This window comes from Salmo salar, chromosome ssa15, assembly GCF_905237065.1.
Source record: "Salmo salar chromosome ssa15, Ssal_v3.1, whole genome shotgun sequence".
NCBI classification, from domain to species: domain Eukaryota; kingdom Metazoa; phylum Chordata; class Actinopteri; order Salmoniformes; family Salmonidae; genus Salmo; species Salmo salar.
This window is the reverse complement of record NC_059456.1, coordinates 52,425,173-52,497,261: the sequence shown is the minus strand read 5'-3', so window position 1 is coordinate 52,497,261 and position 72,089 is coordinate 52,425,173. Positions and strand designations below refer to the sequence as shown.

The following is a 72,089-nucleotide window of genomic DNA, read 5'->3' as shown; positions in this document are numbered from 1 at the left end:
TTTCTGTTTCTCTGAGACATGGCTGAAGAAATCTTCACATATTTCTGCCTTTAATGTCCCTGGATATTCCATATTCAGGAGGGACAGGGGAGGGGGCAGAGGGGGTGGATTGCTTATGGATTGCTTATAACTTTAAATGCAATCGTATCAGATGGAAACATGCCAATGACCTTAAATGTATGGGGCTGAATGTCTTCCTCTCCCCTCATATGTCTCTCACCATTATTTGATTATATGGACCACCATCAACTGATATCTAATTTTATGACCATCTAATTGCCATGCTTAAAGAATGTGATCATAAGAAGGTGATCATCTTCTTGGGCGATTTCAATATAAACTGGGAAAACAAAACTTGCAGGAAAAAACTCTGAGATCACAAAGTATTTCAACCTGACTCAAATAATACAAGGACCAACCAGAGTAACACAGACATCCCAGACTTAAATTGATCTGGTGTTTACTAACAGACCTAATCGAATAACTAAGTCCATTAACTTACTAACTGGCATATCTGACCACAATGTTACATTGGTGGTTAGAAAGCTCAGTGAAAAGAGATTTAAGAACTATATTAATGTGCAACAGTACGATAAAAACATCTTGAAAAGTGAGCAGAGTAACTACGATGTAGCTGTAAATCAAATTGACTGGTCTAAGCTGTTAAGCAATGAAGACCCAGAGTCTGGATACAGAACATTTCTATCAGCTATTGACAAAGTGGATACCTCTTTTACCAGGAAATTTCAACGTAAGCCAAGACAGAAAATATCTCTACCATAGCTCAACGATCTCTAAGCAGATGAGAGAATGGGATCTTTCCTTGAAAAAAAGGCACTGAAGTCTGGTCAGAATAATGACAGACGCATATTTGCATCACTGAGAAATACGGTGGTAAGGAATATAATAAAAGCAAAAGCAGAGTTATTCAGAATTATCAATGAAACAAAAGGAAATGGCAAAGTGATTTGGGAAATCTCAAACTAACAGGGAGAGGAGCTGAAAAGTCCCCAAAAAACATCCTGAATTAAAGGTTAATGGCATTCTAATTCAAGACTCCAATTTCATATCCACCACCTTTAACTATTTTTTTGTTTGCTCTGCAAGACTGGCTCAAAGATTTTCAACCAAGACCACAGTTCTCACTCCCATGGATAATAATAATACACCGATATTCAGAATTCCTGAAATCTCAGAGTCAGCAGTGGACAGTATTATTAGCTTCTTCAGGAGCTCTATAACAAAAGACGTATTTGGTCAAGACACTTTATTCCTGAAGAGACAAATATTCTCTGATTACCCCTATTGTACATCTAGCTAATCTGTCGATCAAATATGGGTTCTTCCCCAATGCTTGGAAGTCTGCTGCAGTGATACCTGTTTTAAAATCTGGTGACCCAACACTGGTGGAAAATGACCGACCTATAAGCATTCTTCCAGTGCTATAAAAAAGTAGCTGAAAGATGGGTGGCTGATCATCTGACTGATCACCTCAGTCAGGGCAACTCAATACATCACATGCAATTTGGAATCAGAACTAACCTGTCAAGGCTCAGGAGAAGACCCAGATGCAGACAGTTTCAAAGTAACAAAAGTTTATTACAAAAAAAGGGGGGCCGGCAAACGACAGGTCAAAGGCAGGCAGAGGTCAGTAATCCAGGGTGGTGTGACAAGGTATTGAATGACAGGCAGGCTCAGGGCAGGCAGAATGATCAAAAACAGGGAAAGCTAGAAAACAGGAACTAGAGACAGAAAGGCGCAAGGGAAAACCGCTGGTAGGCTTGACAAAACAAAACGAACTGGCAACAGACAAACAGAGAACACGTATAAATACACTGGGGATAATGAGCGACACCTGGAGGGGGGTGGAGACAAGCACGAAGACAGGTGAAACAGATCAGGGTGTGACATAACCATTCTACAAAAACAGCCAATTGCTATTTTGCATTAAATCTTAACTGGACATAGGTGGTGAAGTCTGCGCAGTCTTTTTGGATCTTAAAAAGGCCTTTAATACTGTGGATCATGAGGTCCTCCTATCCAAACTATCCTACCTTAATGTGTCCACTGAAGACATTAGTTCGATGTATTCTGACCGGTTGCATCACAGCCTGGTATGGCAACTGCTCGGCATCTTACTGTAAGGCGCTACAGAGGGTAGTGAGTACGGCCCAGTACATCACTGGGGCTAAGCTTTCTGCCATCCACGACCTATATACTAGGCGGTGTAAGAGGAAAGCACAAAAAAAATTCAACGTTTCCAGTCACCCAAGTCATAGACCATTTGCTACTCGCTGTTTATTATCTATGCATTGTCACGTTACACCTACCTAGATGAACAAATTACCTCGATTAGCCAGTAACCCCGCACATTGACTTGGCACCGGTACCTCCTGTATATAGCCTCGTTATTGTTATTTTATTGTGTTAATTTGTATTATTTTTTACTTTAGTTTATTTGGTAAATATTTTCGTAACTCTTTCTTGAACTGCATTGTTGGTTAAGGGCTTGTAGGTAAGCATTTCGCGCTAATGTTGTATTCGGCCCATGTGACAAATAATGTTTGATTTGATTTTATTCCTATTTGACAAACAGAAGCCAAGGGGTTCGTCTGGGAAACAATCAGTCAAACTGTCTTTACAATAACATTGGGGTCCCCCAAGGGTAAATTTTAGGCCCCCTTCTGTTTACCATCTATAAATGAGCTCCTACTTGCTTGCCCACAAGTTAACAAAAATATGTATGCAGATGATACAGTCCTGTATGTTCACAAAAAAATAGACATGTTGCTTTGGTACACATTTCTAAATGGATGACTGATTCTTGCCTACATTTAAATATTGACAAGAGTGTTTGTATGTACTTCTCTAAGAAATCCATTGATTATGCCCAACAAGCTGTTCTTGTTAATGGGGAGAATCTGAAAGTTGTGTCTAACTTTAGGTATCTCAGTATCATTTTAGACTCCAACCTGACATTCAAAAAACATCTGAAGAAGGTGGTTAACGCGGTCAAGTTTGGATTATCCAACTTTAGGTTCATAAGACCTTTCATTCCTCTGGAGGCCGCCAAACTATATATGTATGCTATGATCTTCTCACATCTGAGATATTGCCTCACAAGCTGGTGACAAGCAGAGGCTACTATTCTGAAACCAATTGAATCACTCTTAAGATTTTTGATAACAAACCAAACAGTTACCACCATTGTCACATCATTCACAAACATAATTTATTCAGTCTGGATAGCTTTAAGCAGTATGCAAATGCAAGCCTTGTCTTAAAGATCCTGCATGGTCTTGCACCTCCACACCTTCATAGAGCATATCATGCTCAAGGAAAGCACCTCTAGGATAACAAGGGCAGTAACTAGAGGGGATTGAGTTGTCCCTTTTCAACACAGTAAATTCAGTCAATCGGCCTTCTCTGTTAGAGCTACAATATACTGTAATGCAATGCCGATGGACTTGAGAAGCTGCACTGACTTTTGTACTTTTAAATTGGAAATATGGCTCAAATCTATTCAAACCTGTACACATGAGTTATCTGTGGTTCCTCATATGTAAGCCGACAGCTGATGATAGTGTTTTTATTACGAATAAGATGTTGTTGTTAGAATGATAAATTACTGGATGTAATGTATTTGTATTTTGTATTGTTTTAGTGAGTATGTGTATTGTGGCTATGTAATTGCCCTTACTTGCCCTGGGACTACGGGTCCAAATTAACTTTCGGGCTAACCCCGACACATTTACATGGATGTTGCATTATTGTAATTGTTACGAACCGGCTCAGAGTTCGCAACAAAAGGGAGACAACGTGGAGACAAGGAGTATCAAAATATATATTTATTAAGTAAAGTAAACTAAGTAATTAACAATGGTGTGTGTAATCAGTAATCAGTAGTGTAAGTGAGTGTTTGCGTGCATAAATGTAATAATGCAGGGTGTTGAAGGGTGCCAAAGCAAACAACCAAAAAGCCACAACTACCACAACCAAAAACAACAAGGTGTCTGCATGGAGAGAGTCTCCTTCATGAATGTGGAAGAGGTCTATTTATCATGTGACACACCAGGACCCAGGTGTTTCCCATGTAGCTGACAACCCTCCCAGCTCCGCCCACCGGCATCCTAATAAGGAAACAAGAGCAAAAAGAGAGAATACAGCAGACAAAGTGGGAGGGTCGTCACATAATATTGATGTTAATTAATGTGCATTGTCCCTTAGAAATAAATAAATAAATAAAGTAACAATGTAAAATCTACTCTAGACCCGATCTGTCAACTTTGCAATCAATGTAATATCTACTCTATGTCGACTCTGCTATTTGGTCCCCCAGGATGCTGATGTCATGCAGACTGTCGTTCTTGTGTTTATACTTTTTCATAACGTCAACGACCAGTTTTATGTCGGACGACAATATAATGTTCATGATGTCACTGCGACAATTGTATACAGAAATGTTGATAGACCCACCACATAGTTATGCTATGTAATTGCCTTTGCAGTCCATATCACTCATCATGAAAATTCCGAATCCACTCCATACTATTCATATTTTCATTTATTTATATGACTTTCCACACAAACATTTATCACATAGCCTAGTCTCTAGAGTTTACAGTAACATCACTCTGAGCCCCCCACAGAACAAGGGAAATTAAATTATTTGTACTCGATGATATTCAATAAGTTCTTCATCACAATCCAATAAACACTCAATCATGCTCCTGGGGCCTTTATGACTCTTGGCTGTAATAACAAAATGTAAATGTATTCTTTGTACTGTCACTCCCTCTCATAAATGTACACACCGTTATCCTAAACCATCTAATCAGTCATGTGGAGGCAGTTGTGTCTACGCAAATGAATATGCAATCATGACTCACGGATTCCTCCAAAAGTACACTTGATATGGAGCTCTCCATTTTCACTGTGATTCTATGCGACGCACTTTTAAAATAACATTTCTAGTTGTGGGTTTTTCCATTAGAGAGCGGTGAAAAGAGAAATAGGGGGACTTTGGTGAATATGAATACCTTTCCTATCAATGGGTAAGTGAGAGTGAATTAATGTGGCTGCTTTCCAAGCAGACACGGCACTACAAAGTGGAGACTTACTGTAGAGTGTAGGGACTAGATGAAATTAAGCCAACACAGATACACTATGTATTCCAAGGCAGTGTGTGTGTGTGTGTGTGTGTGTGTGTGTGTGTGTGTGTGTGTGTGTGTGTGTGTGTGTGTGTGTGTGTGTGTGTGTGTGTGTGTGTGTGTGTGTGTGTGGTCATGAGAAACAAGCTCTCACATGGAAAGGAACCAAGGCTATGCAATATTTTTTACTAAGGCCTGGATTCAATCAGATTTGGGTTCTGGCACACTTAACATTTAAAGCTAATTTCTGATTGAGCCGACATCGTCAGTTTTTACTGTTGTCATGTCCTGTGAGGGTCAAATGGCTCAGATCAGCTTGGCAATTGTTGACAATAACCAGACCCTCTCCCACCCGCAAAGGGTGGTGGCGGCAACTGCTGGGTTGACAGCTCACACTTGGTTGTAAATTAAGTAGGAGCGGACTCTCTCTTTACCCTCCAGTATTGGCTAAAGGACTGTCCTTTGTCTCCAGAGACTTTTGCCCGCCCAAAACTCTAAAGTCCAAAAGTGAATACCAGAACAATATTTCTAACATAACAATGTGGGGAATGGTCAGTGGGGAACTATGGAAAAATAATATAATATTGGTTTTCATTTTGTGATGTCATTAAAAACCGTATGGACAAAATACTGTAACTTAGAAAGTACAGTGGTTGCTCAACTAAAGATTTTGATATTATGCTGCGGGATGTAGAGGTAATTTTTGGTTTAGTACGTTACCCTGCGTCACTGCTTCATTGCTCCAGACCAGCGCAAGGGGGAGTTAGAGCACTAATTATGCTTTTGGGTCCCATGGTGCTAAATGTGTCTCTACCTGACAATGAATGGGTGATATAAACAAAATAGAAACTGATAATTGTGCACAACTTCAAAATTGAATTTCAGTTAACTGAATGATGAAGATGAAGAAGGTGATTGAATTTAGAAACTAAAATGTTCAATTATATTCCATGATATTCTTAAGATATATGTGTTGACTGAATATAAGCAAGTGAGGTCTGCTAAATAATCAAGTTGTCATATAGACCTCAGCACCTACATAAAGCTGAGTGACTCACTCATTCATGGCTTTGGATCAAAATAAATAAGTACCAACATTCTTTCTGATAGTCTTTAATAAAGAAATGTTTTGGTTATCCTGACCTGGATGCCATGTATTATAATATCGAAAAGGAAAGATATTACCACCGTCTCTTGCGCATGTCATTTTCCAGATTTGACCTAATGAAAAATGCCCCTTAGATATTCATTTAGAATACTCCAATCCTCTAAATGTAATTATTGGCAGAGAGCCATACAGATTGCAAAATATTTGAGAAGAGATTTTCAATGGCACATGGTTTATGAATTGACACGCAATTTTCCGTTACTCCTGAAAGCGCTAACAATCAAATCCATTCTCTCCGTCAACCCACACACACTTTAAACATTTGGATAAAAAAGTATTTTATGCATTAATTAATTAAATCGCTTTAGCTGACATATTGTGGTTCATCTGATGAAGGATTGACTCGATCTATAAGCCCAGGACGATAGTAGAACAGGCAATAAGATACACTACAAGAAAGGGAACACATATATAACCGTAGAAAATGGTTGCAGGTTGGAGGGCCATCTAACAAGTGCAGATCGGAGGGGCATCAAGCGAAACAGACCAATGAAGCACGGGTAAACAGCGGGAGTATCTATGACTCTCTGATGACTGGGTAGGGTAGGGGGTCGACTCCCTCCGCTTATCCCTTCTGCGCGGGGTTCTGGGCCGGGAGGGTCGGGAAGGTGGCTTCGGCTCTTGCCTGAGCTCGGATCCCCACATCTCCATGTCGCCTGGGTTGCGACTGACCAGCTCCATCCCCCCTTTCCCCATTAGGCATGGCCGCATGGCGCACCCCCAATATCAAGGTGCACATGGGTCTATTTATATAATGAATATCAATTCGAGGGCAGAAATGATTAAATATTAAAGCATTAGACCTCTCACTAAAGGCGACAGTCATACAAAAGTTATACTTTTGGAATATAGCAATAATAATATCAGTTTAATATGCAGTGTAGATCACCTCCTATTACCCTTCTCAGAGTTTTAAGAATTGTGTGTGTTCAATTATTTGTGACATTGTGGCATTTAAAGCATATTGAAGATAGAAGCAATAGGATTGGAAGCAATAGCCTACCCGCGTGTGGTCAACTATTTCAGAACTGTTTCGTGCTGCTCTGACACAAGCATGGTGACTGGTCTTGGTAAATCAATTAGATTTTATTTTCACTGAATCTCCATTTGGGTATTGGTTAGACTACAATTAGGTTGTGGAAATGTTAGGATTATAGCCTACTCCCAATCGGTCATGTTGTACAGCACCATATTTTCGTAATGGAAACCCAGAGGGTTTAGTTTTTTGTATTTCTTGGAATAGAAACAACATAATTTTAAGCAAATTAATTAAGCAAAATTTCAAAAAATCCATCCCATATACAGTTTTTACAAAAAAAGGTTTTAAATTCTCTAGTGCAGCCAATATTAAAGACTGTCAAATGCTTCTCAAAGATACTCTCTGTTGGTCAAACTAGCACTAACTTGCATTAATGGCAACAATGGCTGACACATAACGTGCTATAGAATTCTGTGGCAGCCCACAAGTTGTGCTGCAGTATGACGCAACTTTTACAGGAAGAACCACTATATATCTCCTATATCTGTCAAGTTTCCATCCAATACGTTGTGCATATAACACGAAAAATGATAAAATTGTTTTTGGTAAGATATGAATGTGATTTTAGGAGGTATAACAGAATCTATCTCTTATAAATTGTGCATAACTGTGCATAAGTAAGTAGCCACGCCCTGAGTGAGGTCGGAGAGCGTGTCAGACAGACAGAGCAGTCCACTTTGGCCAGATTGCATAAAAAGCATTGGTAATGAAATTAATATTAGATCAGAAAAGCGTGGAGCGGTCGCTACACATCTGAAATGGTTGGAACTTTGAACCTCAACACGAGGTGAAGAAAATGAACTCACCTACCAGACCAGGACATTGCCAGTCTGCAGCTTCATGTGTAAAGTGGTTCAAACTCTGATTATCCACACAAGGAGGAGAAAGGAGAAAACTCCCCTCTCAGACAATCACTGGTACGGCTAAGAAAACGTTTTGAGGAAACCCCCCAATGGAGACCGGACAACTAAGAAGAAGGAAATTGTGACTTCTTGTGGATAATCAGAGCCTTGCACGTGAGGAGACCCAACCAAACCCCTTTCCAAGAAGGCTTGGTTTTGACAGAGATAGACGACGAACAAAGGCATTCACACATAAATACATTCACAATTTCTTACTCCAAACAGGCGTATGGTTTGTGTGCAAATGATTACTGTGAGAGTAGTTTCCAAATATATCAACGAAACATCTCTCTCTCCCTCTCTTTCTCTAACCCTCCCTCTTTTGTCCAAATGTATTTTCCCAGTCAGAGCTCATTTTTTTCAGAGTTCCCAGTTGTCTTGAAGTCTGAGATTTCCCAGTCTCGAGTTTCCAGTTGTTTTGAACATGGCAGAAGTCATGCTGGATTGACAGCATGGCCAATGTATTCAACTTTTTCTGGTCCATCTTGTTTATCCTTTAAAGAGACCATTAAACCCAGACATGGACCACACAACCACTCCACTGAATAGCAGGCTAGTGATTGCTTTGCAACTCTTGCAGTTGGCCACTGATTCCTTTCAAACCATTCGTTGTTGAAATTGCAATTCCCAACTTGTTGTGTAATGTTTATGTCCAATGGCTGATGAGCACTGATACGCTTTATCTGTAATTTCTCTTCATAATTTATCTTCATATGACAAAAATTGAAAAGGATTTGACAGCAGATTGTCGACTTCTGCCCTGAATGACACGTCGCCAGTGGAAAACTAATTGTACATTTCTCCAGCCCCATCCCTTAGCTTTTTATTGAAACAGGGGAGGGAAGAATGCTTTGTTATTGTTTTAATTAAGAATTCTAGCTTTAACGCAATCTCTGAAAATGCAGGAACATTGCCATAAAAGCTAAATTCTCTAACTCGCTCTCTAGATAGTCAGCTAAGAACAAATTCTTATTTACAGTGATGGCCTACCCTGACCAAACCCTAATGATGCTGGGCCAAATGTGTGCTGCCTTATGGGAATCACAATCATGGCTGTTTGTGATACAGCCTGGAATTGAACCAGGGTCTGATGCCTCTGCACCACTTTGGAGCCCATATCCTAGCCTAAGTATGACTTAGGCCCCACAATAGGCTAGTGTCCTGTCCAGGGGGTGTACTTATACATCAAGCTGCCTCACACTACAGAAACAGAGCTCCTTACTTACCTACTTACTTACTTACCTATTTACTTAGTAAGTATGACTTAGGATTTAACTGTGTTATGGAACTGAAGCAAGCATCGTCTCGTGCAAAACAATGGGAGTTGTCGTTGACCTCTTTTGGACCACTTTATAGGTATCCTATCCATATAGCATGTTGAGGTAGATTTGTCATTTGGTTGACCTGCTAATTGAGGATCATTTTCCCAGACCCAGATTAAGCTTTCCCTCAGATTTAAAAACACTTTTAGTGGAGATTCTCTTGAGCATTTTCACTTAACATTATTTTTAGCCCACTTTCTCTGGGTTCCCAGAGACTGATCCTATATACAGTACCAGTCAAACGTTTGGACACACCTACTCATTTTTTTTACTATTTTGTATATTGTAGAATAATAGTGTAGAATAATAGTGAATACATCAAAACTATGAAATAACACATAAGGAATCATGTAGTAACCAAAAAACTGTTAAACATATCAAAATATATTTAATATTTTAGATTATTCAAAGTAGCCACCGTTTGCCTCGATGACAGCTTTGCACACTCTTGTCATTCTCTCAACCAGCTTCATGAGTTAGTCACCTGGAATGCATTTCAATTAACAGGTGTACCTTGTACCTGTTAAAAGTTAATTTGTGGAATTTCTTTCCTTCTAAATGCGTTTGAGCCAATCAGTTGTGTTGTGACAAATTAGGGATTGTATACTGAAGATAGCCCTATTTGGTAAAAGACCAAGTCTATATTATGGCAACAACAACTCAAATAAGCAAAGAGAAACAACATTCCATCATTACTTTAAGACATGAAGGTCAGTCAATCTGGAACATTTTAAGAACTTTGAAAGTTTCTTCAAGTGCAGTCACAAAAACCATCAAGCGCTATGATGAAACGGACTCTCATGAGGATCGCCACAGGAAAGGAAGACCCAGAGTTACCTCTGCTGCAGACGATATGTTCATTAGAGTTACCAGCCTCAGAAATTGCAGCCCAAATAAATGCTTCACAGAGTTCAAGTAACAGACACATCTCAACATCAACTGTTCAGAGGAGACTGCGTGAATCAGGCCTTCATGGTCGAATTGCTGTAAAGAAACCACTACTAAAGGACACCAATAAGAAGAAGAGACTTGCTTGGGCCAAGAAACACAAGCAATGGACATTAGACTGGTGGAAATCGGTCCTTTGGTCTGATGAGCCCAAATTTGAGATTTTTGCTTCCAACCGCCGTGTCTTTATGAGGTGCAGAGTAGGTGAACTGATGATCTTCGCATGTATGGTTCCCACCGTGAAGCATGGAAGAGGAGGTGTGATGGTGTGGGGGTGCTTTGCTGGTGACACTATCTGTGATTTATTTAGAATTCAAGGCCCACTTAACCAGCATGGCTACCACAGCATTCTGCAGCGATATACAATCCGATCTGGTTTGCGCCTCGTGGGACAATCATTTGTTTTTCAACAGGATAATGACCCAAAACACACCTCCAGGCTGTGTATGGGCTATTTGACCAAGGAGGAGAGTGATGGAGTGCTGCATCAGGTGATCTGGCCTCCACAATCACCCAACCTCAACCCAATTGTGATGGTTTTGGATGAGTTGGACCGCAGAGTGAAGGAAAAGCAGCCAAGAAGTGCTTAGCATATGTGGCAACTCCTACAAGACTCTTGGAAAAGCATTCCTCATGAAGCTGGTTGAGAGAATGCCAAGAGTGTGCAAAGCTGTCATCAAGGCAAAGGGTGGCTACTTTGAAGAATCTCAAATATAAAATATATTTAGATTTGTTTAACAGTTTTTTGCTTACTATATGATTCCATATGTGTTATTTCATAGTTTTGATGTCTTCACTATTATTCTACAATGTTGAAAATAACAAAAATGAAGAAAAACCCTTGAATGAGTATGTGTGTCCAAACTTTTGACTGATACTGTGTATATATATATATATATATATATATATATATTAGCTATATGCATTGAATTAGTATGTTATGATGCCTCTCAGATTAGACTTTGTGACTGTGTGGCTTTTCTATTGAATGTGTAGACGAGACTTGAGACCCGGAGTAGATTGGCTAGGACTGGTGAGTAACAGAGGCACAAAGCTATCCTGGCAGAAGCAGCTGTACAGGATAACCCCAATCATGTCCTTTGGACTGAACCATAGACTCGCCTCACTGCTGCTCAACTCAGGCATGTATGCACACACACACACAGACACACCAGCCACGTCACACTAGATCCCATGCAGTATTCGACGTTCATCCAGGTCCCCAGGACGTCTTACCATCAAGTAGGCTCACGGCTTGCTAGGACGTGCATGCACATGCACACATAGACACACACACACTAACACACCCACACACATACACACACACACATGGACACACACACATGGACACACACAAACAAACATAGAAACCTTCTATCACACACACACATTTTAGCATGACACACTCACAGTGAGTGGCAGGGATGACCTGTAACGACATTACCTTTGTTTCAGTGCCAGTGTTTTATGTGTTTACTCCTCGAATATAGATGCAGAGAGAGTGGACAGACATCACTGTGTTCGTGTGTGTGTGTGTGTGTGTGTGGGCGTGTGTGTGTGTGTGTGTGTGTGTGTGTGTGTGTGTGTGTGTGTGTGTGTGTGTGTGTGTGTGTGTGTGTGTGTGTGTGTGTGTGTGTGTGTGTGTGTGTGTGTGTGTGTGTGTGTGTGTGTGTGTGTGTTCATGTGTGGGTTTGTGCACTCTTGTTTGTGATTTAGTGCTGAAAGCATAATCATACAGTATTTATATCTGAACCAGATATGTTGTCTGGTTTCGTCTTTGGTTTTTTTATGTTGAAATTATCATTTAATTTCAGTTGCTTTGTGTCTAAATGTTCTCAAATACAGACATAACATCCAGGCCCAAAGCTATACAATACAACAAGGACAAAGTTAATAATATTCAGAAATTAATTAATGTATTCTACAAGTAAAACAATAAACGCCAAACAGTGACAGACAGGAAGTATACAAGCCACTGCTGTGTGTTTACAAGTCTGCATTTCTTGCTTCCTCCTGATCCTATTTTGTTGAGTGCAGCGATTCTTGGGAAACAGTTAGGGTCTCCTCATCTATAGTATTCCAGGTCCTGTGTGGCTCACTTGGTCGAGCATGGTGCTTACACTGCCAGGGTTGTGGGTTCAATTCCAATGGGGGACCAGTACAAAAAAGTATGAAAAATGTATGCACTCACTACTACTGTAAGTCACTCTGGATTTGACGTAAAAATGTAAATCTGTTTCTGTTTGGACGGCCATAACATAGCCAACTTGTATACAGCAAATCAGACAAGAGGAAAGGATTGATGTCCTTTCATGCCTTCACGAAGTACATAGAGGAAGAGATCCTTAGAGGGAGACCAGGATAAGGCAAGATGAAACACAGGCCTGCTGTATTGGCTAGCCCCACTAATGAGGGAAGGGGTTATGTTATAGCCTGAAGACTGGGACTGTTGTATATCTCCCACAGGTTGATGTACTGAACATAAGCTAAATGTATTATGAGAATCGCCAGTGCCAAATGAATGATATTCATAGATCAGCATCCATGGCCCATGTTAGGTTTCTCTCCCTCTAAGGGTCTGACTTGATATGAATCAGTGCAGTTTGGGTCTCTGTAAATGTACTATAAAGAGGGGAAAATCCCAAACTCAGATCAGCCTCTGTGGCCCACGTCAGCCCCCACCCCTCCACAAGGTTCTTGATATGCATCAGTGAGGTTTGGATCTGTGAAAATGTGTTATAATGAATCAATGACACACTCAATTTGTGACCGGTGGCATTCCTGATGGGCCTATTTACCTCACTAAAATGAGGTTCTGCTTTCTGCATTTACTCCTCTATTCCACATATTGATTATGTGTCCATCTGTATAGCAGCATCTTTCTATTAAGAAACCAACCATACTCATGGTTACTAACCACCTACTGAGAGACCATCTAATGTGGGGATTACACACACACACACACACACACACACACACACACACACACACACATAAACACACACACACACACACACACCACTGATGTTTAAAAGACTCGTCGTAGGAACTGTGGGCAAATAACAAATTATTATTTTATTCTACAGCTAGGATTTAAAACACCCACCATCCACTCCTTTAGCTATGCTTTAGTCTCTGCTGTCTCCTTTTACAATAGAGAAACCTGGGAGAAGACAATTAACACAGAGATATGTGTTATATAAAGTTAGGCTTCTTCACCTACAGTGGCACTGCCGTAAATAGAAATGTTGTCATTGTCCTGTAAAACATTTACATTTTACATTTTAGTCATTTAGCAGACGCTCTTATCCAGAGCGACTTACAGTAGTGAATGCATACATTTCGTTTAAAAAAAATTCCGTACTGGTCCCCCACCCATGGTGGCTTTGACAGTGTCCTGTAATACACCCACAGTGGCATTGACAGTGTCCTGTAAAACACCCACGGTGGCTTTAACAGTGTCCTGTAATACACCCACGGTGGCTTTGACAGTGTCCTGTAATACACCCACGGTGGCTTTGACAGTGTCCTGTAAAACATCCACGGTGGCTTTGACAGTGTCCTGTAATACACCCACGGTGGCTTTGACAGTGTCCTGTAAAACACCCACGGTGGCTTTGACAGTGTCCTGTAATACACCCACGGTGGCTTTGACAGTGTCCTGTAATACACCCACGGTGGCTTTGACAGTGTCCTGTAATACACCCACGGTGGCTTTGACAGTGTCCTGTAAAACACCCACAGTGGCTTTGACAGTGTCCTGTAATACACCCACGGTGGCTTTGACAGTGTCCTGTAAAACACCCACGGTGGCTTTGACAGTGTCCTGTAATACACCCACGGTGGCATTGACAGTGTCCTTCCATGAAAAGAAAGAAAGAGAGAGTTATTTTACTTTCCATCCTTTCCTAATTTAGCTGTTTCCCTGACCCAGGATGATGACACACACACACAGACACACACACACACACACACACACACACACACACACGTGCCAGGGAAGACATAGAGTATCTGTGGTGGTTTAATTTCATCTGAACCAGCCTCCTCTTTTGGTCTTCTCCTAGTGTAACGGTAGTTAGTCCATACACACTTTCAACTCTCCACTTTGTAGTGCTGTGTCTTCTGCTTGGAAAGCAACCACATTCATTCACTCTCAGCTTACCCATTGAATAGGAAAGGTATCGGTGTGTCGCATAGAATCACAGTGATAATGGAGAGCTCCTTATTATCAAGTCAACTTTAGGAGGAATCCACGAGTCATGATTGCATATCGATTTGCGTACACACAAGGTGTTGTCTCCTTTTAAGTCTCTGGTAATATTCTGTCTCTCTATGACTCCACACTGCCCTCCTCAGGTATACAGCCCACTGTCTCAAACTCTGTCTCTTCCTGATGTTTCAGCACGTCCGGTATACTCTCTCCAATCCAAAATCATCCCCCAGCCATCCTCTACGCCCTTTGCACTTGTGTAGATTTGAACTACAAATAATAAGGTGAAAATTACACCCAACATATCAGAGGGCACTACCATTTTGCTCATCATATCTATCCAGTTCTTTAAGATCTGCAAGCAATGCCTTGGATAAAAGGGGTTGTTTCTGGACAGGGACACAATGTCTGTCTGTCTGTCTGTCTGTCTGTCTGTCTGTCTGTCTGTCTGTCTGTCTGTCTGCCTGCCTGCCTGCCTGCCTGCCTGCCTGCCTGCCTGCCTGCCTGCCTGCCTGCCTGCCTGCCTGCCTGCCTGCCTGCCTGCCTGCCTGCCTGCCTGCCTGCCTGCCTGCCTGCCTGCCTGCCTTTGTTTTCATCCTAGCTCTAGCCTCAACTTGCTATGCCTCGTCTAACTGCTAGTCAACCCCAAGCCCAGAATCTGATGCAGAGACATAACTGTTTCTCTGCTCTGTTAACCACATAAGGTGGAGTAAGCTGGCTCATGTTAGGCACTGCTGTGTGGTGCATTAACCCTACACCACAATCACGCACAAAGCCACAGGAACACACACACACAAGCAAACAAGAGTGCTCACAGAGTCCCACATGCACCCACACAAGCACAAACACATGCACACACACGGAGATAGAGAGAGCAAGAGAGAGAGCGAGAGAGAGAGCGAGAGAGAGAGCGAGAGAGAGCAAGAGAGAGAGAGAGAGAAAGATCCACACAAACTCCTGTTTACCTGCTGAGCCTGGAACTGACCTCTTCTCACCTAAAGGAACTTAAATCAACTCTTGATGGCTACTCTGTTCCGAATGTTTAGAAAAATACTTTCTCTCCCCCCCACCTTCCTCCCTCTCTCTCTCTCACTGCTGTTCCCTAAACACAGTCCCAGTCTCTCCAAGTATCCCTCCTACAGAAAGGAGGATTACACGGTATTAGTGCAGCATCACAGACTGACTGACTGGCTGTCCTGCCAGACACTGACACCCTATGAGAATGGTAAACCACGCTTTGTTTCATATCTCTCCCCAACTAATCTGGCTCTCCCATGGCCTTGTGAGAGCCAACTGAGTGTGACATTGGGAATATGAGCTTGGAGGTGACCAATGACACAGGTGACGGCTGGTTTGTGCGTGCGTGCTCGTCTGAGTAGGTGTGTGTGATCGTGGGTGTGTCTGTCTTTCTATGTGCAGGTTATAAATGTTTATTCTCCCTGAGATCATTCTGAAATTGAGTTGCGATAAGAAAGATTCTCGCTGGCTTGCGGGCTGAATATTGGATTTTCCAAAAAGTCAACAGAGGGCTTGATCATTAAAGTGAATAAATATTCCTTCCCCTCAAGTCTTGCATTTTTCTATCGGTTTGGCTGGGGATTTTTTATTATTTTCATTATTGTGCTGACACATACTCTTCTGCCGTGCGGTCTCCATTATGAAACTGAAGGAGGAAAAGTGGGGGGAAAGATGCCAATAACAAACAGACAGCTGTATTAAAATAGATTACTTTTCCTGCTCTTTCTCTCCTCCTCCATGCTCCCCAAGAAAATATTTTGCATTATTTTGCATGGTGTCTGTCAAGGGTTTTTGCTTGAACTAGACTTTTGAATTGAGGTCTGTCATTTTACTTGTGGTTTACTTTAGTTAGCCTATAGCAAGTGTTTTTTATAAAGAAGTAATAGATATGCAAAAAAATGGGTTTTACAATTCAATTCTATCTACATCATACATGTAGTACACAAAAAAAAATAGGGGTTCAACGAGGGTTCTTCTAAGATTTTCAAAGTTCTTGGAAGAACCTTAAGGTTCTTGGCACTGAACATTCCCCCCAAAAGGTTCTTCCTAGAACCCCATAGGAGGTGGGGTTCATCGGGGATCTCCTCAGTTGATGGGGGTTCTTGCAGGAACCTAACTGCCCGACTGAAACATTTTCATTTGAATATGAAAGGACAGCAGGTGCAGGCACTTAACTAAAGAGCTCCTCAATTTAAGGTAAGGGTTGTCCCTTATATTATCTAAATGTATATTGTTTTATGATGATACCATCTAGCTTTTCATATTTGTGCAAATCTTTCTAAAACAGAAAATGGACACAATTCAATGCATATCAATCAACAAAGAGGTAAGAATATGTAGGCTATAAGAATATGTTGAAGGCTAGCTGTATTGGGTGCAGATGACTGAACTGCTCACTTTGTGTCTGTGTCTGCAGGTATACAGACAAGGAGGCATACAAAGGTATGTCAATTGGTATTGGTATGTTATGCAGATCACATGTACCATCCTCCTCCCTTACCTATTCAATGAAAATCCCACAGGCCTCTACATTATGGACAAGGTATGTGTATGATAACCATTATCAAAACTGTTTTGTTCATTCACATTTACCACAAAAACCAAGGTAGGAATACTTTCATGTGCGTGTTTTGTTAAACATCTGTATAATTGCTATTTTTTGGATTCACAGACTTCACCCTCCCTATACCTCTGATGAATATAACAGGAAACCTGTTTGATCAATATGTACTGCAAAATCATTCTGTCTATGGATACGGAGAACATCAACACATTAACATCAACAGGCCAGAGGATAAACCCATTGGACTTGGGGCTCTGCTGGGAGTTTACCTCATATTTAGATTATTTTATTCTGCTTTTCCACTAAAATCACAATAAACACTGAGAACTAAAATATTGTATTATTGTTATGCATATTATTAATAATAATAATAATAATAATAGGGGAGTAGCAGTAGTTCAAAAATTAACCCCAAAAGGTTCTTCAAAAGGTTCTTCAGGGATCCATTAAAAGGGGTTCTTTAAAGAACTTGTAGGGGTTCCCCCACAGTTTCAATTTGAATAACCCCTAAAGGATACGCCAGGAACCTTTTTCTTTTTACAGTATATGTAGATTGTTGTGTGATTTTCAGACATTTCTCTAAAGACCTCAAAGTTGTTTGATAAATTGTCCACATCTTTCAAAAAGCATTTAGAAACTCATTAACATACAGTATATTCAAACCCCATCAGCCACACGTTCCAGTATCTCTTTTCGTTCCCTCCAATGACCACTGAGGTGGTGACTGTGCTGCTGCTGGTGGCAGCGGTACATCTCCTATCTGTCAGTCCATTGTGAAGATATCTCCCTCTCCATTTGCAGCTCCTCATTGTCTCTACTTACCAAACAGAAAGCCTCTAAACACAGATAGACAGGCAGGAGAGACCTGATGATTTGTATTAGTCTGCTGAAGGGTGTGTGTGTGTGTGTGTGTGTGTGTGTGTGTGTGTGTGTGTGTGTGTGTGTGTGTGTGTGTGTGTGTGTGTGTGTGTGTGTGTCTGAGAGAAAGAGTGTGTGTGTGCACATTCATTTGTGCTTGTGTGTTGTTTCTGCCCTCCTCCCTCCTAGTAAAAGCTTTGTGTGAGGAAGCAGTAAAGACAGTTTACTTCTTTTCTCCACCCCGGCGCTGCCAAGACCAAATTAATTAGTTTATTTATGAGGGAGGGAGGTGAGACGAGCCAACGAGCGGCGAGAGAGAGGAGGCAAATGGAGGCTTAGCATTGTTGCTTAACCAGCCAGGGTGGCATCTCAGGGACATTAACACAGTGGATAGGGGTGGGTAGGGCTAGGTTGGACCAGGTAGCGCTGTCTTGGATGGATTACCCTAAAGATAAGAGAGAAGCTCAGAGACACACACACAGACCCACACACACACACACACACACACACACAAGAGCACGAACACACAAGAGCACATCAACTAGGGCCAACAAGGCTGCCCATTTCATTTATTCAATTTAATTTATTTAACCAGGATAGTACACTCAGAAACACTGGTCACTGTTTTCCAGGGAGAGTTTTTACTGGTCAGGTCACATCATCATGGTCATCATCAGTAGGGGCAGACTGGCCATCTGGCATTCTCGGGCAAATGCCAGATGGACTGGTCCATTTTTAGAGTAGTGGGCCTGTCTAACTTTTTAATGTAAAATTATCATAATCAGGCTAATATTGGGTTGTTCAAGGAATAAAATGGGGTGGTGTGACCTTGAGGAATAAAATGGGGTGGTGTTAGAAATACCTGGGCCAATTTTCGGTCCCAGTCCGCCCCTGATCATCACCATACTGCATCCCATCTCAAATGTCTTCTCTTACCTCTGATGACTATCCACACCATCTCTGTCCCACCATCCCAGTTTATTTTAAAGCATAGAGATTTTTAAGGCAGGCAGCAGACAGAACAGCTGTTTTAAATGAGGACCCGTGCCTCAGGGGCCAGTAGGGGGTTCCTGTATTGGTGCTGTAAGAACAGCAGGTACCCTGATTTAACACTTCATAGTTATTCTTGAGATTAGGTACTGGCAGACACACAAACACAGACACACACACTCAGAGGCGATGACCCTGAGGCAACCTCTTTACAGAGAATACTACTGTATGTGTACCTGCATGCATGCTCGTATGTGTGTGCCTGTGTGCATGTCTACACAAGTGTACGTGTATATGTATGTGGGACTGCCACTAGTACCTGAAGATTACCACTACATCAAAATAAGTGGCACTGCTGCCAGTGCCTTGCCTTCTCATAATTCGAGGCCAATGTGAGGGGGCTTGGCAGGAAAATCTGCTGTGGAATTACTTTATGGAAAAATGTACTGCCAAACCCTCGTTACCCTGCATGCCCACTTTGATGTAATGGGCTCTGATGGTAGATTCTTAGGGGCCAGGTAATCACATGCAAAATGCATAGGACCAATGTAAGGTAATGGAGAAAATATGCTCTCCTGTTCCTCTACTTGGAGATGTAAGAGATGGTGCTTGTAGCCTTGAACATCAAGCTTACATCCACTCTGAGTCGAATGTAGTAAACGATCAACATGAAACTAAATTCTCAGCCCCTCCTTAATTTATCCTTCCTGTGCTGTTGCTGTCCTGGTTATGATGAATAGAAGCAACCACAGATGTTAGCTCGCTCGCTCACACACACACCCACACACCCGCAAACACACCCACACCCACAAACACACACACACACACACACACACACACATACACATACAAGCATCTAGACCAATTTACTACCTCCATACGGCTGTTGTCCCTGGGTCCTCGCAGCACTGCTGAGTCGCTCCTTTTAAAGGCCTGCATATGAATGAAGACATTAAAATGAAATAGGCTAGCTGTTTCCGTCTTTAGACATGAAGATGTAGTAGAAATGTGATTGGAACACACAATGTAGCACCTAACAAGTGCTGCGCTCGTTATGAAGATATGAGGTGCATTTAAAGTTCGTCTATGTTGATGGATGGATGCATGTCGCCAAACTGGTTCCTGTATTCTCTTTCTTAAAACATCACTCTTATAAAACCATTTCACAATCAGTAATATACACTGCTCAAAAAAATAAAGGGAACACTAAAATAACACATCCTAGATCTGAATGAATGAAATAATCTTATTAATTACTTTTTTCTTTACATAGTTGAATGTGCTGACAACAAAATCACACAAAAATAATCAATGGAAATCCAATTTATCAACCCATGGAGGTCTGGATTTGGAGTCACACTCAAAATTAAAGTGGAAAACCACACTACAGGCTGATCCAACTTTGATGTAATGTCCTTAAAACAAGTCAAAATGAGGCTCAGTAGTGTGTGTGGCCTCCACGTGCCTGTATGACCTCCCTACAACGCCTGGGCATGCTCCTGATGAGGTGGCGGATGGTCTCCTGAGGGATCTCCTCCCAGACCTGGACTAAAGCGTCCGCCAACTCCTGGACAGTCTGTGGTGCAACGTGGCGTTGGTGGATGGAGCGAGACATGATGTCCCAGATGTGCTCAATTGGATTCAGGTCTGGGGAACGGGCGGGCCAGTCCATAGCATCAATGCCTTCCTCTTGCAGGAACTGCTGACACACTCCAGCCACATGAGGTCTAGCATTGTCTTGCATTAGGAGGAACCCAGGGCCAACCACACCAGCATATGGTCTCACAAGGGGTCTGAGGATCTCATCTCGGTACCTAATAGCAGTCAGGCTACCTCTGGCGAGCACATGGAGGGCTGTGCGGCCCCCCCAAAGAAATGCCACCCCACACCATGACTGACCCACCGCCAAACCGGTCATGCTGGAGGATGTTGCAGGCAGCAGAACGTTCTCCACGGCATCTCCAGACTGTCACGTCTGTCACATGTGCTCAGTGTGAACCTGCTTTCATCTGTGAAGAGCAAAGGGCGCCAGTGGCGAATTTGCCAATCTTGGTGTTCTCTGGCAAATGCCAAACATCCTGCACGGTGTTGGGCTGTAAGCACAACCCCCACATGTGGACGTCAGGCCCTCATACCACCCTCATGGAGTCTGTTTCTGACCGTTTGAGCAGACACATGCACATTTGTGGCCTGCTGGAGGTCATTTTGCAGGGCTCTGGCAGTGCTCCTCCTGCTCCTCCTTGCACAAAGGCAGAGGTAGCGGTCCTGCTGCTGGGTTGTTGCCCTCCTACGGCCTCCTCCACGTCTCCTGATGTACTGGCCTGTCTCCTGGTAGCGCCTCCATGCTCTGGACACTACGCTGACAGACACAGCAAACCTTCTTGCCACAGCTCGCATTGATTTGCCATCCTGGATGAGCTGCACTACCTGAGCCACTTGTGTGGGTTGTAGACTCCGTCTCATGCTACCACTAGAGTGAAAGCACCGCCAGCATTCAAAAGTAACCAAAACATCAGCCAGGAAGCATAGGAACTGAGAAGTGGTCTGTGGTTACCACCTGCAGAACCACTCCTTTATTGGGGGTGTCTTGCTAATTGCCTATAATTTCCACCTGTTGTCTATTCCATTTGTACAACAGCATGTGAAATGTATTGTCAATCAGTGTTGCTTCCTAAGTGGACAGTTTGATTTCACAGAAGTGTGATTGACTTGGAGTTACATTGTGTTGTTTAAGTGTTCCCTTTATTTTTTTTAGCAGTATATATCCTTTCTACAATGGGATTTTATTTTCCTAGCTCTATGCTTGTTTGGGTGTTCTTGTGCTCCAAGAAAGCATATTTGTGTTCGGCTCAGACACTTAAAACTGTTTCATCGATCTTATGACTAAACACATTATTGCAGTCCAAAAATCATATATACTTTGTCTTCCCCAGGGAAGTCAGTATAGACAGTATTGATTGAATATGGCCCTTAGTCTCACCAACCCTGAAGGGCATTATAGACAGTCGGATGCTCATGTATCACGTTTACAACAGCAGTAGCCTGGACATATTGTGTTATACTGTACTACACCCTGGCTAGCTATGAAATCCATTGAATGACCACAGAGCAGTGTACATACATGGCTGTATTGTCTCATCCCAGTAGTAGTTTATGGGCCAGGCTGTGTTTTGGAAACTACAGGTCTATCATATCCCAAAGTGAAGCCCCCTCAGAGCTCCGTTTTGTTCGATTTCTCTCTGAGAGGCAGATGCAATCAGGCTCCATTGTAAGACGTTGAAGTGACATTTTACTTAAGCTCCTCGACAAAGCAGCTAGCTAATGCTAGCTCAGACACGCCACGACACTGTCATGTCCGCCGCATTTGATGATGATGTCACTGGATTCAGCTCTGGACTGATAAGTGGGTCCAATTTAGACTGGCTTTTCAGTTAGCCAACTGGTAGTCTCTCATACTTAGCCGTGCATCTTGAAGGCATGTTAGACTAGAGCTGGTCAGTGGATCCAAGGGCTTAGTTCATTGATTAGAGCATGGTATATGCAACATAATGTTAGTGGATTTGAATCCCATAAGGCCCACATATGCTGACCTTATGCTGAAGCTGTAAGTCAATGCTCTAGATGGAGAACACCTAGCTAAATGAAAAACCATGACTATATCTTACGTCTACTTTTATCTTTTATGGAGGAGCATCATGTGATCAAGGGTCCCTTGTCATAAAGTTGACATAGGAAGTATCATCTATCAATCCCAAGCCCAGTTTATAAATGTGAAACTTATCTTCTTCAAGTTGTCCCCAATATAGATAATAACACCAATTAGGTATTCAGGTCCAGTAGATTATTCAGTGTTTTTTATCGCCACGCATAAACAAGGTTCCTTTCTCCTCAGCGGTGGACTTCATTAACAGGCTACACACACTGCAAAGTAGTGGGTTGGCACACACATAGCTACACACACATACACATACTGTAGCTACACACAAACACACACAAACAACACACAAACACACACACTCCAGCGCCCTTTCGCGCACAAAGGCATGCAAAGACACATCACGTGCAAAGACACATCTATAGCTCAGATAAGAAGAAGACACCAACGTCCTTGTACGTTTACAAAGACATGCATCTACTGCTTAGACACAAACCACACGTACAGCTCTACACACAGCCTTGTCCTGGCATGCAAAAGAGAACTTGTGCAACCAGAAAAACAGGAGCAACATCTTGGCACACAAGACACACATCTGTAGCTGAGACACTATAAAAAATAAAACATCATATGTTCAGCCTCCCTGCTGACAGGTCATGAACTTTATGAGTCAGGTGGTAGTGTTTGAGCATCTCTCCTACAGTGAGGGAAAAAAGTATTTGATCCCACTGACAAAGAAATGATCAGTCTATCATTTTAATGTAGGTTTATTTGAACAGTGGGAGACAGAATAACAACAAAAAAATCCAGAAAAACGCATGTTAAAAATGTAATACATTGGTTTGCATTTTAATGAGGGAAATAAGTATTTTACCCCCTCTCAATCAGAAAGATTTCTGGCTCCCAGGGGTCTTTTATACAGGTAAGGAGCTGAGATTAGGAGCACACTCTTAAAGGGAGTGCTCCTAATCTCAGTTTGTTACCTGCATAAAAGACACCTGTCCACAGAAGCAATCAATCAGATTCCAAACTCTCCACCATGGCCAAGACCAAAGAGCTCTCCAAGGATGTCAGGGACAAGATTGTAGACCTACACAAGGCTAGAATGGGCTACAAGACAATTGCCAAGCAGTTTGGTGAGAAGGTGACAACAGTTGGTGCGATTATTCGTAAATGGAAGAAACACAAAAGAACTGTCAATCTCCCTCGGCCTGGGGCTCCATGCAAGATCTCACCTCGTGGAGTTGCAATGATCATGAGAACGGTGAGGAATCAGCCCAGAACTACATGGGAGGATCTTGTCAATGATCTCAAGGCAGCTGGGACCATAGTCACCAAGAAAACAATTGGTAACACACTACGCCGTGAAGGACTGAAATCCTGCAGTGCCCGCAAGGTCCCCCTGCTCAAGAAAGCACATATACATGCCTGTCTGAAGTTTGCCAGTGAACATCTAAATGATTCAGAGGACAACTGGGGGAAAGTGTTGTGGTCAAATGAGACCAAAATGGAGCTCTTTGGCATCAACTCAACTCACCGTGTTTGGAGGAGGAGGAATGCTTCCTATGACCCCAAGAACACCATCCCCACCGTCAAACATGGAGGTGGAAACATTATGCTTTGGGGGTGTTTTTCTGCAAAGGGGACAGGACAACTTCACCGCATCAAAGGGACGATGGACGGGGCCATGTACCATCAAATCTTGGGTGAGAACCTCCTTCCCTCAGCCAGGGCATTGAAAATTGGTCGTGGATGGGTATTCCAGCATGACAATGACCCAAAACACATGGCCAAGGCAACAAAGGAGTGGCTCAAGAAGAAGCACATTAAGGTCCTGGAGGGGCCTTGCCAGTCTCCAGACCTTAATCCCATAGAAAATCTGTGGAGGGAGCTGAAGGTTCGAGTTGCCAAACGTCAGCCTCAAAACCTTAATGACTTGGAGAAGATCTGCAAAGAGGAGTGGAACAAAATCCCTCCTGAGATGTGTGCAAACCTGGTGGCCAACTACAAGAAACGTCAGACCTCTGTGATTGCCAACAAGGGTTTTGCCACCAAGTACTAAGTCATGTTTTGCAGAGGGGTCAAATACTTATATCCCTCATTAAAATGCAAATCAGTTTATAACATTTTTGACATGCGTTTTTCTGGATTTTTGTTGTTGTTATTCTGTCTCTCACTGTTCAAATAAACCTACCATTAAAATTATAGACTGATCATTTCTTTGTCAGTGGGCAAACGTACAAAATCAGCAGGGGATCAAATACTTTTTTCCCTCACTGTACATATTCTCCCTAAATCTCTACAATAGCTCAGACACGACACATATACACCGCTCTGCCGCAGAGAGCATACATCCAAGGCCAGATTATCCCTCATTCTGTCCAGGCTCATGCCATGTGCCAAGACTGTGAGACTATGAGGGAGACCAAAATCATGAGCTGGAAATAGCATCCATGGACATCAATGAGAGGCTGAAGCAGAGAGTATCCAGTAAGCAGAGTAGAATTAGATAAGTGGTATTATGAGAGTTTTAGGGGAAGGATGTGATTGTGAAAGACTGAACACCATTTCCCACGAAGTCCCAGGTGTAAGTGACCAGACTTAATTCTCTATAAGCCAATCAAAACCAACCAACCAAAACATTATCCAATCATCCTCTTCTCTTGCGAACCTGACCAAACATATCCTTCTCAATAAGGACTCAACCTATCCATTGTCTCACCTACAACCAGCGCTGACCTTAAACTGACTGCTCATGACCAGATGTCAAATAAAACATTTAAATAGAAATTCTCTGATCTTTTGCACATAGATAATGTGGTGTTTCTCCCTCTCCCTCTCTTTCTTTGATTTTCTTTCTTTCTTCCTCTCTCTTTCCCTCTTTCCTTCCCTCTCCCTCACACTCTCTTCGTCACTCTCTCTCCATCTCTCTACCCATCTCTCCCTCCCCCTCTCTTTCTAGAAACTGGGAACGGTTTTCCTTTCGTCACCCCCTTCGCTACATCCTCCTCTCTCCCTCCTCTCTGGGAATTGTTTTCCATGCTTCGTTATTCCGAGCGCAGTGGGTTCCCATTGAATTATATTACTTTACAAAGCTCAGTGATAGACAGTGATGATGATGTTCTCCATTTAACCCCATTTAAGATATCATTGAAGTGAAAATGAGCACTCGTCAAATTCGTAAGTAATCATGACGCTTGGCCTACTGTAGCAACAGTTGTGGGCCCTCTGCTTCCATTTCCCTGGCCAAACAGGAGGACATATTCTAGAAACACATTATAGAGAAGGTCACGGTTCACCAGTGATTTATATTTTCATTGAATAACACAAACAGTGCTGTAACGATTAATCATTTTGAAATAGTAAAGTGCATCTGTTAAAATAAAGAGTACTGATAGACGTACTGTAAGTGTAGATGAACTGAAGTTGCCTGTTTTGCGTTGGTTATATGATCATGGTGCCGATAAAAACTAGGTCCTTGATTCCCTCAAGGGACACACATACTGGCTATGGAGAAAAAAAAAGTGTCTGCAGCCAAAGTACTTTTTTGTATTATTATATCGTAAGATTTAAACTGTGGGCCGCTAAGGTTCCTTCCTGAGCACACTAAGAGGTGATGGATTTAGCCTTGATTACAGTCTGATAAACCTCTCACCTCCACCTGTCTCACACACATACACACACGAACACACGCACACACCCCCATCTGAATCCCATTTGGTCATAATTAGCTTTCTCCTCCATATTATCTCAGTGTAAATTATGCCCCATAGATGATCAATTACAGGACTTTAACCGGATTCTCTGCCTAGTTAGAATAAGGTTGGGAAGGAAGGGTGTATCAAGTGAATCTCAATAATTACGTCTTAGATTGTATAGAGAACGTTGTCTTTCTCCTGGATGTAGTTGGTCTTGGATAATGAAGTTATGACCTCTCTGAAGATGAGGTTGAGGGTCCACTCCGACACACTTACACACAGGTTACATATCCAACCATAACCAGACTAGGACAGTCGGTGCATTACAACCTAAAGCTCATATATCATGAATAGCATGTTGTTGACGTGATGATCCTGATTATGAGTAACGTCTTTGGGTCTAATAGCAATCCATTATTAATGTTCTCATTAGTCGAGGTATGAATGAAATCAATCCTATGTTTCCCTACATGTATAATGTAAAACAATTACCCTCTATAAATCATTCACACGGGGCTTCGTTGTTAATATATGGGTGACGTCTACTGTAGGCATCGAGACGTGGTTGAGATGATGTTGTTTATATTTTATAAAATTGTTGTTATTGGGGAAAAGACAGCACTTCCTGTGTATACACTGACATAGACATGATGACGTGACAGTTAACTACAAACGTGACACGCAAGACGTATGTTAATAGATTGATTGAAGCAAGTGAAGGGGATATTGGACAAGGTAAATGACAAAACCTAACTTGTAGTGACAGTAGGCCGTCATTGTAAATAAGAATTTCTTCTTAATAACTAACTTGCCTAGTTAAATAAAGGTTTAATATGATTATCATTTTTAAAATTTAATAGTTAGTATGTGTGGGTTAGAGGTGGACAAGATGCTGTTGTTTCTGTCCACGGCTTCTCCATCCCTTCATGACAGAGTGAAAAGACCTAGTTGTCATTCTAACAGCCAGAACTGGATTCTATTTAATTCAATTTACTACAACTTTGTTTATCCCCTTAGGGGTAATTAAAAAGGGCACTGGCAGCAAGGTCACAAATAATAACATTCTCCGTTTATAATGCAAGAACAACAACAAGTGCATATTTTCAGAATACAATTGAATAGAATGATGCCTTACTGTGAATTTTTCTATTAAAATCTATGCTTTAGCTTTCACAATACCTACAGTAAATGCCCAACCTCTCTCACACACACACACGATGTCTATGAAGACTTGTGCTGCCCCCTTTCTTCCTAGCAGCTTTGAAGTATGTAAAAAAAATATATATTGATAGAAGTGTGGAAAAGCAGGAGCAGAAGGAGAGGGGTGGGAAAAAAGAGGATGAACCAACCACGCTGATGGAGGAGAGGAGGAGGAGGGGAGGAAAAGAGGTGGAGAAAGACATGAGAAAGAGTGGCACAGCGGTTGGTGACTTCTGAATTGCTCCTGTGACCATGACTTTTAGATTCCGCAACCCAGTCGTTATTTGCACCACGGTGATCCTCTCTGACGTTCATGAATTAATAAAAGACAGCAGAATGTCAGCGAATCTATTTGTAGGTTTGCTCGTAGAGCAAAAACACACTTATGCGATCGTGCAACCTCATCTCTCATCTCAGTGCCACCCTCCCTCTATCTTTCTTGGACACACACAAAAGCATGCACGTACACACACGTACACACACTCACAGTGTACACACGCGCACACACACAAACACACATGCACCACATCGGGAATTCCAAATAAGACTGCTAAGTGGTAAGTATCAAATGTATTATGAAAAGAGCACTAGTAGAAAAAGCCATTCTGTGTCCAATTAATATTTTCTTTGTTATGCTTATACTGTGTTCTGTAAGGTATGGATTTTCTATGTATGTTCTACGATGACCTCGCTAGAACGCACACAGAGGCATGTAAGCATGGTAAGATAGTCTGTGATTTTCCATGACAACCATATCCTGGTCTGTCAGTCTGCTGGAACCCCAAAGACTCTTTCGCCACGATTTACAATCTGTGTGTTAAAGACGAACAACCCTGAATAAAGAACTCCATTTATTCATTTTCAGACTGATGTATTTGGCGAGCGTCACTTTTAATTCATGAAATATGAAGGTCTGTTTTTGGCTAGTCTTCGGCGAAGATATTTTTCATATTGCTCCCTTTTCTGTGAAAATGAGTGTATTCGCAGAGCGATAAAATCACTGCAGCAGCACACAAGTTTGGTCTTTCTATTTGATTCGATCTGAATAAGTGAGAGCCGACAGACAATGTTGGTAATATTCTCCATAGAGATAGCAGGATTGAGCTCTGGCTCTTTGACACCTTGGATTTACCTTGTCTAAAGAAACAGGATGTTCGCTCTGACAGAGAGTGGTACCTTTCTTTTACTGCTTTCATTTTATTACCTAGATGTGGCCTAATGTGTTTCTGGAACACTGTACTACTATCCCTGAGGCACCTGCACTCAGAGACACTCAGAGCCTGTTTCCCAGACCCAGATTATGCCTTATCCTTGACTAGAAATCACTCTCAGTGGAGAATTTCAATTGAAAGTACATTTAAATTCAGGACTAGGCTAAATCTGGGTCTAACACTGCCCCTCAGAGTTCACCAAATGCTCCATGATGGTATGAGACAAGCGATCCATCATTCTAATTCACACTCCATCGATTCTAGATAATAACTGTCTTGGAACTTTTGGTTAAAATATGGCATCCATTGAAATTCTAAATCACAAACAGCATCACATGAGGCCTGTACTGTATCTGCAATCAATGAAATCAATCAAATGTATTTATAAAGCCCTTCTTATATCAGCTGATGTCACAAAGTGCTGTACAGAAACCCAGCCTAAAACCCCAAACAGCAAGCAATGCAGGTGTAGAAGCACGGTGGCTAGGAAAAACTAGAGAGGAACCCGGCTATGAGGGGTGGCCAGTCCTCTTCTGGCTGCCAGGTGGAGATTAAAACAGAACATGGCCAAGATGTTCAAATGTTCATAGATGACCAGCAGGGTCAAATAATAATAATCACAGTGGTTGTCGAGGGTGCATCAGGTCAGCACCTCAGGAGTAAATGTCAGTTGGCTTTTCATAGCCGATCATTCAGAGTATCTCTACCGCTCCTGCTGTCTCTAGAGAGTTGAAAACAGTAGGTCTGGGACAGGTATTATAAGGTGAATGCACCAATTTGTAAGTCGCTCTGGATAAGAGCGTCTGCTAAATGTCTTAAATGTAAATGTAAATGTAAGGTAGCACGTCCGGTGAACAGGTCAGGGTTCCATAGCCGCAGGCAGAACAGTTGAAACTGGAGCAGCAGCACGGCCAGGTGGACTGGGGACAGCAAGGAGTCATCAGGCCAGGTAGTCCTGAGGCATGGTCCTCCGAGAGAAAGAAAGAAAGAAAGAAAGAAAGAAAGAAAGAAAGAAAGAAAGAAAGAAAGAAAGAAAGAAAGAAAGAAAGAAAGAAAGAAAGAAAGAAAGAAAGAAAGAAAGAAAGAAAGAAAGAGCATACTTAAATTCACACAGGACACCAGATAAGACAGGAGAAATACTCCAGATATAACAGACTGACCCTAGCCCCCTGACACATAAACTACTGCAGCAGTATCTATCTAGGGCTCTGCCCGCATTGTTTCAATTTCTTTGAAGCGAGAGCCAGTCAGATGTGTCTCACACCTCAACCCCGGCACTGTGACTTTAATCTGATTGATTGATTGATTGATTGATTGATTGATTGATTGATTGATTGATTGAATACTTTATTGTCCCTTTAGGTGAAATTTGTCTGGCAACATACAGCAGCTCCTGGCATACACATAAACACAAAATCAAAAACACAGTACATACAACACTTCACTTATGGACGTTATATATCACAGGACATACTTTGAACATATGAATACAGTAAGTGTGGAGTTCTGGTTCATAGTCCGTATGTGTTTACGAATCTGATGCTCGTGCTGGAGGCTGGTGTAGCAATCTAAGCTCCAGACTCTGGAACACACATATTCCCTGGCGACTGGGTTGGAGCCCCGGCTCAGTCGACTGTCTCTGCTCTTCCTTTCTGTGTTCATCTCCAGAACCTGTCTCTCATTCTGTCCTATCAATAAAATACGTAAGGAGATCGGATATGAAAGGGATATAATGCTTGTTGGACTTGCGTGCCCGGTTTGTTCTGCAGAGTGGGATTTTGAGGCTTCGCCCAGACTGTAACGTTTGGTACTGGTCGTACAGCGGATGTGTGATGTCTTTATTGACTGTTACCAGCCGTGATCTCTCTTCTTGTTGCCCGACCATCTGAACAAAATTCATCAGATTACCCATAACTGATTAGAGTAATGTGTTGACGTTTTTTTAATTACCAACTTAAACTTCAAAAACAAACAAATTATACCAGGTAGCCAGTCTATTGCATGGCGGCCCCCTGCAGCATTATGTAGATAATTTTAGAACATTTTATAATATAATCTGTCAGTTTCTATTTCATAGCAGGTTAATTGGGGGTCCTGGATTTCCAGGCATGCCCTCACTTTGGCTGCCTCTCTCCTTGCAGCTCTGCCATTAGAAGGGGTGTGGGTGACTCTATGTGCTATTGTTCTCTCTCTCTCACACACACACACACACACACACACACACACACACACACACACACACACACACACACACACACACACACACACACACACACACACACACACACACTGCCAACTCCCTAAAATAGAATAGCTTTCACAACAGGCTCTGTCTGAACCGACCACGTGATACGATTATTAAAACAGACAGTCAGAGGGGTTGCCTGGAAGTGGTTGCCTAGAGACCAGTGGCAGTACAACAGCACAACGGTAAAGAGCATAGCCTGTTCCTGAGAAAAGTCAGGGGTTGTGTAGGTGTCAGTGACCTCACTTGTCATCTCCTGTGGGAACGGAAGGAACTGAATGTCTGTGACATGACAGGGCCAGTCAGAGTGACTCTTCCAGACTCAGAGGTTGTAATTATGGTCTAAACCAACATGTTCACCTCGATTTGACTAACTCCTTACCCCTCCTGACATTTCCACCTGCAACATTCTGACACTCTCGATCTCTCTCTTTCAAATGTTCTGTCTTTCTCTATTTCTTTCTCTCTCTCTCTGCCTCTCTCGCTCTATCAATTCGATTCGATTCAAGGGGCTTTATTGGTATGGGAATCATATGTTTACATTGCCAAGGCAAGTGAAATGGATAAACAAAAGTGAAATAAACAATAAAAAGTGAACAGTAAATATTAGCCTCACACAAGTTCCAAAATAATAGAGGCATTTCAAATGTCATATTATGTCTATATACAGTGTTGTAACGATGTGTAAATAGTTAAAGTACAAAAGGGAAAATAAATAAACATAAATATAGGTTGTATTTAGAGTGGTGTTTGTTCTTTACTGGTTACCCTTTTCTTGTGGCAACAGGTCACAAATCTTGCTGCTGTGATTGGACACAGTGGTATTTCACCCAATACATATGTGAGTTTATCAAAATTGGATTTGTTTTTTGAATTCGTTGTAGGTCTGTGTAATCTGAGGGAAATAATTGTCGATAATATGGTCATACATTTGGCAGGATGTATGACCATAAAAAAAAAAGTAAAATACTCTAGGCGGAATTAGGTGTTTTTGGCTGGGGTCAAAATTACGCCAAAGGACTTAAAAAATGTTTAAGTCTATACTGATACATAAACAGTAAACAAATATTTAGATTTATTAAGAATAAGTTGATTGACAAACTCGTAAAAGGATTGGAAGAATTGAAAAAAATATGCCTCTGGGGTCAGTCTCCACCTCATTTTGTGGGCAATGTGCACATAGCCTGTATTCTCTTGAGAGCCAGGTCTGCCTACGGCGACCTTTCTCAATAGCAAGGCTATGCTAACTGGGTCTGTACATAGTCAAAGCTTTCTTTAATTTTGGGTCAGTCACAGTGGTCAAGTATTCTGCCACTATGCATTCTCTGTTTAGGGTCAAAGAGCATTCTAGTTTGCTCTGTTTTTTTTCATTCTTTCCAATGTGTCAAGTAATTATCTTTTTGTTTTCTCATGATTTGGTTGGCTCACATTGTGTTGCTGTCCTGGGGCTCTGTGGGGTCTGTTTGTGAACAGAGCCAGGACCAGCTTGCTTAGGGGACTCTTCTCCAGGTTCATCTCTCTGCAGGTGAAGGCTTTGTTATGGGAGGTTTGAGAATCGCTTCCTTTTAGGTGGTTGTAGAATTTAGCGGCTCTTTTCTGGATTGTGATAATTAGCGGGTTGGTGAGCGGACCCCAGACCTCACAACCATAAAGGGAAATGGGTTCTATAACTGATTCAAGTATCTATCTATCTATCTATCTATCTATCTATCTATCTATCTATCTATCTATCTATCTATCTATCTATCTATCTATCTATCTCGCTCTTTCTCTTCTTATTTGAGCTGCCCTCTCTTCCTGCTGTCTGTTCTTAGAATCAAACCACATACCTTTTTTTAAATTGTCAAGTGAAACAGAGAAGTGGATTGAGTCCTGTTATCAGTCAGCCATTTAGTTGTAGAGACACAAGCAAGGAAGAGAGTGGTTGAAGATGAGAAAGCCTTGCGGGCAAACAGACAGGCAGGCAGGCAGACAGACAGAAGACCTCAGGAGTCAACATGACAGAGGCTGATAGACCCTGACAGAGACAGATAAGCACTTTCCTAGAATACACTAGCTAGCTCCCTATCCAGTCCACAGTGGTGCAAAAACGTTATCGCTCACAACACCGCCGCCACGCCAGCCTGTTCCCTACAGTGTCCACCACATCCTCAGTCTTCCCACCCAGGCGACTTCTTGCCACCTCTCCTCACAGGGTTCCACAGCTCAAGGCTGGGTTGGTGCAATAGATGAAGTGGTGAGGTAGAAATGTGGAGAAATTAGTCAGTCGGCTCAAACTTGACTCTTTTTATTAGAAGCATCCAGCTGCAAGTTATGCTCGCTGATGCCGCCTGGTCTGAGAATTGCAAAGTGCATGCCTATGCAACCTGAACTCACAACATGTTCCAGGGCATCAGTGTGCTAAGCACCTACCAGTCGGCCCCTAACTCTGGTCCAGGAAGTTATATTAGTGTGTTAGTATCATAGTGGTCGAAGTTGGGATAGCAATGACTATATATGAGGTGGGAGAGCTAGCTAGCCTAGCTATGTGTTCAGGATGAATTTGTCATACAATGTTAATGCCAGAAATCACTACAACCAAGCAACCACTTTTTATTTAACCCTTATTTTACCTGGTAAGTTGACTGAGAACATATTCTCATTTACAGCAACTACCTGGGGAATAGTTACTGGGGAGAGGAGGGGGAATAAATGAGCCAATTGGAAGCTGGGGATGATTAGGTGGCCATGATAGTATGAGGGCCAGATTGTGAAGTTAGCCAGGACACTCTTATGATAAGTGCCATGGGATCTTTAGTGACCACAGAGAGTCAGGACACCAGTTTACCGTCCCATCCGAAAGACGGCACCCTACACAGGGCAATGTCCCCAGTCACTGCCCTGGGCATTGGGATATTGTTGCTTGTGCCTTAGCTGTCACCTTGATAAATTGGCTGCGCTGCCTCGGTAGCTAGTACTACTAGCAAGCTAATAGTTTAGCAGCTAGCTTGTGGATACTAATAACTAACCTCTTTTGTCTGTGCTATTAGCTAGCTAGCCGCTAGCAGAGAGGAAGTAGCAAAGTAAGAGGGATAACTTGGGATAACTCAAAATATTCTCCAGCAGGTGGCTTTTATGGGGGGGGGGGGGTTCGCTCACCAAGGGAGGAGTTTTTGAATGGAGGTCAATGCGAATGGCGAAAAACACTTCATATCTGAGTTCTTTCTGTTAGTGCTATCCGGAATTCTTGGGACGTCCCTACCCTAAACCCCAACCCCTACACTAACCCTAACCCTAACCTTAAACATAACAATAACCCTTACCTAACTCTAACCTTACACTAACCTTAACTGTTACCTTAACCATTTTACATTTCAACTTCAATGGGGTAGGGTCGTCCCAAGGATATCAGGTAGCAAGGACCGTTGTGATTGTTCACATGCATATCTGTCCCACTTCATCTTGCCTCCTCCCAACTGCCTTCCATTTTTTAAGACATTTATTTTAATTGTTAGAGCGGCCAATGGAGTATCTGGTCAATATAATGGAACATCTGTGCCACTAGCTAGTAGCTTCGAATTCTAAATGTAATTTCACCACCCGTGCTGTTGGTGGCAGTAACCCACCATCCCCTCTGACAACATTCGACATCCTTTCTCATCTCATATGTCTCACAGCGTCTGTGATGTGAGCAGGTATCTGCTGGAGCCAGAACCAAATGCTTTTTTATCGCTGTTTTGACCATGGCCTGGTTATTAATGCACAATTACAAATCTGGCCTAATGCATAAGTAGCTCTCCAATTCAGTAATATACATGTTTTACAAGTCTTACAAGTCCCTACTTTAAGCATGTAACTCTACTGTATTTTGAGTCATAACTAAACCTTAATTGTCTAATTATCTCACTGGTTCTCCTCCTGTGGGAATGATTAGTGTCCATTCCCTCATAATCTTTAACCAGACACACAGTCCCATTCACTGTGATATAAATATTGGTCTCCCATTCATCATGACCAAAATAGAGGTGTTTATTCAAATCCATAACAGCTCTTATCAATCATACTACTAACATGTTTTACATAAATGGATTACCAACTGGGGTCATTTTGAACCCAATAATAAACTATTGGAAATCCAACAATCATAGAACAAATATCAACTTCATTCTCATCAAAACATCATTAGATATGTAAATAATGTTATCTGAAAGAAAAAAATTACCAAAAAATATTGTTGTTTTTGCTAAATTACAGTTAATTTGCATATTCATTTAAACGAATTTTTTTTTTAAATCCCTTAAATAATGTGCAGCTTTTTCCCCAAGGTACTATCCACATGAGTTGTAGTATCATTTAGTTTTTAGAAAATTGAAATAAATACAAATTTTGTCATGTTTTTTTGTAAAAACGACTGCCATTTAAAGTGGCGGTACACCAAAATTTGAAATATACTTAATTTTATTAACAAAAAGGGATTCACAGAGACAATAATCCAAATATTATTAATTCCTAATGTTTGGTATACTCAATGTACAGTTGAAGTCGGATGTTTACATACACCTAGGATGGAGTCATTAAAACTCGCTTTTCAACCACTCCACAACTTTCTTTTTAACAAACTATAATTTTGGCAAGTCGGTTAGGACATCTACTTTGTGCATGACACAAGTAATTTTTCCAACAATTGTTTGCAGAATTATTTCACAGATTATTTCACTGTATCACAATTCCAGTGGGTCAGAAGTTGACATGCACTAAGTTGACTATGCCTTTAAACAGCTTGGAAAATTCCGCAAAATGATGTCTCGGCTTTAGAAGCTTCTGATAGGCTAATTGACATAATTTGAGTCAATTGGAGGTGTACCTGTGGATGTATTTCAAGGCCTACTTTCAAACTCAGTGCCCCTTTCCTTGACATCATGGGAAAATCAAAAGAAATCAGCCAAGACCTCAGAAAAAAAATGTAGACCTCCACAAGTCTGGTTCATCCTTGGGAGCAATTTCCAAACGCCTGAAGGTAACACGTTCATCTGTACAAACGCTCAGGAAGGAGACGCATTCTGTCTCCTAGAGATGAACGTACTTTGGTGCGAAAAGTGCAAATCAATCCCAGAACAACAGCAAAGGATTTGTGAAGATGCTGGAGGAAACAGTTACAAAAGTATCTATATCCACAGTAAAACGAGTCCTATATTGACATAACCTGAAAGGCCGATCAGCAAGGAAGAAGCCACTGCTCCAAAACCGGGGCTGGCAGCATCATGTTGTGGGGCTGCTTTGCTGCAGGAGGGACTGGTGCACTTCACAAAATAGATGGCATCATGAGGGAGGAAAATGATGTGGATATATTGAAGCAACATCTCAAGACATTAGTCAGGAAGTTAAAGCTTGGTCGCAAATGGGTCTTCCAAATGGACAACGACCCCAAGAATACTTCCAAAGTTGTGGCAAAATGGCTTAAGGACAACAAAGTCAAGGTATTGAAGTGGCCATCACAAAGCCCTGACCTCAATCCTATAGACAATTTGTGGGCAGAACTGAAAAAGCATGTGCGAGCAAGGAGGCCTACAAACCTGACTCAGTTACACCAACTCTGTCAGGAGGAATGGGCCAAAATTCACCCAACTTATTGTGGGAAGCCTGTGGAAGGCTACCCGAAACGTTTGACCCAGGTTAAACAATTTAAAGGCAATGCTACCAAATATTAATTGACCGTATGTAAACTTCTGACCCACTGGGAATGCGATGAAAGAAATAAAAGCTGAAATAAATCATTCTCTCTACTATTATTCTGACATTTCACATTCTTAAAATAAAGTGGGGATCCTAACTGACCTAAGACAGGGAATTTTTACTAAGATTAAATGTCAGGAATTGTGAAAAACTGAGTTTAAATGTATTTGGCTAAGGTAAACTTCCCCCTTCACCTGTATGTAAGGTAATTATTATGTTGTACATCGTCATCAGTGATGGAAATAGTAATGTATTTTCATTCTTGAGTAAAAGTAAAGATACCTTAATAGAAAATGACTCAAGTGAAAGTGACAGTCATCCAGTAAAATAGTACTTGAGTAAAAGTAAAACATTATTTGGTTTTAAATATACTTAAGTATCAAAAGTAAAAGTATAAATAATTTCTAATTCTTATATTAAGCAAACCAGACGGCACTATTTTCCTTCTTTTTTTACGGATAGCCAGGGGCTCTCTCCAACACTCAGACATAATTTACAAATTAAGCATGTGTGTTTAGTGAGTCTGCCAGATCAGAGGCAGTAGGGATGACCAGGGATGTTTTCTTGATAATTGCATAAGTTGGACCATTTTCCTGTCCTGCTAAGCATTCAAAATGTAATGAGTACTTTTGGTTGTCAGGGAAAATGTAAGGAGTAAAAAGTACATTATTTGCTTTAGGAATGTAGTGGAGTAAAAGTTGTCAAAAATATAAATAGTAAAGTAAAGTACAGATGCCCCAAAAAACTACTTAAGTAGTACTTTAAAGTATTTTTACTGAAGTGCTTTACACCACTGATGGTCATACCTAGTTATAACCAGTTAAAACCGTAGGCGAGTACATAATGTGCTTTATTTCTGCAGGGGATCTGTCTATCTGGTCAAAATCACTGATACAGGTCCCCCTCTACCCTCTGGTGGTATGGATAACTCCAGAAAGACCTAGATTCAAATAAAGGTCTAATCTATCAAATTGCTATAGCCGGAATTAGGTGTTTTTGGTTGGGGTCAAAATTACGCCAAAGGACTTAAAATGTTTTAAAGTCTATACAGATACATAAACAGTAAACAATTACAGTGGGGGGAAAAGTATTTAGTCAGCCACCAATTGTGCAGGTTCTCCCACTTAAAAAGATGAGAGAGGCCTGTAATTTTCATCATAGGTACACTTCAACGATCGCAGACAAAATGAGGAAAAAAATCCAGAAAATCACATTGTAGGATTTTTAATGAATTTGTTTGCAAATTATGGTGGAAAATAAGTATTTGGTCAATAACAAAAGTCTATCTCAATACTTTGTTATATACCCTTTGTTGGCAATGACACAGGTCAAACATTTTCTGTAAGTCTTCACAAGGTTTTCACACACTGTTGCTGGTATTTTGGCCCATTCCGCCATGCAGATCTCCTCTAGAGCAGTGATGTTTTGGGGCTGTCGCTGGGCAACACTGACTTTCAACTCCCTCCAAAGATTTTCTATGGGGTTGAGATCTGGAGACTGGCTAGGCCACTCCAGGACCTTGAAATGCTTCTTACGAAGCCACTCCTTCGTTGCCCGGGCGATGTTTGGGATCATTGTCATGCTGAAAGACCCAGCCACGTTTCATCTTCAATGCCCTTGCTGATGGAAGGAGGTTTTCACTCAAAATCTCACGATACATGGCCCCATTCATTCTTTCCTTTACATGGATCAGTCGTCCTGGTCCCTTTGCAGAAAAACAGCCCCAAAGCTTGATGTTTCCACCCCCATGCTTCACAGTAGGTATGGTGTTCTTTGGATGCAACTCAGCATTCTTTGTCCTCCAAACACGACGAGGTGAGTTTTTACCAAAAAGTTATATTTTCGTTTCATCTGACCATATGACATTCTCCCAATCCTCTTCTGGATCATCCAAATGCTCTCTAGCAAACTTCAGACGGGCCTGGACATGTACTGGCTTAAGCAGGGGGACACGTCTGGCACTGCAGGATTTGAGTCCCTGGCGGCGTAGTGTGTTACTGATGGTAGGCTTTGTTACTTTGGTCCCAGCTCTCTGCAGGTCATTCACTAGGTCCCCCCGTATGGTTCTGGGATTTTTGCTCACCGTTCTTGTGATAATTTTGACCCCACGGGGTGAGATCTTGCGTGGAGCCCCAGATCGAGGGAGATCATCAGTGGTCTTGTATGTCTTCCATTTCCTAATAATTGCTCCCACAGTTGATTTCTTCAAACCAAGCTGCTTACCTATTGCAGATTCAGTCTTCACAGCCTGGTGCAGGTCTACAACTTTGTTTCTGGTGTCCTTTGACAACTCTCTGGTCTTGGCCATAGTGGAGTTTGGAGTGTGACTGTTTGAGGTTGTGGAAAGGTGTCTTTTATACTGATAACAAGTTCAAACAGGTGCCATTAATACAGATAACGAGTGGAGGACAGAGGAGCCTCTTAAAGAAGAAGTTACAGGTCTGTGAGAGCCAGAAATCTTGCTTGTTTGTAGGTGACCAAATACTTATTTTCCACCATAATTTGCAAATAAATTCATAAAAAATCCTACAATGTGATTTTCTGGATTTTTTTTCTAATTTTGTCTGTCATAGCTGACGTGTACCTATGATGAAAATTACAGGCCTCTCTCATATTTTTAAGTGGGAGAACTTGCACAATTGGTGGCTGACTAAATACTTTTTTCCCCACTGTATTTAGATTTATTAAGAATACGTAGATTGACAAACTCGTTAAAAAAATGGAAGAATTGAAAAAATATACCTCTGGGGTCAAAATGACCCGTCTGTATTATTAGTGTTAACTCGCCTAGTGCGGTGATCATCCCATCAGCGTTCATTCTGCTCTTTAACCTGTTATGGATAGGGGGCAGTATTTTCACGGCCGGATAAAAAACGCACCCGATTTAATCTGATTATTACTCCTGCCCAAAAACTAGAATATGCATATAATTATTAGCTTTGGATAGAAAACACTCCAAAGTTTCTAAAACTGTTTGAATGGTGTCTGTGAGTATAACAGAACTCATTTGGCAGGCCAAAACCTGAGAAGATTCTGTACAGGAAGTACCCTGTCTGACCATTTCTTGGCCTTCTTGATTATCTCTATCCAAAACAGGGGATCTCTGCTGTTACGTGACACTTCCTACGGCTCCCATGGGCTCTCAGAAGGCGGCAAAAAGCTGAATCGTGGCTTTGCAGGCCCTGGCTGAAAAACATTAGCGCGTTTGGATAGTGGTCGGTAAGAGTACTATGAGACTGAGGCTCGTGCACGAGTCGACTCCATGTTTACTTTCTCTCTCTTTGAACGAAAACAACCACTCCCGGTCGGAATATTATCGCTTTTTTACGAGAAAAATGGCATAAAAATTGATTTTAAACAGCGGTTGACATGCTTCGAAGTACGGTAATGGAATATTTAGACATTTTTTGTCACGAAACGCGTCGGGCGCATAACCCTTCGTCACCCTTGGATAGTGTCTTGAACGCACGAACAAAACGCCGCTATTTGGATATAACTATGGATTATTTTGAACCAAACCAACATTTGTTATTGAAGTAGCAGTCCTGGGAGTGCATTCTGATGAAGAACACCAAAGGTAATCAAACTTTTCTAATAGTAAATCGGAGTTTGGTGAGGGTCAAACTTGGTGGGTGTCAAAATAGCTAGCCGTGATGGCTGGGCTATCTACTCAGAATATTGCAAAATGTGCTTTCACCGAAAAGCTATTTTAAAATCGGACACCTCAATTGCACAAAGGAGTTCTGTATCTATAATTCTTAAAATAATTGTTATGTTTTTTGTGAACGTTTATCGTGAGTAATTTAGTAAATTCACCGGAAGTGTTCGGTGGGAATGATAGTTCTGAACGTCACATGCTAATGTAAGAAGCTGGTTTTTGATATAAATATGAACTTGATTGAACAAAACATGCATGTATTGTATAACATAATGTCCTAGGCGTGTCATCTGATGAAGATCATCAAAGGTTAGTGCTGCATTTAGCTGTGGTTTTGTTTTTTTGTGACATTATATGCTAGCTTGAAAAATGGGTGTCTTGATTATTTCTGGCTGGGTACTCTGCTGACATAATCTAATGTTTTGCTTTCGCTGTAAAGCCTTTTTGAAATCGGACAGTGTGTTTAGATAAAGGAGAGTCTTGTCTTTAAAATGGTGTAAAATAGTCATATGTTTGAAAAATTAAAGTTTTGGGTTTTTTGAGGAATTTGTAATTCGCGCCACGCCTATCATTGGATATTGGAGCAGGTGTTCCGCTAGCGGAACGTCTAGATGTAAGAGGTTAAAATGGTCATAATTTCCATTGACCTCTGTCTATTGATCTGTCTATCTGTTTATACCCTGCACTAATCAATGGGAACCTGCCTCTTAACAGATCCATATAATTCTCAATTACTCCCATCACCAACACTGTCCTCAAACACATCCTCCAGTCCTCCCCTCCTTTAAATATGTGAACACTGCATCATTTTAACTGGTATTGGATCCTCCAGCGGGTCAACACAACGAAATCAATAGCCCCAGAGAGAACAGAGGAGAGGAGAGAGGATTTTTCTCGCTCTATCCCAGGCAGAGTTGCAGAGATCTGATAGGGAGAGGTGGAGGTGGAAGTGAAGGTGGGTGGGTGGATGCCAGAGGCACAGCAAATTTACTGGAAGCCCCACATATCACTGCACAACCACAACAACAAGGTCTCTCTGCTCTGCTGCAACACGTCTTAATCTCACACCTGTCTGTCGTCGCTGCCGGCGTGAATATCTCTACTTAACCTACTCATTTAACCCCTCGCTGCATTTCCAGCTGCGGAAAATTACAGGGCCGGCTAGCGATGCAAAAGAGCTTCAAGTGATTCCAGACGGGTATCAAAATTCATAGGCTATCTAGCTACCGCAATCGTTTTTACAAGAGGCCCATGTCAGCTACCATTTAAATAACAGCTCTGGGAAGGAAGGGATCTCTTTAGTGAGGCAAAGCTATTTCAGAAAGCAGCTCAAGAAGCTCTTGATCCAGGCGTCCTTGAGTTTGGGCTCCCGCTTCACAAAACATCATCCACCACCAAGCAGCGACAGGTCGTTATGGCGGGTCATCGTGAGTGTGCGCGAGAGGGATGGCATTTCCATTGCGAACGGCGGCTGTCTGATCTGTATTTCAAATACAAACTGTGAGTGATGGTGAGTAACCACGCAAGTCACCTAATTATTCAGCTGTGGGTCAAGGGTCAAGCACCACTCTGATTGTCTCCCCACAATCACTGCTGTAGAGAGAAAGTACTACTCATATCCCTTGACTTTGAATGTCCTTCTATTTTCCATTCAGCATCTATGAGCCAGCCCTAAACTCATTTCCTCCTCTTAAAAATTGAAGGTTGAATTTTGGACCAGAGAAGAACGCCTCGTTATGTCTTTCACTCAGGAACGATCTCCGGACTCTCAATGGCAGAGAGGTTGTCACTGGACCAGTCCGGCAGCCACTTTATTTATTAACCTTTATTTAACTAGGCAAGTCAGTTAAGAACAAATTCTTATTTACAATGACGGCCAAACCGGGACGATGCTGGGCCAATTGTGCGCTGCCCTATGGGACTCCCAATCACAGCCGGATGTGATGCAGCCTGGATTCAAACCAGGCACGGCAGTGACGCCTCTTGTACTGAGATGCAGTGTCTTAGACCACCGCGTCACTCGGGAGCCCTTTAGAACTCTAGAACCGTCAACATGTGTGACAGTTCATTCTCTGCCTTGAATTAGAAGTTAGAGCTGCAGTCTGTGATTCGTACATTAGACTTTGAAATTAATGGAATATAGCCATTGATTCTTGAAGAATATAACTTAGAAATAATCTCAAGTTTAGTTCAACTGTCTTACCCCATCATATTTTTTTGTAAACCATATAACAAACACTGTATAGCTTCAAAACATGGTTAAAACTATAATTTGGATCTCATGTATGGTCAATCCTCCATATATGAATTTGAGAGTGGTTACATTTTCCTGCCTCGTCACTCAGCTGTTTAGTAAAAAAAGTGTTGAGGCGGCCGTTTTGTTGTCGTTTGAACCCCGGTTAAGCACTTTAACACGAACTGCTAGCATTGAGACGTGAATGGAGAATGGCACAGACATCACTATAAACCAGAGACGGAGAGATATTAAAAACTGTAAATGTGTGGGCAGCAGAAACCTTAAATGTTCATGTCTAAACCCATTGGGCACACACTGGTTGAATCAACGTTGTTTCCACATCCTTTCAATGAAATTTTGTTGAACCAATGTGGAATAGACGTTGAATTGACATCTGTGCCCAGTGGGACGTGTCTCATTGTAGCATATATTTCCAGTAGTAATTCAGCCATAGCAATTATCATGTGAATCGGTTGTGCACTCAAAGCTGGAAATACTCTGTGAGCATAAGACCTTGCGGGCCATCATGAGTCATCAGGAGTCATGGCATTCCAATGAGTCATGTCATCCCGTGTCTGGTAGATGTAAAGCCTCGGTAAAACATAAAAACCTAATGGTTATGAACCTCACACACGCCCCCACTCCCACCACTACAGTCCCTGGCAATGTTGCCTCAAATGTTTGTTTTTTTGGCACAGAGCAAATTTCAGGTCTGCTGAGCGCAAACTTCCAGCGAGTGTTTACTGTGAACGCTGAGGCTATACCCACTTTAAGTAACAGTTTTATCAGTGGTCTAGTAGGCTACTGTGGCTATTTGATCATAATGTAGGCCTACCAGAGTGGCCTACCATGAAAAAAACTATGGAGAAAATGCATCCCATAACATTTTAACATGGAAATAGCTGTTCTATCATTTAGCCTACAGTAGCAGCCAATGTGTGATGTTCAATGTAGATCTACATTACATTCCATGAGACTTTTGAAAAAAAACATGCAGGGCTTGACATTCATTTTTATCCACTCAGACAGGGAGGTGACTGAAAATGTTGTGTTGTTTGATGCAAGAAAACACAAAATAAAGTGCATTATTATTCCCATACCATTATTATAGAGAATCAGACAAATTACGCTACCCTCTGCCTATTGGCTACTTAGCTTATTCAAGCCTGCCTCAAAATACAACACTGCCCATTCACATGTAAACCATCTTTAAGACAAACAAAAAAGGTCTTTAACTGACTTGCTTTTCAAAGATGTCTAGAAATATACACGTTTTGTGCTCTTTTAGGAAGCAATCACTCCCCTATTGCTGCCTACAAATGATCTATAACTGGGCTAATAACTCACTAACTAGCAAAGGATATGAACAAAATGTGCACACGTGGCTACATGCAGCTCTCGCTTTGATCTCAAAACAAGCGCATTTACTCACAACCACTCATGCTGTAAACACAGTTCAGTTCAAAGTAAATAGCACAGATCCATATATGGTAATGGTTTATTTGCATATAGGCCTTCTGCAGCTCTGATTGGTTATGCCGCACCGGTCTGTGTAGAGTATGGGCTGAGTCGTGCGTGTCAATGCAATAGAATCCTACTTTGATGCGTTCTGCCTACAACAAAATCTCTGATATTTCTTCTGAGCAGCAGTCTGGGGGAGATGCGTGGCAGTCTCGGGGCTGAGGGAACATTGGTCCCTGGGAAAGTATTGGTTTAATGTCAAAAGTTACATGTAAACCATCTTCAATCATTAATGTCACTCTCAGGCTGTCTTAAAGGTTCATAAAGGACGAATGAATGTTCAAATGTCAGCAGAAGTTACATTCAGGTCAAGACACAGAGATTCAAAAGGCTAACATCAAAATCAATGTCAAGAGGAATTCAGAATTCCCACTATATGATTATTAGTAGGTAGAACCTTCTATTAGGATATGTAAAAGACAGCTCTGGTAGTAGGCCAGATATGGGATATTCAGGTTACAAAACAAATAATCAAAAAGTTAAAAATATCAAAGCCAATTGCCAAGAGGGATTCACTGACACTGAGGTATATAAATTTACATTTAAGTCATTTAGCAGACGCTCTTATCCAGAGCGACTTACAAATTGGTGCATTCACCTTATGATATCCAGTGGAACAACCACTTTACAATAGTGCATCTAAATCTTATAAGGGGGGGGGGGGTTAGAAGGATTACTTTATTTATAAATGGTTATAGGTTAGTCTAATGTGGAACTAAACATGACATTAAACACTGAGCATGTAGCATATTGATATGCTTCACATTTCACACACATCATCTGGCCAGTAGCAGTAATAGCTCTACCTGGTTTACAGCTGTGGCCGATCCATTAAGGTATATGGTATGGCTATCCATCCATGGCCAGTAACACAGAAATAAACTACAGAGAGAGCTGGCAGAGTACCACATGCTCCCGGGCAGCCTGGGGACGTTGATCGGACTCCGAGGGGAGCATGTGCTGTGACACCATTTCTGTGCATATTGTTAAATGTCCCTTCTTGATCTTTTCAACTTAGGAGTAATTCCGCTGCACATGAGGGTTTAAGCGTAAGGTTATGTAGCACATTCAGAGAACAAGTCACCCTGTTACACCCGCACTCTCTCTCCCCATTCCTCTGACCTGCTCCCTCCTATAGAGACACTCTCAATACCAAATGTCTCTCCCCTGACCCCTTTCCTCTCTCTGTGAATTGCATCTCAATCTGTCTGTCTCCAAATCAAACTGAAGAATTCATGGCCAGGCTTACAGTTTATATTTGGATAAACAGCAAAGAGAATGAATGTCATAATAATGGTCTACATCGCCACTGTCCTTGCCCTCTCTGTGTGTCTTCTTCTGTCTAGTCTAATCTATTTGTGACCGAAGCTCATACTGCTTTGATTCAACATTCTCTCACACACACCTTCACACATATATGAATGCACACACACACACACACACACACACACACACACACACACACAAGATAAGACACGCACCATCAGTGATGGATTCATTTGATCATGAATGTCCACCCTTTGACTCATCCCCTCCTCCTTGTTTGGTGTTGGCTGCCTCCCTCTTCAACCCCCCCCTTCCCCACAGTCTCACCCCTCTCTGCCACACTTCAAATGGCACGCAGCATTCAATTAGCTATGTCCCAGCTGACAGCCTTATCAAGGCATCAAGGCTGACTCTTACCAGTCTGCATTTGCATCTCTTCTTAACAGTGGGTAGAGAGCCTCTTCCCAGGGAGCTGGGCAGGCCCCCTGTCGACTCGCTCTTTGAATGTTCCAAGCCTCTTGTATTGATTTGTTGGGTTTCAGCTGTGGTGCACCGCTGCCCCCTAAGGTGGAGCATTGTATTGCATGCAGCCTTTGAATGAGAACTCAGCTCATTATGGTTGCAGTAAGAGAGGGAGAAGCACACACTGTCCTGAAATGTGCATATTTGGTTAAGAATAAATACAGTGGTAGAATAAAGCTATGGATGATCTACTGAGTAAGATCTTACATTGGGATGATCAACAAGAATAGCAATACTAGACCCACTCAACTGAGTGCCGTTGAGAGGTATCTTGAGATGGAATATGACTACACACAGTGAACATGAACACGCTGCATAACCCTATCGAGGACAGTGTTTGAATATGACATTGCTTGATTGAGTCTGTGGTGGAATGAAAAATGGGCTTAAGTTTGAGACATTTCCCTTAGGAACTGTCATTGGGGGACTAAAATGGCTGAAAAGGTTTGATGGAGCCCATCAAGCCACTGGCCTACTGTCCTCTATCGAGTCTAGACTACAGGCACTCAAAATAGAACTAAATGAAAGAATTCAGTTGACAGGCAGAAACAGTAATGCACAGATGAATATGTAATAAGAAGTATAATATGCAAGTGAAGTGGCCACTACTAATGTAATCTATTGACTGTATTCTGCATTTTTACCCACGGGTCTGTATGCACTTTTAACTTCCATAAAATAAAGATGTATTTTGGTTAGTTCATGGTTTTTAAAGTGAAATTTGATTTATTCTGATTACACCTTTTTGCTTTTACTAATGTACTCTCTTTTTCATCAGTTCTGGCATTGATTCTGATCTTCACCAAATATTGTGGATACAGACTGAGTCATGGAGCTTTGGAAAAGCTTGAAAGAGAACAGCAATCAGTCGTTCATTCCCTCACATGCCTACAGAAGCCCCTCTCAGTGTGTTTGCAGCCGAAAACAGGTAAATGCCGTGGAACATTTCCATGCAAACCGGGCCGAGAAACATTCTAAATGAATTTATTTTGCTGTACTCTCTGAGATGGGAGAGCTGCAGAGTGTGCCTGGCAGTCAAAATGCTGCAACAAGAGAGAGAGGGTCCCCAGCGCACCTCCACAACAACCACATCTGCAGGTTTTCACAAAATCAAATAGACCACTTTAGCTAGTGTGCAAGGAGTATAGGCCTACACATGCAAGCAGGCACTTACACGCACACCTACGCAAACCGCAGGGACACGCTCACACACATACCCACAGGCACACAAACTTCCCGACATATCTTTTTATGGTATAAACCAGTGTGTAGGCACTCATGCATGTTAATCTGGAATGTGCACATTCACCCTGCCATACCTTTATTCCCCTTCCATAAATTGAGAGAAGTTACTGCTCATTACACACACACTCTCCCCCTTTGTACCTCTTTCAGGCAGGATGGAAATCTCATCATTGTTCTAGCGTCACAGAGAAGAAAGAGCAGCTCCTCATCAAACTGTAGCCTGAAACCTCACTGCTGCCTCTCCTATCGGGGCCTGACCCCAAGCCAGGGGAAATGGAGAACTTCAATACAGCACTTTTTTAATGACTGGAGATTTCTTTCATTAAATGCAGGTGAAGGAAAGGGGTTAACATTTTGACGTGTGATGGGTCACGAAGAATGTGGATAGTAACTACAGTATAGGCTAGTGTGTCGATTACCTTTCTGTACAGCACAATATTTTTTTTGTAGCAGTTCTCTGCCATCTGGTGGGCAAAAAGTCACCTTCCTACAAATACAATGCTATGTCAAACCAGAGATAACGACAATGTAGTTGAACAGAAGCCTAGTCTGTCATATAATCAAATTGCTTCAGAAGTATTCATTTTGTAATGCAGCTGAGGCAGTGTAATAGCACACAAAAGTATATCAGTGAATGTCCAGTTTACCACATCCTTTATGCAGGTTCTAGTCTATGCTTCTATCCTTCTGAGATTAGGCTAGTTATTTTTGCAAAAAGATAACCATGAATTTATCACATTCACTATGAATGACATGATCAATCTGTATTGATAATTCACTGTCTGTATCTATCCCATTGAAATAACCAAGTTATGTCCCAATTCTCTTTCCTGCCAGTGTACCCTTAACCTTTCAGATTTTAAAATAAATGACCGGTATAAATAAGCATGGAAACTCTCCACCCAATGCTTTTAGATTTGTGAGTAGTGAACACCAAAGATGGTGGCTAAATGAAAATTGTTCACTTAGGACGTTTAATGTTGAAAAAAAGTCTCAGTACCAGTCTACTTAACAGGGTGGGTCTCCAATAGACACCATTAGCAGCTGGGTCTGGTCTACTTAGTTCATTGACTTTTATTGAACCATAAAGAAACAGTAAGGTGTCTTGCATCCTCTTCCATCTTGTGTACAATTCCAAGATATTGGGACACACCCATTCTTTGTGGCAAGGACGAGAGGGTGTGATTTTCCGAGTATCATCCAGTCATTTGCTACCTACCAGGATCAATTGCACTTTGAGCACCAACCAGTAAACATGCATTTCAGTTTTCCAAACCAGAATGAGACATACGCATTCGTTTTTAAACCTGTCAGATGACAATTTAACAAGTGCTGGTACACAATCTAGAAGTAAATACTTGCAGCAGCCCCTTTTGAGTTTTCAGAAATGTTTCAAAGTTCTACCAGAATATTATGTCAATACTGGCAAGATATTGTTTAGTTAATTTTGATAGCAGTTGACAACCAGGGTATAGGCTTAAACATCTTCAGTATTTAGCACTCAAGAGTAATATCTCAGGAGAGTAAACACTACATTGTGCAAGGCAACAGTGAAGGTAGCGCTTACTAAAGTTTCAATAAAGCAAATCACCATCTAACAGATGGGAATCAGTTTGCATATCATGCAAAACATCAACATAGGACAAGACCAATATGTAGAACAAAAGAACACATTTATTTTCATTGCTGGATCATCCCGTTCCCAGTTGGTTTGACCTCCTGGGGAACCTTCAGCATCCAATGCATTTAGTCCAGCTGTGAAAAAGCAATTTCAGGGTTAGATTCATGTAAAGATTTACAACTTCTGTCAATAGAATGGTATTGTAGAATATCATTAGGTACACACTTTTATTCATAATATAATCAATAGGTTAAGTATCTAGCTAGTGATATACAACGCATTCGGAAAGTATTCAGACCCCTTAACTTTATTCAAAAAAAATGTACGTTACCGCCTTACATAAGTATTCAGATCCTACACTCAAATACTTTGTTGAAGCACCTTTGGCAGCAATTACAGCCTCGAGTCTTAGGTATGACACTACAAGCTCGGCACACCTTTATTTGGGGAGTTTCTCCCATTCTTCCAGGCAGACCCTCTCATGCTCAGTCAGGTTGGATGGGGAGCGTCGCTGCACAGCAATTTTCGGGTCTCTCCAGTGATGTTGGATTGTGTTCAAGTCCAGGCCACTCAAGGACATTCAGAGACTTGTCCCGAAGCCACTCCTGCGTTGTCTTGGCTGTGTGCTTAGGGTTGTTGTCCTGTTGTAAGGTGAACCGTCGCCCCCAGGCCGAGGTCCTGAGCAGGTTCTCTCTCGATCCTGACTAGTCTCCAAGTCCATGACACTGAAAAACATCCCCACAGCATGATGCTGCCACCACCATGCTTCACCGTAGGGATGGTGCCTGATTTCTTCCAGATGTGACATTCAGGCCAGAGTTTAATCTTGGTTTCATCAGACCAGAGAATCTTGTTCCTCGTGGTCTGACAGTCCTTTGGGTGCATTTTGGTAAACTCCAAGCGGGCCGTCATGTGCCTTTTACTGAGGAGTGGCTTCCGTCTGGCCACAACCCTAAAGGCCTGATTTAGCAGAGTGTTGCAGAGACAGTTATCCTTCTGGAAAGTTCTCCCATCTCCACAGAGGAACGAACTCTGGAGCATTGGGTTCCTGGTCACCTCCCTGACCAAGGCCCTTCCCCCCCAATTGCTCAGTTTGGCCGGGCGGCCAGCTCCATGAAGAGTCTTGGTTCCAACTTCTGCTATTTAAGAATGATGGTGTCCACTGTGTTCTTGAGAACCTTGAATGCTGCAGAAATGTTTTGGTACCCTTCCCTGATCTGTGCCTTGACAATCCTGTCTCGGAGCTCTACAGACAATTTTTCCCACCTTGCGGCTTGGTTTTTGCTCTGACATGCACTGTCAACTGTGGGACCATATAGACAGGTGTGTGCCTTTCCAAATCATGTCCAATCAATTGAACTTACCACAGATGGACTCCAAGTTGTAGGAACATTTCAAGGTTGATCAATGGAAACAGGACACACCGGAGCTCAATTTTGAGTCTAATAGCAAAGGATCTGAATACTTAAGTAAATAAGGTATTTGCAAACAATGTGTTGATTGTGGGGGGAAAACGAATTGTATCAATTTTAGATTAAGGTTAATGTAAGTGTGGAAAAGGGGTCAATATGAATGCACTGTAACTGCCCAATGTTTGGTAAACCACCTGTCCTATGCATTCTGAAGCAGGAATTCCTTTACCGCTGACGTTACCACATTCAACAATGTCAACAACTAGCCAACGGTGACTTACAGTGGATATAGAGTACAAAGCAAATACTCGCCTTAACAAAGCCGATGTCGTTCGCGTACTGCCTGAAGCACTGGCGGCACATGTTGAGCCCGTATTTACGGATCAAACCGTGTCTGTTCGAGCATACCCGGCTGGAAAACAAAGAATAGAAATATTAGTCAAGAATGATGAACGATTTAATAAAAGTGCCCAGTAAGTTCAAGCTCATTCAAAGTTAACCAGCCAACGACGTTACCTAACTAAACAGTGTTAGCAGCAGATAAACTTGTAATTTTCACATTTAGGGGTCTAGTTATGACAAAAAGACGTTCTCACTAGCCACGTCACTGTACTTGATTAGATAGTACTACAAGCTGGAAATAGCCAACGTTAACATGCGCTAAAAATGTGAGGCTCAGCGTTGTTGCACATCAACCGCCATATTAGCTCGAGCGAAGCCCTCATGTGGTTCAAAATGTACACCAAGAATTTGGGTCCGTGAAAATCTACCGGACTCTAAAATTCACTCCAAATAAAATTCTAAACGATATATTGAAGATGACTGACCAGGATCGGGATCCCTGACCGAATTTTCTAGGATGACTCCAATAGAGCTGCTGATGACCCATCTTGTCTCTTTTGCTCGGATGTCAGAAAGGAAGGAATACGGGTGCGCATGCGCCAATAAAAATGTTCTTCCGGGCGTCTTCCGCCCACAATGCATAGCGGGAAACATCGCATTGGGTGCATTCTTGTAGTACACCTCTAGATGGAGACAACAACCTGCAGCAGCATCAACAACCCAATCTAGAGCCTGGTGCTGCAATTGTGGACTTGAATAGATGCTGAATTTATTACATTTCCCCAATAAGCCACACCGCTCGCGCGAACGTTGCAAAATACATTTTGAAAACTATGTTGTTCAATTATTGCACCCACACTGCTCGCTCGAGTCAACGAGCGTCTGCGTTGCCAAGGGCTAAAATAGAAGTCATTCCTATTTCTGACGCAGATCACGCTGCAAGTCCTGCCTCTCCCATCTCCTCATTGGTTTATAGAAGCAGGTACCCACTTGCCATCTCCTCATTGGTTATACCCACGTGGGTGATTGAAAGACAAACTGTTTTGCCGGTTGTCATGGTAATACTATGAATTGTAGATGCCAATCACCATATTAGTTCAAAGATGAAAAAGCCTGGAAGGAGGAGAGATGACTAGAAACGATTCGGTTGACCGTTTTATGTGTGGATTAATTGTCAGAGTAGAGGTCCTTGTGCATTTCAGGTAAAATAACAACTCAATGTTTATATCCCAGGACAAATTAGCTAGCAACAGCAAGCTAGCTAAATAGGACAAATTATCTAGCAAGTGCAGGCTAACTAGCTAAATTGCCATACATGTTTAATGCTTTTCGACCTGTCCCCAAATTAATGTCATTGGTTCAGTTTGTTTTCATATTTTAACCTGCGTGTCGTGATTGCGTTTGCTGTAGGGGGACAAAATAAATTTATGCACGATAGCGCACGATGGCACACGCGCGCAGCCGGTTTGGGTTCCGTATGAAATAGAAGTCCTTTCTATTTCTGACGCAGATTGCGCTGCAAGTCCTGCCTCTCCCATCACCTCATTGGTTTATAGAAGCAGGTACCCACGTGCCATCTTCTCATTGGTTATACCCACGTGGGTGATTGAAGGAGGAACTGTTGCCAGTTGTCATGGTAATACTATGAAAGTTTAGATGCCAATCACCATATAAGTTAAACATGAAAAAGCCTGGAAGGAGGAGAGATGACTAGAAACGATTCGGTTGGCAATTTTATGTGTGGATTAATTGTCAGAGTAGTGACAATATTGAAAACAATTGTCAGAGTAGAGGCATTTCAGGTAAAATATCAACTCAATGTTTATATCCCAGGACAAATTGGCTAGCAACAGCAAGCTAGCTAAATAGGATAAATTATCTAGCAAGTGCAAGCTAACTAGCTAAATTAAATGTTTAATGCTTTTCGACCTGTTCCCAAATTAATGTAATTGGTTCAGAGTTTGTTTTGATATTTTAACCTGCGTGTCGTGATCGCGTCTGGTGTAGGAGGACAAAATAAATGTATGCACGATGGCGCACGGTCGAAAAGCATTAAACATTTATGCAATTTAGCTAGTTAGCTTGCACTAGCTAGCTAATTTGTCCTATTTAGCTAGCTTGCTGTTGCTAGCGAATGACTTCTATTTTAGAGCCCTTGGCAACGCAGACGCTCGTTGGCGGGCGAGCAGTGTGGGTGTAATAATTGAATAACATAGATTCCTACATTTATTTTGCAACGCGAGCAGTGTAGTCAGGGTATTAGTGTCAATATTCGGATGAATAGCACAACAAGGCATTTGTACAAGCAGCAATCATTCATTTAAAATGGCATGCTGTTAAATATCTCCTCAAATGCATTCAAGACCTTATGCCTAAGTGGACCCCGTGAGCTGGTTTTGATGCAGGTTCATGGTACAATCATTAATTGACCAGTAAAATGCAAATTAATTTATAACATTTTTGACATGCGTTTTTTTCTGGATTTTTTTGTTGTTATTCTGTCTCTCGCTGTTCAAATAAACCTACCATTGAAATTATAGACTGATCATTTCTTTGTCAGTGGGCAAACGTACAAAATCAGCAGGGGATCAAATACTTTTCCCCTCACTGTACAATCAATAATACAGTAGAAAAATCTGTATACAGCATGTGCAAATGAGTTAGGATAAGAGAGGTAAGGCAATAAATAGGCTATGGTGGCAAATTAATTACAATATAGGAATTAAACAGTGGAATGGTAGGATGTGCAGAAGATGAATGTGCAAGTTGAGATACTGGGGTGCAAAGGAGCAAGATAAATAAATAAATACAGTATGGGGATGAGGTAGATGGGCTATTTACAGATGAGCTATGCACAGGTGCAGTGATCTGTGAGCTGCTCTGACAGCAGGTGCTTAAAGCTAGTGAGGGAGGTAAGAGTCTCCAGCTTCAGAGATTTTTGCAGTTCGTTCCAGTCATTGGCAGCAGAGAACTGGAAGGAGAGGCAGCCAAAGGAAGAATTGGCTTTGGGGGTGACCAGTGAGATATACCTGCTGGAGCGCGTGCTACGGGTGGGTGCTGCAATGGTGACCAGTGAGCTGAGATAAGGCAGGGTTTTATCTAGCAGAGACTTGTAGATGACCTGGAGCCAGTGGGTTTGGCGACGAGTATGAAGCGAGGGCCAGCCAACGAGAGCATATAGGTCGCAGTGGTGGGTAGTATATGGGGCTTTGGCGACAAAAAGGATGGCACTGTGATAGACTGCATCCAATTTGTTGAGTAGAGTATTGGCGGCTATTTTGTAAATGACATCGCCGAAGTCGAGGATCGGTAGGATGGTCAGTTTTATGAGGGTATGTTTGGCAGCATGAGTGAAGGATGCTTTGTTGCGAAATAGGTAGCCGATTCTAGATTTAATTTTGGATTGGAGATGTTTAATGTGAGTCTGGAAGGAGAGTTTAGAGTCTAACCAGACACCCAGGTATTTGTAGTTGTCCACATATTCTAAGTCAGAACCGTCCAGAGTAGTGATGCTGGATGGGTGGGCAGGTGCGGGCAGCGATCGGTTGAAGAGCATGCATTTAGTTTTACTTGCATTTAAGAGCAGTTGGAGGCCACGGAAGAAGAGTTGTATGGCATTGAAGCTCATCTGGAGGTTAGTTAACACAGTGTCCAACGAAGGGCCAGAAGTATTTAGAATGGTGTCGTCTGCGTAGAGGTGGATCAAAGAATCACCAGCAGCGAGAGCGACATCATTGATGTATACAGAGAAGAGAGTCGGCCCGAGAATTGAACCCTGTGGCACCCCCATAGAGCCTGCCAGAGGTCCGGACAACAGGCCCTCCGATTTGACATACTGAACTCTATCGGAGAAGTAGTTGGTGAACCAAGCGAGGCAATCATTTGAGAAACCAAGGCTGCTGAGTCTGCCGATAAGAATGTTGTGATTGACAGAGTCGAAAGCCTTAGCCAGGTCGATGAATACGGCTGCACAGTAATGTCTCTTATCGATGGCGGTTATGATATTGTTTATGACCTTGAGTGTAGCTGAGGTGCACCCATGACCAGCTCTGAAACCAGAATGCATAGCGGAGAAGGTACGGTGAGATTCTAAATGGTCGGTAATCTGTTTGATAACTTGGCTTTCAAAGACCTTAGAAAAGGCAGGGTAGAATAGATGTAGGTCTGTAGCAGTTTGGGTCTAGAGTATCTCCCCCTTTGAAGAGGGGGATGGCCGCGGCAGCTTTCCAATCTATGGGAATCTCAGACGATACGAAAGAGAGGTTGAACAGGCTAGTAATAGGGATTGCAATAATTTCGGCAGATAATTTTAGAAAGAGAGGGTCCAGATTGTCTAGCCCAGCTGATTTGTAGGGGTCCAGATTTTGCAGCTCTTTGAGAACATCAGCTATCTGGATTTGGGTGAATGAGAAGTGGGTGAGGTTTGGGCGAGTTGCTGTGGGGAGTGCACTGCTGTTGACCGGGGTAGGGGTAGCCAGGTGGAAAGCATGGCCAGCCGTAGAAAAATGCTTGTTGAAATTCTCAATTATTGTGGTGGGCAGTGCAGTGCAGTGCAGTGGGCAGCTGGGAGGAGGTGCTCTTATTCTCCATGGACTTTACAGTGTCCCAGAACTTTTTTGAGTTTGTACTACAGGATGCAAATTTCTGTTTGAAAAAGCTAGCCTTAGCTTTCCTAACTGCCTGTGTATATTGGTTCCTAACTTCCCTGAAAAGTTGCATATCACGGGGGCTATTCGATGCTAATGCAGAACGCCACAGGATGTTTTTGTGCTGGTCAAAGGCAGACTGGTCTGGAGTGAACCATTCCTAGTTCTACATTTTTTGAATGGAGCATGCTTATTTAAGATGTTGAGGAAGGCACTTTTAAAGAATAACCAGGCATCCTCTACTGACGGGATGAGGTCAATGTCATTCCAGGATACCCCGGCCAGGTCAATTAGAAAGGCCTGTTCACTGAAGTGTTTTAGGGAGCGTTTGACAGTGATGAGGGGTGGTCGTTTGACCGCAGACCCATTACGGATGCAGGCAATGAGGCAGTGATCGCTGAGATCTTGGTTGAAAACAGCAGAGGAGTATTTGGAGGGTGAGTTAGTTAGGGTGATATCTATGAGGGTGCCCGTGTTTACGGATTTGGGGTTGTACCTGGTAGGTTCATTGATAATTTCTGTGAGATTGAGGGCATCAAGCTTAGATTGTAGGATGGCCGGGGTGTTAAGCATGTCCTAGTTTAGGTCACCTAGCAGCACGAGCTCAGAAGATAGATGGGGGGCAATCAATTCGCATATGGTGTCCAGGGCACAGCTGGGGGCAGAGGGTGGTCTATAGCAAGCGGCAACGGTGAGAGACTTGTTTCTGGAAAGGTGAATTTTTAGAAGTAGAAGCTCGAATTCTTTTGGTACAGACCTGGATAGTAAGACAGAACTCTGCAGGCTATCTCTGCAGTAGATTGCAACACCGCCCCCTTTGGCAGTTCTATCTTGGCGGAAAATGTTATAGTTAGGGATGGAAATTTCTGGGTTTTTGGTGGTTTTCCTAAGCCAGGATTCAGACACGGCTAAGACATCCGGGTTGGCAGAATGTGCTAAAGCAGTGAATAAAGCAAACTTAGGGAGTAGGCTTCTAATGTTAACATGCATGAAACCAAGGCTTTTACGGTTACAGAAGTCAACAAATGAGAGCACCTGGGGAGTAGGAGTGGAGCTAGGCACTGCAGGTCCTGGATTAACCTCTACATCACCAGAGGAGCAGAGGAGAAGTAGGGTAAGGGTACGGCTAAAGGCTATAAGAACTGGCCGTCTAGCACGTTTGGAACAGAGAGTAAAGGGAGCAGGTTTCTGGGCACAATAGCATAGATTCAAGGCATAATGTACAGACAAAGGTATGGTACGAAGAGAGTACATTGGAGGTAAACCTAGGCATTGAGTAATGATGAGAGAGATATAGTCTCTGGAGACATTTAAACCAGGTGATGTCATCGCATATGCGGGAGGTGGAACAACATGGTTGGTTAAGGCATATAGAGCATGGCTAGAGGCTCTACAGTGAAATAAGACAGTAATCACTTACCAGGACAGTAATGGACAAGGCATATTGATATTAGGGAGAGGAATGCGTAGCCAAGTGATCGTATGGGTCCAGTGAGTGGTTGGGCTGGCTGGCTGGGGACACGGCGATTCAGACAGTTAGCAGGCCGGGGCTAGCAAGCTAGCAGTTAGCAGCCCGAGGCTAGCAAGCTAGCATAAGGGCCTTAGAGGGACGTCGCAATGGGGGAAAGTCTGTTTTTGCCTCCTCGTGTGGTGACGTCGATAGACCAGTCGTGGAATTAGTAGGGTTCCAAGTAGCAGAGGGATCCAAGTCCAATTCGCAAAATGGGTATAGTGGTCCAAGAAACTGGCCGATGGATCAGCTAACAGTCCAATATGCTATAGATAGGTAGCATGCCACGTTTAGCAGAATGGGCCTTCAGGGGACGTCGCGTATGAGGGGCCTGTTGGAATCCTCGGGCAGATTATGTCGGTATTCCAGTCATGAAGGATCGGCGGGGTTCCGTGCCCCGTCCCGGCAGTAGTAGGGGTCCGGATATTGTAGCCGAGGAGTGGGCTTTAGGACTAGTCCAGGAGCCCTAGCCGGGAGATGGGTCTAGCATGGGCTAGCTCCAGGCTAGTTGGTGCTTGCTCCGGGACGGAAACGTTAGCCAGGAATAGTCAACCCGGGTTGCGATTAGCTAGCTGCCATGATCCAGATGAAAAGGTTCAGAGTTTGTGGTAGGAATCCGGGGATATGGAGAGAAAAATAGGTCCAGTATGCTCTGGTTTGAAACGCGTTGTACGAACTGGCGAGAGCTTTCCGAGCTAAAGGTTAGCTGATGACCGCTAGCAGTGGTTAGCTGACTGATAGCTGATAGCTGGTAGCTAGTTAGCTAGCTAGCTTCAGTTGAGGTATTCCAGTTCGGAGGTAAATAGAAATACTTTAGGGAAAAAAATAGATCCACACCACATTGGGTGAGGCGGGTTACAGAAGAGTATTTTGAAGTTGAGGTTTAGGAAAAATATTAAAAAGAATGTGAAGAAAAATATATAAATATACATGGGACGAGACAAGACAAAGACGTCTGACTGCTATGCCATCTTGGAATAGAATGATTAATATGAACATTCTTAAATTATTAAGAAAAATGTCATAATTATACCAGTTGAATCAATAGAAAAGTACGTAAGAAAATCAACCAGATTGAGTTAATTTCAAAGTGCAATTATCATTAAATAAGAAAAACAAATCCAACAAACTGTGAACACAGACGAGGGTAGTGCGTACGGCCCAGTACATCACTGGGGCCAAGCTTCCTGCCATCTAGGACCTACAGTTGAAATCAGAAGTTTACATACACTTAGGTTAGAGTCATTAAAACTTGTTTTTCAACCACTCCACAAATTTCTTGTTAACAAACTATAGTTCTGGCAAGTCATTTAGAACATCTACTTTGTGCATGACACAAGTAATTTTTCCAACAATTGTTTACAGACAGATTATTTCACTTATAATTCACTGTATCACAATTCCAGTGGGTCAGAGGTTTACATACACTAAGTTGACTGTGCCTTAAACAGCTTGGAAAATTCCAGAAAATGATTTGAGACATCATTTGAGTCAATTGGAGGTTTACCTGTGGATGTATTTCAAGGCCTACCTTCAAACTCAGTGCCTCTTTGCTTGACATCATGGGAAAATCAAAATAAATCAGAAAAAAATTGTAGACCTCCACGTCCACAAGTCTGGTTCATCCTTGGGAGCAATTTCCAAACGCCTGAAGGTACCACGTTCATCTGTACAAACAATAGTACGCAAGTATATACACCATGGGACCACGCAGCCGTCATGCCGCTCAGGAAGGAGACGCGTTCTGTCTCCTAGAGATGAATGTACTTTGGTGTGAAAAGTGCAAATCAATCCCAGAACAACAGCAAAGGACCTTGTGAAGATGCTGGAGGAAACAGGTACAAAAGTATCTATATCCACAGTAAAACGAGTCCTATATCGACATAACGTGAAAGGCCGCTCAGCAAGGAAGAAGCCAACTGCACATGGGGACAAAGATCATACTTTTTGGAGAAATGTCCTCTGGTCTGATGAAACAAAAATAGAACTGATTGGCCATAATGACCATTGTTATGTTTGGAGGAAAAAGGGGGAGTCTTGCAAGCCGAAGAACACCATCCTAACTGTGAAGCACGGGGGTGGCGGCATCATGTTGTGGGGGTGCTTTGCTGGTGCACAATGATGTGGATATATTGAAGCAACATCTCAAGACATCAGTCAGGAAGTTAAAGCTTGGTCGCAAATGGGTCTTCCAAATGGACAATGACCGCAAGCATACTTCCAAAGTTGTGGCAAAATCGCTGGCTTAAGGACAACAAAGTCAAGGTATTGAAGTGGCCATCACAAAGCCTTGACCTCAATCCTATAGAAAATTTGTGGACAGAACTGAAAAAGCATGTGCGAGCAAGGAGGCCTACAAACCCGACTCAGTTACACCAGCTCTGTCAGGAGGAATGGGCCAAAATTTACCCAACTTATTGTGGGAAGCTTGTGGAAGGCTACCCAAAACGTTTGACCCAAGTTAAACAATTTAAAGGCAACGCTACCAAATACTAATTGAGTGTATGTAAACTTCTGACACAATGGGAATGCGATGAAAGAAATATAAGCTGAAATAAATCATTCTCTCTACTATTATTCTGACATTTCACATTCTTAAAATAAAGTGGTGATCCTAACTGACCTAAGACAGGGAATTTTACTAAGATTAAATGTCAGGAATTGTGAAAAACTGAGTTTAAATGTATTTGGCTAAGGTGTACGTAAACTTCGGACTTCAATTGTATATACTTGGCGGTGTCAGAGGAAAGCCCAACTAATTGTCAAAGACTTCAGTCACCTAGTTATTGTCATTTTATTCTGTTACTTTTTGTTATTTTTTTACTTTAGTTTATTTGGTAAATATTTATTTTGCTCTTTCTTGAACTGCATTTTTGGTTAAGGACTTCTAAGCAAGCATTTCACGGTAAGTCTACACCTGTTGTATTTGGCGCATGCGACCAATACAATTTGATTGGATTTAAATATGACTTTGTTTATCTATTGTTCAAAGAAATGACTAATTCTTAAGAAATAGCATACCAACTATATACATGCAATATTGTATTTACAGAGATCTCCATATTGTTACAATTCAATGCAACATTGTAGCATAGCCAATAATATCATTTTTTATGTTTTGAGAGCCCCCCCCCGGAGTAATGCATTGTGGGAGCCAGAGGTAGGCAGCGGTTTGGTATTTTGTGCCAGCGTTAGCTAGCTAGCTAGCTGGTTAATGTGTTATTTTGATCAGAAATTGGGAGCAGGAGAGGAGAGAAGTGATGGAGGAGAATGAATATCTCATGTCATCGCATTGTTAATTCCGGCTGAGAAAGCTGCATAGTACGACTACCTTTTTAGGTAAATATAAAAACGCAGTTTTTCCACGATGAAGCTTGTTGCGACAGTCTGTTTTGGCCATGAATTGAGGCGCAACTGGAGTGCTTGTTTGTCAATATGATACGCTCGCACCAGCTAGCTTTTATGAACCTCATTTATATTGCCATGTAACTACGTTGCTAGCTAGCTACCGTAACACTTGGTAAACAATGTTTAAGCTAGCAAATATAGCTTTCTGGTAGTTGTGTATGATGCAGACCTACACCGCATAAGTCTCGAGCGAAATGGGGTTGGCGGTTTTGACGGTAATGTCTCGGAGCACCAGTTCTGGGCTACCAAGACGATAGCTAGAAGGAAGATTGCAGAATTTGCATGAACTAGATTTGGTTAGATAACCCGCAACGGATGCCATGGGAAGGAAGAGATGTTGAACGACAGATTTTTTTTTTTTTTACATTAACATTCACAAAGATAAGAAAAGGATCTAGTTTTGAAATGATAGGTGGTGATTAGCTTAGTACTACAGCTTGTTGACTGTTGACAGAGAAATTATGTTTTTTTAACGGTGTACATTACACGCCTGTCATGCTGATATCGTTGCTCTGTTTTAGGCAAGGTAGTCTGTGATCCAGTGCAAACGCTCTTGATTTGTGTATTGATTGTGACAGTGCCTCTGGGCAGTACAAATCAGTAAGGGCAACCCAGAAAGAAACGATGCTGAGAATAGACAACTAATCATAGAATGTTGAAGTGGAGCTCGGGATGATATGGGAAGGCTCCTATGTCTAAAATAATATTCTAGCTAAATCATGATGACTGACAGATACTTTGTGAAGATAAAGTATTACCCCTAAACGACGACCATTTATCCTACAGATTGAGATATACAGTCCATTCGGAAAGTTCAGACCTCTTGACTTTTTCCAAATGTTGTTACATTACAGCCTTATTTGAATCAATTTTAGAATAATGTTTTTCCTCAATCTGCACACAATACCCCATAATGATAAAGGGAAAACAGGTTTTTAGACATTTTAGCAAATGTATAAAAAACAAAAACACCTTATTTGCATAAGTATTCAGACCCCTTCCTATGAGACTTGAAATTGAGCTCAAGTGCATCCTGTTTCCATTGATCTTTGATTGATTTTCTACAACCTGATTGTGGTAAACCTGTGGTAAATTTAATTGATTGGACATGATTTGGAAAGGCACACACCTGTCTATATAAGGTCCCACAGTTGACCGTGCATGTCAGAATCAAAACCAAACTATGAGGTCGAAGGAATTGCCCATAGAACTCTGAGACAGGATTGTGTCAAGGCACAGATCTGGGGAAGGGTACAAAAAAATTATACAGCATTGAACATCCCCAAGAAACCAGTGGCCTCCGTCACTCTTAAATGGAAGAAGTTTGGAACCACCAAGACTCTTCCTAGAGCTGGCCGCCTGGCCAAACTGACCAATCGGGGGAGAAGGGCCTTGGTCAGGGAGGTAACCAAGAACACGATGGTCACTCTAATATAGCTCTGTGGAGATGGGAGAACCTTCCACAAAGACAACCACCTCTGCAGCTTTCTGGCCAATCGGGCCTTAATGGTACAGTGGCCAGACGGAAGCCACTCCTCAGTAAAAGGAGGCTGCACATAACAGCCCACTTGGAGTTAACCAAAAGGCACCTGAAGGACTATCTGACCATGAGAAAAAAGATTCTCTGAATGCCAAGTGTCACGTCTGGAGGAAACCTGGCACCATCCCTACGGTGAAGCATAATGGTGGCAGCATCATGCTGTGGGGATGTTTTTCAGCGGCAGGGACTGGGAGACTAGTCAGGATCGAGGGAAAGATAAACGGAGCAAAGAACAGAGATCCTTGATGAATACCTGCTCCTGAGCACTCAGGACCTCAGACTGGGAGTGAAGGTTTTACCTTCCAACATGACAACAACCTTAAGCACACAGCCAAGACAACGCAGGAGTGGCTTCTGGATAGGTCTCTCAATGTCCTTGAGTGGCCCAGCCAGAGCCCGGACCTGAACCTGATCGAACATCTCTGGAGAGACCTGAAAATTGCTGTGCAGCAATGCTCCCCATCCAACCTGCCAGAGCATGAGAGGATCTGCAGAGAAGAATGGGAGAAACTCCCCAAATACAGGTGTGCCAAGCTTGTAGCGTCATACCCGAGAAGACACAAGGCTGTAATCGCTGGCAAAGGTGCTTCAAAAAAGTACTGATTAAAGGGTTTGAATACTTATGTAAATGGAATATTTATATATATTTGTATTATTTGTCATTATGTTGTATTGTGTGTAGAATAATCCAGGACAGCGGAGTCAATCACCACCTTCCGGAGACACCTGAAACCCCACCTCTTTAAGGAATACCTAGGATAGGATAAAGTAATCCTTCTAACCCCCCCCTAAAAGATTTAGATGCATTATTGTAAAGTGGTTGTTCCACTGGATATCATAAGGTGAATGCACCAATTTGTAAGTCGCTCTGGATAAGAGCGTCTGCTAAATGACTTAAATGTAATGTAAATGTAGAATAATGAGATTTAAAAAAATAAAATAATTTAGAATAAGGCTGTAATTTAACAAAGTATGGGAAAGGTCAACGGGTCTGAATACTTTCCGAATGCTTTTGTGGAATATTTGTTGTCAGTGTGTTGTCTATGATGCGTTTTGCAGATTGTTGTCTAGTCTCTTGTCATAAAACAAATTGTTTTGTTCACCTGAAAAGATCTATGTACTCCAATAAAACAGCTGTTTTTATCATTGACATGATGTATGTGGGTTGCATTTAATAAAGGAAGCTGGTTTAGTACACACAATAAGAAATACTACAATTACTTTCATTATTTTCTCTTTGTCTTCCAGTGGGTTCCATGCACACCCCTACCCTGCAGCCTCTTAGCGACCAACATGCCTTATGGAACTCTCCCCTGGCATCACTGATATTCGACGACAACCCATGTTTACATTCCAAAAGTTAGCTCTAGCAACCAGCAACAGGTGTTAGCAATAAACACAATTTGAAGCCGTTGTTTTCCAAGCCTGCCTGCCTCCCTGCCTGGCCCCCAAGCACAGCAGTACCATTTGAAATTGCAAACCTGTGTTTCTCAACAATCAACTCCTCGCCCTTCCCAAGGGGTGACAGCCTATCATGAGATTCCGAATCTACAAGAGGAAGGTACAATACACAACGAGTCCCAAATCATGTGTATGTGCTGCATGTTTCTGTACTGGGCATGTTTAAAATGGCACAAACAAAACACATTATTCGAAAAAACAGTCATAGACAATCTTATTGTGACATATTTAGTTCAGCTGAAGATATTAACTCATGTACGCTCATATGAACTCTGTTACCTACAGTAAGTTTATCTTAAAAAAGAAACTAGAAACAACAATGCAATTGGCAACAATAGTAAAATAATGCCAAAAGAGGGAAGGATAGAGTCCAAAACCGGGCATGGGATATGATTTGATTTGTATCTTATGTCCAGGTGGTGATACTGACGCTGGTGGTGGTGGTGTGTGGCCTAGCCTTCTGGACCAGTGGGAAGCAGAAGAAGAGCAATGGAGTGGTGGTCCCTAAAGAGGCTGATGGGGCGAGGAGAAGCAGCAGTAGTCAGGTGCATCCACAGCCGCAGGCCACACCTGCAGTCAGTCGGATACCCATCGTACCTCCAATCGCACCTGCCAACGATACGCAACTGGAGAACCACCCCGAAAAACAACTGGAGAAGGAGAAAGTGGTCAAACCGGATGTGGACAACACTACCCTCGTCTACCGTGGCATTGTGTTCCAGCTCAACTTTGACCAGGCGGTGAGGCACGAAGAGAGGTTCAGAGCAGTGAGGAAGAAGGATGATCTGGTGGTGGTGGTACAGGTGCACAACAGACCTGACTACCTGAGGCTGCTGGTGGAGAGTCTGAGGAAGGCCCGGGGCGTGGAGAGCATCCTGCTCATCTTCAGCCATGACTTCTGGTCTCCCGAGATCAACCAAGTGGTGGCCTCGGTTGACTTCTGCCAGGTCCTCCAGATCTTCTTCCCCTTCAGCATCCAGCTGTATCCCCAGGAATTCCCGGGCCACGACCCCAGGGACTGCCCCAGAGACATTCCCAAAATGGACGCCTTAAAGCTGGGTTGCATCAACGCAGAGTACCCCGACTCATTCGGCCACTACCGCGAGGCCAAGTTCTCCCAGACCAAGCACCACTGGTGGTGGAAGCTGCACTTTGTGTGGGACAGGGTCCGGGCGCTGAAGGACCACCGGGGCTTGGTGCTTCTTATCGAGGAGGACCACTTCCTCTCCCCGGACTTCCTCCACCTCCTCAAGATGATGTCGATCCTGAAGAGGGAGAATTGCCCAGACTGTGATATCCTGTCTCTAGGGAGCTATGGCCACATCAGCTACGCTAGCAAATCCAACAAGGTGGAGGTGAAAGCCTGGAAGTCCACCGAGCACAACATGGGCATGGCTCTGAGCAGGGAGACCTACCAGAAGCTCCTCCAATGCACTGATGCCTTCTGCACCTACGACGACTACAACTGGGATTGGTCCTTGCAGCACCTGACCGTGACCTGTTTGCCCTCCTACTGGAAGGTCATGGTGAGTGAGGCGCCCCGGGTCTTCCACGCCGGGGACTGCGGAATGCACCACAAGAAGTCTGTGTGCATGCCGTCCAGCCAAAAGTCCAAGATAGAGAACATCCTTCAGAGCAGCAGCAATCAGCTGTTCCCCAAGAACTTGCTGATCACTAAGAGACTGCCAGCTAATGGGGCAGGGGGGGTGGCGCCCCATGTGAAGAACGGGGGCTGGGGGGACATTAGGGACCATGAACTCTGCAAGAGCTACCTTCGATTACAGTGACCTTATTATCATTATTATATTGTTACTCTTCTCTTTTTTTGCATCCTCTGACTTTAAGAAAAAGAAAGCCTTTTGAAAATAATCTTTATGGACTATTTCTTCATATTGCCTGTTTTATCGGACTGTTCCAAATAAAAAAGTATGTTGGGTTTGGAATTTTCTCTTTATGTATATCCAAGGCATTGATTTAGAGTATACAGTATACCCTCTGAAAAGTTCTGCAGTATGTAATCTGATAAATGACTGTGGTGCCTTTTTCCCATACATAATTGTTCAAGTGTTTCATTATTTGCATTCATAATAGCTTTTAATAGCAAGAATGCCATTGTTTTTTTTTAGCTGAAATTAAACTGGATATGTGGAGCATCTGTGTAAAGGGAGTAAATTGTGACCAAAATGAGAGCCAGTGGGGACAGTCAAATCTAGTGAAATAGTGGACTTTGCTATCCCAGTCTGCATGCATAATTAATTTTGAAGTTATTTATATGGTATAGATTTTCTGAGATCAAAGCAGGTTCTCGGAGACACCTTGTTCCATTTAACTTCTATTCTCAATAGGTTTAACAGTATGTCCTTCCTACCAGAGTATTAAGAGAGATGCCAATAGGAATGCTGATCAGATTAATATCACACCATTAAGTTAACAATGAAATCGCAGTACATAAAAATTGTCTTCTAAGTTGCCACGGTACTAAACCTCTCAATTTGCCACTTAACCGTTTGTCTCTCATGTTACTCAAGGATGTACCTTTTAGTCAAAGGAAAGTCATTAGATCCCTCCGTGACCATTTCCCTGCTCTCTGCTTCGATCTTAATTATGCTCATGGGGAGAATATATATTTTACCTCAATATTTTTTTTCAAGAGGTGATTATTTAAATTCATGGTTAAATATATGGACTCCCAGACAACATTCACAGCATTGAAATTAATTATAAGTTGCTGGTCCTCGTGGCCAAGCTAACTTGGTGGCTTCTCTGAGGCTGCATTGATTTTCTTTCCCAACCCCCTAAAGCAATGGTTAAAATGCAGGCCTGCCTGACTGAGCACTGTATACAAAATCTATCTGGGATAACTGCAGATATAAGGCCAACTCAGTTCTTTATCTCCATAGGTGTAAATCTACTAGTCTAAGAAAATACATTGAGTAAACAAAACATTGTTCTTTCCATGACAGACCAGGAGTACTCAAGTACAATTTGAGAAGGTCCGGTCACACAAATGTCCAAGGTGGCAAAGGTCCGGATGGACAATGTCATTTATCGGCGTAGTAACAAAGCCACTCTCGCAACCCATGCGACCCCAAACTGTTCACACCCATCTTGTTGGCGGAGAGAAAATGTTGCAGTTTTAGAGCTAATTTCGCGCAAATCTACACATTTTGCATTGGGAAGAGATTTGTTTTGCTGTTTTAAAGCTAATTTCCTGCAGTTCTATGCATTCTTTCATGTCTTATGTGTGTTTATTTGGAACCAGGGGTCGTATTGACCCCGTTCTGGATCCGCTCTGAGGTCCGCCAGTTGAGTATGGGGGACATACAGTGCATTCGTTAAGTATTCAGACCCCTTGACTTTTTCCACATTTTGTTATGTTACATCCTTATTCTAAAATGGATTAAATAGTTTTCCCCCCTCATCAATCTGTACACAATACCCCATAATGACAAAGCAAAAACAGGTTTTTAGACATTTTTGCAAATGTATTAAAAATAAAAACTGATATCACATTTACATAACTATTTAGACCATTTAGTAAGTACTATGTTGAAGCACCTTTGGCAGCGATTACAGTATGCTTGGGTATGATGCTATAGGCTTGGCACAGCTGTATTTGTAGAGTTTCTCCCGTTCTTCTCTGAAGATTCTCTCAAGCTCTGTCAGGTTGGATGGGGAGCGTCGCTGAACAGCTATTTTCAGGTCTCTCCAGAGATGTTTGATCGGGTTCAAGTCCGGGCTCTGGCTGGGCCACTCAAGGACATTGAGAGACTTGTCCCTTAGCCACTTCTGCATTGTCTTGGCTGTGTGCTTAGGGTCGTTATCCTGTTGGAAGGTGAACCTTCGCCCCACTCTGAGGTCCTGAGCGCTCTGGAGCAGGTTTTCATCAAGGATTTCTCTGTACTTTGCTCCATTCATCTTTCCCTCGATCCTGACTAGTCTCCCAATCCCTGCCACTGAAAAACATCCCCACAGCATGATGCTGCCACCAACATGCTTCACCGTAGGGATGGTGCCTGGTTTCTTCCAGATGTGACGCTTGGCATTCAGGCCAAAGAGTTCAATCTTTGTTTCATCAGACCAGGGAGTCCTTTATGTACCTTTTCGCAAACTCCAAGCAGGATGTCATGTGCCTTTTTACTGAGGAGTGGCTTCCGTTTGACCACTCTACCATAAAGTCCTGATTGGTGGAGTGCTGCAGAGATGGTTGTCCTTCTGGAAGGTTCTCCCATCTCCACAGAGGAACTCTGGAGCGCTGTCAGAGTGACCATCGGGTTCTTGGTCACCTCCCTGACCAAGGCTCTTCTCCCCTAATTGCTCAGTTTGGCTGGGTGGCCAGCTCTAGGAAGAGTCTTGCTGCGTCCAGACTTCTTGTATTTAAGAATGATGGAGGCCTCTGTGATCTTGAGGACCTTCAATGCTGCAAACGTTTTCTTTGTACCCTTTCCCAGATTTGTGCCTTGGACACAATCCTGTCTCTGGGCTTTATGGACAATTCCTTCGACCTTGTGGCTTGGTTTTTGCTCTGACATGCACTGTCAACTGTGGGACCTTATATAGACAGGTGTGTGCCTTTCTAAATCATGTCCAATCAATTGAATTTACCACATAAACATCTCGAAGATGATCAATGGAAACAGGATGCTCCTGAGCTCAACTTCGAGTCTCATAGCAAAAGGTCTGAATACTTATGTAAATAATATTGTTTTTTCTAAACAAATACCTTATTTATTTAAACCTGTTTTCGCTTTGTCATTATGGGGTATTGTGTGTAGATTGATGAAGAAAAACATTAATTTAATCAATTTTATAATAAGGCTGTAACGATTCCAAAATGTGAAAAAAGTCAAGGGTTTTGAATACTTTCCAAATGCACTCAGTCTTTTTTTCTGGTATCTGTACTTTACTATTTATATTTTTGACAACTTTTATATCACTACATTCCTAAAGAAAATAATTTACTGAATACTCCATACATTTTCCCTGACACCCAAAAGTACTAGTTACATTTTGAATGCTTAGCAGGACAGGAAAATGGTCCAATTCACTCACTTATCAAGAGAACATCCCAGGTCATCTCCACTGCTTCTGATCTGGCGGACTCACTATACACGAATGCTTCGTTTATAAATGTAGTCTGGGTGTAGGAGTGTGCCCCTGGCTATCCCTAAATTTGCTTATTATAAGGAATTTGAAATTATTTATACTATTTTTTACTTTTGATACTTAAGTATTTTTTAGTAATTACATTTACTTTTGATAGTTAAGTATATTTAAAACCAAATACTTTTACTCAAGTAGTATTTTACTGGGTGACTCACTTTTTCTTGAGTCATTTTCTATTAAGGTATCTTTATTTTTACTCAAGTATGACAATTGGATACTTTTCCCACCACTCTCTAAATGTAGTGTGTGCTCATGTGCAAAAACGTTTTTCCGAAAGTCTTTATTTTTTACTTTTGATTGAGTTTCTAGTCTGGTGTGGCCTTGCGTAAAAGCATTTGTGACAGTGCCATGGGCTGCTGGGGGTCATGTGACCTATAAATGGTGAGTAGGATGAAGCTGCTCATAGAAGCTATTCTAAAGTCAGTTTTGCATAGAGTAAGATGATCCAAAATCTGTGGCTAGGGATACCTTTAGGGTAAACCTGCTCAGAATATGAGGAGATCTCTTCAACAAGGAGTACCCTATTTCCTCACTCAAACTAAGTGTTCTTAATTAGATAGCATAATGTCTGCTGATGCATTAAATAAAGCTTATAGCAGGTAAAACCATTACTGTGTTTAAACCGCAGTACCACATAGGAAAATTAAAACCTCCATTGTGCAGGTCTGGTCTAGTGCTTTCTATTTTAGGCAGGAGTAGACCTGTCTTTTATCTATCTCCAGCCCTAAGGCCCAAGCCATCAGGGCTCTGGTGAGAGTGTATGCTTATTAATGATTGATAGCCATTGCACACATTTCAAGGTAAACACAACACCAGGTCAATGCAGAGGCACACACTGAGGAAGTTACATCACTAAGAGAGGGGGGGGGGGGGGTTGGGAGTAATGCAGCAGTACATTGCCAAAGTCTTTCTGTCAGTTGGATTCTGATACCTGAATATCCTTCTCCATAACACATTTAACTGTATGATTCTGCTTTCAACCCTGTGACATAATTTATGCATCATGTGGAGCAAAACAGCGGGTCTGGGATAAGGTAGCATGTCCGGTAAACAGGTCAGGGTTCCATAGCCGCAGGCAGAACAGTTGAAAGTGGAGCAGCAGCACGACCAGGTGGACTGGGTACAGCAAGGAGTCATCAGGCCAGGTAGTCCTGAGGCATGGTCCCAGGGCTCAGGTCCTCGGGGAGGAGAGGTAGAAAGAGATAATTAGAGGAAGCATACTTAAATTCACACAGGACACCGGATAAGACAGGAGAAATACGGCAGATATAATAGACTGACCCTAGCCCCCCGACGCATAAACTATTGCAGCATAAATACTGGAGGCTGAGACAGCAGGGGTAGGGAGATACTGTGGCCCCACCTCACTATTCAGCCTATTGTGCGTATAGGAAATCCATATTGCACTCAGCCTTACCTATGGATTGTGCACCGATGAAATGGGGTATCAGCCTACTCAGTGACACCCATTTGGACCGTTTTCCTGTCCTGCTAAGCATTGAAAATGTACTGAGAACCTTTTGGTTTTGACATGCTTCTAAGTACGGTAATGGAATATTTGGAGAAAAAAAATCACGAAATGCGCTCGCGCGTCACCCTTCGGATAGTGACCTGAACGCACGAACAAAACGGAGCTATTTGAATATAACTATGGATTATTTGGAACCAAAACAACATTTGTTGTTGAAGTAGAAGTCCTGGGAGTGCATTCTGACAAAGAACAGCAAAGGTAATCCAATTTTTCTAATAGTAATTCTGAGTTTAGTGAGCACTTGGTGGGTGTCAAATTAGCTAGCCTGTGACGGCCGAGCTATCTACTCAGAATATTTCAAAATGTGCTTTCGCCGAAAAGCTATTTTAAAATCGGAGAAATAGCGATTGCATAAAGGAGTTCTGTATCTATAATTCTTAAAATAATTATTATGTATTTTGTGAACGTTTATCATGAGGAATTTAGTCAATTCACCGGTAGTTTTCGATGGGTTTGCTAGTTCTGAACATCACATGCTAATGTAAAAAGCTCGTTTTTGATATAAATATGAACTTGATTGAACAAAACATGCATGTATTGTATAACATAATGTCCTAGGAGTGTCATCTGATGAAGATCATCAAAGGTTCGTGCTGCATTTAGCTGTGGTTTGGGTTTATGTGACATATATGCTTGCTTGGAAAATGGCTGTGTGATTATTTGTGTCTATGTACTCTCCTAACATCATCTAACGTTTTGCTTTCGCTGTAAAGCCTTTATGAAATCGGACAATGTGGTTAGATTAACAAGAGTCTTATCTTTAAAATGGTGTAAAATAGTTGATTGTTTGAGAAAAATTGAATTGTGGTATTTTAGTTGGTTTTGTATTTCGCGCCGTGCGATGCCATTGGCTGTTGGCTAGGGGTTCCGCAGGCGGAACGGCATTCCGCTAGCGGAACGTCTGTCCTTAACAGGTTGAGAAAACTTCAATTTTCCTGAGGTTGAGCAGAGAGAGCGAGAGAAAGCGGTCATGGTCATGGGTTGTCTTTTCATTTTACCACAGCAACAGCATATGAACTATTCCATCTTTACGGTCTGCTGTAGAATGAATGGTCTGACATGTCTGATGTGTATGTTGTTGTTTTGTTCTCTGTATAGAAGAAGATGGCTCTGGTATTGAGCTTTAGGTCCTGGAGAAATGACCCCTTGTTCCTCTCTAATTTTCCCTGTGCTGGACCAAGACGTTGAATTGTCTGTAGCTTTACTGTTTGAGTAAGAGAGGATTATAAATGTTTTACAATGTTTTAAAATGTTTTTAATAGTGCCTAGGGCACTGGAAGATGTATTGATTCATGAGTATTCTCATCTTTTAGCAGAATCTTTTAACATCTTTTTATACACCTTTTTGTTTTGTTCTTGCATGCAGTAGGGGTGCAGACATCAATTAAGCAAAGTGCTGTTGAGGTGTGAATGATACTGTATGTTTTTCATCGCTGTCCATTGTGAATGAAGTCAGCATAGATCATTTTTCTGGTTTTGTTTATCATTATTTTGGGGGGGATTTGTTTATCATCATTTTCTTTTGGCCTAATCAGATATTCAAATTAGCACAATGATTATCTAAACATTTTATAGAATTTCTGAAACAGTTTTTAAATATATGAATCAAAATATAATATGTCAGACTCATTGTCAGTCGCAGGTGTGTTTTTTGGTTTGTTGTTTTTTTTACCTAAATCTACACTTCCACGATGTAAAGCATGATCCGTATTTTATTTCTTACAACCTAGTCAGCAGCACTTCTTAGTTTTTCCCATGTAAAGGACTATAGCCTACAGCCGTCCTTCGTAAATACGTCACAGACTCCTACCTCTATCATCTTTACCTGCAGCTGAGTTTCTCGCCGGGCGCGGTGGCATGTGCCTGTAATCCAAGTCACTGGGAGGCTGAGGTTGGTGGATCAAGTGAGCTGAGGAGCTCTGGGCTGCAGCACGCTACGTCGAACGGGTGTCCACGCTAAGTTCAGTATCGATATGGTGATCCTGGGGGAGCCCGGGACCACCAGGTTGTCTAAGGAGGGGTGCACCGGCCCAGGTCGGAAACGAAGCAGGTCAAATCCCCCGTCCTGTCCGGTAGTGGGTTAATACCTGTGAGTAGATGCTGCAGTGCAGC

At 42.2% G+C, this 72,089-nt stretch overlaps 2 protein-coding genes across 2 annotated transcripts; one reads left to right on the top strand and one right to left on the bottom strand.

Annotated features, from left to right (window-relative positions):
• Nucleotides 1-48,996: 48,996 nt before the first annotated feature.
• Nucleotides 48,997-51,266, bottom strand: rps29 (ribosomal protein S29). The gene is made up of 3 exons (NM_001139600.1): nt 51,201-51,266; nt 50,686-50,785; nt 48,997-49,095 (listed from the first exon to the last, which is right to left on the bottom strand). Exons 1-3 carry the CDS (start codon nt 51,260-51,262, stop codon nt 49,087-49,089), a joined length of 171 nt encoding a protein of 56 aa, NP_001133072.1. The 5' UTR covers nt 51,263-51,266; the 3' UTR covers nt 48,997-49,086.
• An 8,718-nt stretch (nt 51,267-59,984) lies between these two features.
• LOC106571583 (alpha-1,6-mannosyl-glycoprotein 2-beta-N-acetylglucosaminyltransferase-like) lies at nt 59,985-65,431 on the top strand. Its single transcript, XM_014144817.2, has 3 exons — nt 59,985-60,210; nt 63,068-63,380; nt 63,697-65,431. Exons 2-3 carry the CDS (start codon nt 63,354-63,356, stop codon nt 65,065-65,067), a joined length of 1,398 nt encoding a protein of 465 aa, XP_014000292.1. The 5' UTR covers nt 59,985-60,210; nt 63,068-63,353; the 3' UTR covers nt 65,068-65,431.
• Nucleotides 65,432-72,089: the final 6,658 nt, after the last annotated feature.

Bases quoted from the DNA above. Each gene is read 5' to 3' on its own strand.
- rps29 (NM_001139600.1), bottom strand. From the start codon at position 51,262: ATGGGTCATCAGCAGCTCTATTGGAGTCATCCTAGAAAATTCGGTCAG. The intron at 50,786-51,200 runs GTCAGTCATCTT...TTTGTTTTCCAG, and splicing joins GGTCAGGGATCCCGATCCTG to CCGGGTATGCTCGAACAGAC.
- LOC106571583 (XM_014144817.2), top strand. From the start codon at position 63,354: ATGAGATTCCGAATCTACAAGAGGAAG. The intron at 63,381-63,696 runs GTACAATACACA...TCTTATGTCCAG, and splicing joins TCCGAATCTACAAGAGGAAG to GTGGTGATACTGACGCTGGT.